This window comes from Castanea sativa, chromosome 8 (genome assembly GCF_040712315.1).
Source record: "Castanea sativa cultivar Marrone di Chiusa Pesio chromosome 8, ASM4071231v1".
Lineage (NCBI taxonomy): Eukaryota > Viridiplantae > Streptophyta > Magnoliopsida > Fagales > Fagaceae > Castanea > Castanea sativa.
The window spans coordinates 53,301,742-53,373,830 of record NC_134020.1 but is presented as its reverse complement, the minus strand read 5'-3'; the positions used below and the strand labels follow the sequence as shown (position 1 = coordinate 53,373,830).

General features: G+C 33.8%; 4 protein-coding genes across 4 annotated transcripts; 3 read left to right on the top strand and 1 right to left on the bottom strand.

Annotated features, from left to right (window-relative positions):
• Positions 1–2,104: 2,104 nt before the first annotated feature.
• LOC142607586 (lipid phosphate phosphatase 2-like) lies at positions 2,105–7,760 on the bottom strand. The gene is made up of 9 exons (XM_075779128.1): positions 7,582–7,760; positions 7,293–7,408; positions 6,047–6,277; positions 5,637–5,724; positions 5,410–5,519; positions 4,588–4,678; positions 4,052–4,240; positions 3,897–3,956; positions 2,105–2,417 (listed from the first exon to the last, which is right to left on the bottom strand). Exons 2-9 carry the CDS (start codon positions 7,350–7,352, stop codon positions 2,224–2,226), a joined length of 1,023 nt encoding a protein of 340 aa, XP_075635243.1. The 5' UTR covers positions 7,353–7,408; positions 7,582–7,760; the 3' UTR covers positions 2,105–2,223.
• A 15,211-nt stretch (positions 7,761–22,971) lies between these two features.
• On the top strand, positions 22,972–25,510 carry LOC142607238 (uncharacterized). The gene has a single exon (XM_075778658.1). The coding sequence runs from the start codon at positions 22,984–22,986 to the stop codon at positions 25,387–25,389; it is 2,406 nt and encodes an 801-aa protein (XP_075634773.1). The 5' UTR covers positions 22,972–22,983; the 3' UTR covers positions 25,390–25,510.
• Positions 25,511–25,722: 212 nt separating this feature from the next.
• On the top strand, positions 25,723–47,937 carry LOC142606547 (uncharacterized). The gene is made up of 10 exons (XM_075777871.1): positions 25,723–26,085; positions 43,288–43,720; positions 43,985–44,070; positions 45,021–45,027; positions 46,164–46,405; positions 46,507–46,728; positions 46,845–46,937; positions 47,029–47,136; positions 47,235–47,608; positions 47,747–47,937. Exons 1-9 carry the CDS (start codon positions 25,723–25,725, stop codon positions 47,595–47,597), a joined length of 1,917 nt encoding a protein of 638 aa, XP_075633986.1. The 3' UTR covers positions 47,598–47,608; positions 47,747–47,937.
• Positions 47,938–54,889: 6,952 nt separating this feature from the next.
• Positions 54,890–56,267, top strand: LOC142607947 (borneol dehydrogenase, mitochondrial-like). Its single transcript, XM_075779637.1, has 2 exons — positions 54,890–55,032; positions 55,252–56,267. The coding sequence occupies exons 1-2, from the start codon at positions 54,941–54,943 to the stop codon at positions 56,027–56,029; spliced, it is 870 nt and encodes a 289-aa protein (XP_075635752.1). The 5' UTR covers positions 54,890–54,940; the 3' UTR covers positions 56,030–56,267.
• Positions 56,268–72,089: the final 15,822 nt, after the last annotated feature.

The following is a 72,089-nucleotide window of genomic DNA, read 5'->3' as shown; positions in this document are numbered from 1 at the left end:
ATTTGCCTCCACACTATTGTTGCTAAATGATTATCGCAGATTTGTCCCCAGAATACAATCAAGATGTTGTGTTCTACAAATAGCAATTTTTAAGAATGACCACAAGGTTATATTTCATCAAAAGGCATGTATGAAAAATTAAAATGTTAAACCGTTAACAAAGCTTGAAATCTCTTCAATCTTTCTGAACAATCACCAGAAAATTTTGCAGAAAATCCTATTTCACGATTTTTGATAGGTGGAAAATTACTTTTGATTGATCGAGTGCTCTTTTCGATTGGTTGAATAGTGATCAAGACATTCATAAATTCTAGGATTATTTTCTTTCAATTTTCGATCGATCGAGCCAAACCTTCGACCAATCGAAAATACTGATTTTCAAAATTTTGAATTATCTTTATGAAACCATATTCTCCAAACTCAAATATCATTATTACAACCTATCCTTATACACACACACACACAACAGACGTTACATGATAATTGGACATTTGATGGGTCTTAAAAGAATAATAAAGCAAACAAAATGCTAGGATTGTCTCTTTGAGTTGTCTTTCATAGTTTCTTGTCTGCGTGTGTTTATTTGTTCAAAAGAACATATTCTGGAGGGTGTCTTTTCAACTGATCTGTTTGATAGCTAGCAAACTATTAATGAAAGATTGTCTGTTTCCCTATACGTTTTCCTGATGACTTTTACAAATTCGAAGACATAAATTAACATATAACAATAACTTACGCTTATCCTAAAACCTTGCCATTTGCAGACTGTAACACGATAATCTAATTATGTAAGTTTGGACTACCAATTACTTGGTCAATCAGTGATTGATGATAGAGATTGGATGAGGAAGTAATCAAAACAAATTAAAAACTAAAAGGTTTAACTAAGGAAGGCCACTTTGGCATGATAGCAAAGCTTTCCAAAATATAGTCATATTAATACACATTTCCATGTGGCTCAATAATCAATATAATTACACATTGTCCTATTGCTCCTAAGTTTTTGCCAATCTAAAAATATGCAATTTCCCAGAACATACAAAATTCAGCAACTAGGGAGGGTCAATTAATTAGTACGTATTCCCAGACGTGCTTCTTTCTCTTTTCAAATTTTTTTAATGAACATTTGGAGTGCCTAAGGGCACCTACCGCAACCAATTTTCCATAACTTCTTCAGTTTAAACTCTTATAGAGTGCCTAAGGGGCAAGGGCCCTGCATTTGTGTAGCAGCCTGACATTTTATACTATCCTCATAAATCAGGGGGCAATGCACAACCTTTTGAAATTAAGTGGCACAAAAACCATATGATATATCCAACTGAATTAATCAAGTCTGTACACAATTGTTTTAATGGTCAAACGAATTTTTGGTTTACCAAATACGGCTGCGTGTCTCTTCTCCCATGTCAACTTTGCAGTTTGCACGAGTTTGAAACTAGAGAAAAACACTGGAATTTTTGGTGCTTATACATATAGGGTTGATTAATAGTGTCTTTTATTTTGAGTAGTCATGCTGTCAACTATGTGTGAGTGTGACCAGGGGGGCGGCGGCTCCAAGAATTTGTCTGAAGGTGTTTTTTAAGAAACATAAATAACACAATCTAATAAAAAAAATTCATTTATTGACAACAACAACAATAAAAAAAACATACAAATATATAAAATTTACAATTGTCTTCTTACGAGTTTTCATATTTTGAAATCATTGTATGATAATCTCATTATCAATGCTACAAACTACATTTTTTTAAATGTACACAACCAAACAATCATTCATCCACTAAATGTAGAACAAATTATGGAACAAAATTTAATTATATTGGCATAAAAAATTATTGAGGGTGTTCTCAAATTATTTTTAAAATGTAAATAAATAAATAAAATTTAAATTATTATATAGAAAATTTGTTTTTCTAGGTCAGGGTGGTCCTGGGACCACCCTGGCCTGGCGCCGCCCATGACTAGGGGAGGTGAGAAGCATTTCAGCTCATCTACTATCACCTAACTCCTTTGTTTCTCTAGATTGCCGGCGCCGTCATTTTTTCTTTTATTTCAGGCTCTCCTTTTCTTTTTGTCTAGTCCCTAGACACTAATGCACTAATGATTCAATAAAGGCCACAATCAAACTGCATTCTATGTTGCTAGACCTAAAGTTCTGTTGATACAGAGAATTGTCATTTACACATACATACATTAAATCCAGAAGCATAAAGTACAAGATATTCACAATGACCTCCCTGATTCCAATGCATCCTGGGCAGAGCTTAGATTGCGTACTGCCCCACCATTTTGTCTTCCCGGTTGGTTCACAATCTGAATCCCTGGGGCCTGCACATCAGGTGCAGTCATATTATTGGACGTGTTTGTATTGCAACGTGCCTCCTCCATAGCTTTAAAATATGCATAAGGGCCCCATCCTGAAACCAGAAGATTAAATTAAAGGAAGCTCAAAGCAGTGAAAAAAGAAGATTCAATTAAAAAGGAAGATGATGCGCAGGAAAAGAAATTATCCATGCGAATCATTTCAGGTTACCACCAATAAACTGAGTGGCTAGAGTGACTTGATTTTCTCATTCCTACTTTTCTTTTCTAAGATCCCAACAACTTCTCATTGAAGCATTTGAAACACAAAAGAATTACTCTAAAAGAAAATTAAAGCTTATCATATTACAGTATTGGATTAATATAGCTGCTAGATTTCAAACTTTCATATCTTTTTGCAACTCCATGGCAATCAGTGGAGCATAGGCGTACCCAATTGCAGTTCTAACCTCTAAGATATAACATTTCTTATATCCAGGCTGCAATAGTTTCCAGATATTCATTCCTCAATAATTATCTCCACATAATATTTGCAAAAAATTTCCTTTACTCTGGGGTTCTCTACTTTTTTACATTTTTATCCACAATAATCTTGAATCCCATAGCCAACTCTAACTAATTTGTTGAGAGTCCATAGCAGACCCCAAATTTTTGGGACTAAGACTTTGTTGTTGTTGTTGTTACGCAATAATCTTGAATCCCAAGCAATTCAAGTTCAAATTAATCTATATTTAATCTTTGTCACAACAAACAATTCCAAAATTTCAACAAATGAAAGGGATAGATATTCACCCATTGACAGATACACTCCCACATGTGAACTAAACAAGGAAACAAAATATGATGAATAGGTAGCATTGTTAGATAGCTGTCTTCAATACAATAATCATTTTCCCCAAAGATAATTGAAGTAGAGAAGAAATGAATGAACAAATCAATTTTTTTTTAGCAGAATAAATGACAGTCTTCAAGGCCAGAGGGTAACACATTAAAACTTGAATGGGCCGTAACTAATAGCTTAACTGATTTCTTTTTTTCAATAAAAGAAAAAAAAAAACCTTCCACATTTGGAATTAACCAAAGCCTATTTGGAAAGGCAGACTTAAAACCATTAAGAATGAATATACTTATCACTAATTTTTGTGAAGTAATTCAGTATTCCTAAACCACATAAAGCATGAATGAGTCCATTTTATTTTGGACGGCACTTGAGGTGATTGCATCCTTTTTTGTAAACATTTATAAAAGAATCATGGGGTTTTACAACTCTTGGAATGTGCAAAAAGTTGGTTTTTTTTAGCTGAATAAGTCGATTCATATTGCGACAATATAGCAAAAGAGGGTCAAACTTGATTGCAACCAAAGTGCTGAAACCTTCATCATCATATATATATTATTCTTTTTTTTTTTTTGGGTTCAATTTAGCATGAAGCAGCAACATGTTTTAAAAGTGATTAAACACATATTTGATAATATGTATGTAATGTAATGTTACAATAAAATTTTTTCTAGTGTTTTGACACATATGCAACAATAGTACTTCTTGAAAGAACAACAGAAAAGAAAAGGAATACCATTGTCATCATAAGGGTTTGGGAAGAATTGTCGATAGCAAAATGCTGCCACAACTAGCCCTGCAGGAGATGAACCATGTAAAGCTGCTAAAGCCCTATACCAAAAATGCAATTCCAATTTCACTTTCCCCATTAGTTATCATAAAAAAGCATACCTAGCAAACCTCCAGCAAACACATCTTGCCAATGGTGCCAGTAGTCATTAACTCGTGAGACACCAATAAGGGATGCGACAAGTAGGGGAAGGAAAATTATACATAGTTTTGCCACATGCCCTCTGCGATCAAATGCTTGAATTTTTCCAGACAAGTATAATGACAAAAAACCTAAGCCTGCAAAGGCCGCTGCAGACCAAAATCATAAATTATATCAAATGTGAAGATTCATACACTGCTTTGGTAAACTGACATGATAGCATTCTTTATGATTAAGTCACATAAAATATTGTCTACTTGGTTCTGAATATAAATATGAAGCAATTAGAAGTAAATTTTACAAGCACGATACCATCAAAGGCCTGGTTTGGCAATCATTTTAGGATACTTCCATGTCTTCTTAAACCACCTTGCTTAAATTATTAATTTTTTTAGGTATAATAGTTAATAGATTATGGATTCTGTATGTTGTTGATGTGTAGCTTTATCCATATCAATTCACCAAAAATATTAAAATCTGTAGAAGTGTTGCTTACCTGAAGTGTGACCACTTGGGAAACTCTTGTGCCCTTCCCTTATATCACTAGCTTTACCATGGCAGATCACATTTCCCAATTGATCATAAAACTAACAAAAAAAGAATCCAAACATCAATAACTAAGTACTAGAGGAGATTGGCCTATTATAATAATGACAGATATTGGACATTCGGGCCAAAAAAAAAAAATTTCAAAATAAGTAAAGGTTTCCACCATTGAATTAAAATTAACAGGTAAAGAGTTTGGAAGCAACTCTATGTTGTTGAGGAAGACTAATGGAAAAACAGTTAAAATGACATATTCAAATATTTATGTAATGATTCTTAAGTCCCATAAAAACAATTGCACAATACTTAGTAGATTAACTATAAATACTCAAATTTGACAACCTTTGGAATTTTTTTCTTGTTTATTGGAACATGTAGGTACCTGGAGCTACACCTGATCCTCTCCACCAAATCTAACCAAGGACTGGGATGGGCAAGTTGTTAAACCTCTTAGTTTGACATCAATTGGAAAGCCATCTGATGATATTTAACCAACTCCACCTTAGGTGGTTTTCTTTTTCTTTTTCTCCCCTAGGAGAAAGAAAGAAAGAAAAAAAAAGGAAGGCGGGAGGGAGGATGACCTGAATCTAGTCCTAACAATTGGAGTCTGCTTTGTTCAATTCCTTAAAAAGGTTTTTCCAAACTTACTTTTGGGGCTGTGTGACATATGATACCAATGAAGGTACATAAGAGTTTGAATGATTTTGGGAAAACAATTGACATTTAATAACAACAAAAACACAAAAGAATTTGGAGATAAATGAGACTATACTTCCTTTCCATCAGGAAAGCAACGATAAAAGAAGTCTGGTCGAGGCCGGCCAACTGCATCTTTTATTGCATCCGTAATCACCGCAGTAGCCAGCACAGAAAATAAGAGACCTGCTCTTCAACAGAGATGTAAGTTATCATATAACACTTCACAATATATTCCTTTAGCTAAGATTAAGAATAAAATACACTAAAGAAATTGTTCTGGTTAAATAATGACTATCATACCAAGAGTGCTGTGGTGCAAATCATACACATCTCCCCTACGAATATAGACGAGAAGGAAGATGGCAATAGGCAACACAACTCCATAAACCTGATAATAAAAAAATGGAAAAGAACGTTAAAATTAATCATTTTCTTATCCATATCATCTTTAAGGCCAAAATTTCACTTTCTTTACAGTTCTATTGTCCTTTTCCAGATAGCACAGTTTCAAATAATTTATAGTCCTTGATTTAAGTCCCTACATATTATAAATATCAAATAAACTTAAATCACAAAGCTATTGAAAACAGAACACAATTGATAAAATGTTTTGCAGCAACAGATAAATTTCCTTGTAGAGTACAAACACTGTATTAGTTCCTTATAGTAAAATTTACATAACAACATTTGAGAAAATAAAAAATACTTACAGGAACAGACCATACAGGAACTGTGTTGTCTTTCATAGGATACTTAAGGTCTTCCATCATATCCTTTCCCACAAAGCGGCGAAATGGATGAATCATAAGTAGACTGACTTCTACCATTGCAAGAAACAGCAATATAAGCCAATCATGCTTGTGATTCATAGCAAGAGCAGCGCCATGAGATTTAATAGTGTGCGCCGGTGCCCCAAGCTCAACTTTTCTAATTCTGCTCAGCTGTAACATACACAAAATTTGCATTAATGCCCAGACCATTGAATCCATTTGTTGCTCTAAGATTTAAAGGGCAAGCACATATTTCATAAATCACCTCATTAAAGAATCTAATATATTCCACCGATGAATGGAAGCTAAATTTTTTTTTTCCACAAAATCAGTTTCTTAAATTTAATGCAAGAGAGGATGTACAAAATAATTTAATTTATTACACATTAAAACTAAGAAGCATGGACTCAGGTTATAACATCGAACATGAACAATTCTTGAAAAATTAGGACACAGGAATACGACAATTAATTAATTAATTAAACTAATTAATATATTATTACCTATATTTTATTCATTTTTAGGCATATTTTATGTTTATTTTGATTTTTCAAAATAAATAATAGCTATCAAAATCTTTAATATATTACTTAAATAAAGAAAATGATGTTTTTTCATCCCTACACAGTCCGGACACGCATGCAGAGTGTACTCAACATACTTGAGTTCGACAAAGTGTCTGACACGCCAATAGTTACTTCTTCAGCTTAAAGCTAAAACTTTTCTACTGTTTTGAGCAACTGTTTTCAGTATTTAAACAAAATTACACGTATTACCATACAATTTTTCACTTACATGTATTTCCAAAAAATACCGACAATATTACTTGAACAACGTTACCAAACATGCCCTATATTTTCTGTTTCACAGGAACACGAGTAATAACTGCCGAAAAGAAAAACTTTGCTCTAGTTGAAGAAGCAGATTACAACATTAGATATTGCAGTCTGATTAACAACACAAAATCCCCCCAACATCCCACCACAATTTCCAGACTGATAAAAAAATCATTGAATTCTAAGACATATATAAACGAAACTAAACCAATCAAAATTCATAATTCAACATTTAATAAAATAAATTTAAATTTCAGAATAGAAAATAATAATAATAACAATAATTTTGTAATTAGATGAGAATCAGAAGAGGATTAAATTAATTATTAAATTAAATACAGTAAACGAACCTGAAAGGTATTCCGAACACTCGAGAAGGTAAAGAGCGACCTAATATTTCCCCACGCCATGGACGAAAAATAAAAAGCGGAGAATTAACGCACAAAGTTGTAGTACTTTGGAAGCTCTAACAACAATTTGCAAGTGTAAAAACCAAAAAAAAAGATAATGAGAGTCTTATCTTATCATGTACAGCAAAAAGTAAGTGACTGCAGAGCAATGAGAGTTAGTGTGAGAGACAAGGAGAAAGTGACGACGCACTGAATTAACAGTGGAAAAGGAAAGTATAATTATTTTTACCTGTGGGAAAATGAAATTTGAATTCCCAGGGAAAATAATTGCACTTGAGAATTGGATGTGAAATGATAGGGATGGGCCCCAATTAGGCAATCACTCTCAAAAATGAAAACTCATTCTTCTCTCTAATTATTCAGTTTTTAGAGAGAGAGAGAGAGAGAGAATTGGGGAAGTTTTGAAATGAGAGGATTTGCCGCCGGGCGGTTACTATATCAGAACACCGTTTAGTTTTTAGTGTTAACGATCAAGTGTGAATTAAGTAACGAACTTTTTTTTTTTTTTTGTGTGGATAAAAAACTAAAAAGAAAAAGGATAAGGTTTTTATTATATTATTATTTTTGGTTGGTTGTAAAATTGAACAGTCAAGATTATGTCTGGATTTTGATGATCATTGACCACTACCGTCCAATATGTTGACTTAACTTTCACCGACAATGGTGGCATGTGTGGTCTACACAAAGGAAACCGCAATAAATGAGGCTGTACTGCTTTAAGCCCCATGGGTCGGGTTAAAGGTTAAAAGTCCTTAATCGAATGGTCCAAATCGGGTTAAAGGTTAAAATTTCAATTTTCAAACCGCCACCACCCACATCATTCTCTATAATCACTGGATTAATCGATAAATATAAGCTGTTTATACTTAGCGGGTTGACATGACAAGATATATTTGCTTGCATTGAACTTCTCTAATTAGGCCATAAGATAAAGATAGAACATTTTGTTTTTAGTAGTTTTTTTTTTTTAATTGGTCTTTTTTTTTTTCTTTTCCAAATATAGCCTTTTGTTTTCACTCAAAAAATAGATATATAATGACACTTGAATATTTTCAAATTTTCTTATTAATAAATAGAAATGGCCTCCGAAATAGAATTCAAAACCTTTTGTTAGAAATTGTTTCTTTTGCACTATGATGGTGCATGAAGTTAACTCTATTAGTCTATGTCAATTCTCTTAGATGTATTTAGATGGATTTGATTGTGGAGTGGAATTGAAGATTCAAAACAATGTAGAGGTAGAGCCCATTACTTTTTTTTTTTTGTCTAAATTTCTTCGAGTATCTGATTATTTCGTGAAACACGTGCAGCATCTCTATTCTACCAACACCAAATAATTGCAAGAAAGAATCTCTTCGTGATGGCCTCAAGATTAGGCGAGGGGTTAGACAGAGGACATTAGGTTGACTAGAATAGAATCTAGTCAATTTACTACTTACCACTGTGTGGTCATTGCCCATTGGTTAATAGAAGACGACAAGCATTAGTGCATTACAGGTCGCTCAACAATTTGGAACCACAAAAGCCCATTGGTTTCTCAAAAATAAAAAATAAAAAGCTCTCTACCAAAAATCAAAATCAGAGCTGATGGAAAGTGATAACATGATGGGACCTTCGGTTATGGAGTGGTATGTTGGGCCTTGAACTCAACACTTTCTTTTAGGATATAAAGACGAACTTGAATAGAGTGGGCCTTTTTTCTAATTAATGAGACGCTCGCAATTTTTCCACTTAGGCCAGGCCCATATATCTTTACGCCTATTCACTCCATCTTCTCTGCCTAGACAAGCTTAATAAACTACCTTTGTTACACTTATTTTTGTTTTATCAACTTGACATGTTGTGATTGCTACTAATAAAAGGACTTAATCTACGGTATACAATGTTTGTTTGTAGATACCATACTTACCTAATATTAAATATACATCTAGTAAAATCCTGAGTAATTTAAAGGTCTGAAATTTAACTATAAGGCATGTGATGTTTTTAATTTTTAATTTTTCCAACTTTTTCCTTAACCGTGAAAGGACCAACTATTGGGATCTCAATTCATTATGCAGCTTATGTCTTGAGCAGATGATGATAGAAAACTGTTTTTTACACTGCTCTTCTGTTAAATCACCCCAATACATTGGTAAAATGCATTTACAATCTTCCTCTACTTTGACCTTTTTTTTTTTTTTTTTTTTTTTTTTTCTGTTTGTAAAACAATAGTAAAGTAATAATACACTCTCTTTAAAAATTTTGATAAACTCATTTCACACAAAAGAGAAAAGCGAATATGACTTTCACTATCTTTCCTTTTGGTTTTATTTTAAAGAATAAGACGAGAAGTAAAAATTTTGAATAATCTCACACATGGAAAGAGATACCAGACAAGCCAAAGTGTCTTCTAGACACTCTTTTCTTTCCAACAGATTTTCCAAAAGCTATGAGCTTAGGAAAATTTGTGCAAAAGAGTTAGTCACAGATTGTAAATTTGTGCAAAGTGAAGAAATCTACTAAATGATCAAGTCCAATTCAGTATTGGAGCAAATGTTCAACCGTAGATTGGTATTTTGGAATAGTCTAGGGTAGTGGTAAGATTATTTATATTTATAACCACTTGTTCTTAATTAGTGAATTCTTGAAAGTGGTGATCTAAAATTCACCTGGTAGAAATTTTGCCTTGTGAGAGATTTTCCAAATTTGTCAAAAAATCACCATGTTATATATTTTCTGCTGCATGTTAATTTATTTGGTGATTTGTTAGTGCATTCACAATTTGCATGTAATTTAATCTAATTAATCAATTTAGATAATTATATTAATTAATCGTGGTCAATCTATTTTAACCTAACAAAGCCAATATGACTTTCAGTATCTTTCCTTTTAGTATTATTTTTAAAAAAACAAGACCAAAAGTAAAAAATTTGAATAATCTCATTCCATAGAAAGAGATGCCAGACAAGCCAAAGTGCCTTCCAGACACTCTTTTCTTTCCAACAAATTTCCCAAAGGCTACAAGCCTACAGGCTACGGCTACTTACCCAACTTCTTTTTTTCGTTTGTAAAACAATAATAAAGTCAAAATCTTGGTATACTCATTTCACAGGAAAGAGAATAGCCAATATGACTTTCAGTATCTTTCCTTTTGATTTTATTTTTAGAGAGTAAGTCCAGAAGTAGGGGCAGCTCCACTTGGAGCCTAGGGGGTTCAAATGAACCCCCTAAATTGAACCCAAAATTTTTTTTTTTATTATTATATTTTTCCTATTTTGATGCTTAAAATAAAAATTTGAACACCCTAACTTTAAGCCCAATTGAAATAAACTTGAATATAATCATCTTAACAATATGTTGACCTTTTTAAACCTAAAGAAAAATATCAATAACAAATCAATTTGATCTAAAATTTGGGAAAAAAAATTTTAGTTAGCCCAACAACAAAAGTAAAATTTGTTAATCCTAGTGTGCGTTTGGCATTGACTTAAAAAACCAATTTTTTTTTTTTTACTATTTAGCTTATTTTTGCTATTATTTATAGGTCTCATTACACTTTTTGGTACTATTATGAGTCTCACCGTATTATTTTAGTTACCTTTTAGCTTGATTTACAGTACTTTCACTAAAAAAATTTCAGTTTTAGCTAAATAAGTTGCTCCTAAATAGACACTTAAACCTTAGAAAAAACTCATTTAGATCTTAAGAAATATTAAATAAATCAATCAAATGAGAAATTAGTGGATGAATGATTGCTTGACTATGTACATTGAAACATATGTAGTTAGTAAGATTGATAATGAAAAATCATGCAATAATTTCAAAATACGATAAATCGTAGATAGCAATCGTAAAATTTTATGTATTAAAGATTTTTTTTTTTGTTGTGATGTTGATATATTTAATTAATCTTTTATTTAAAATTTTGTATAATTTATATTTGTTATTGAACCCCTAGAAAATAATCGTGGGGCCGCTACTGATTAGAAGTCAAAATTTTGAATAATCTCACTCCATGGAAAGATGCGAGACAAGCAAAAGTGCACTCTCTTTTCTTTCCAACAGATTTTCCAAAGGCTATGGCTACTTGCCCATTGACTAAGACTTTTGAGTACACCACCATAAGTGGTGCCGCATGTGAATTATGAAGCACGGGTGCGTTTCGGGATTTGGGTGTGAGTGCAAGACTCGACAATTTTTAAAAAAGTAGAATGCGGGTGCGGGTGCAGCGGGGTGTGGCGATTAAAAAATTATTAAAAATATTTTTATTTATATTTTTAATATATTTCTAAACATACTTTTTTCACATTATATAAACATATATCAAATTTAAGAGTAACAGTAAATAATAACTAGAATACAACTCCATTAAATAAAAAAATTAGCTCATCACAGATTCACAACACAATCACAAATCACAATGAGTAATAATAACGATTAACTAAATAAAAAATCATCTATTAACAATTAACTAAGAGTGTGAGTGTGAGAGCTATGATACCTGACAGTGAGGGGAGACGGAGAGCAAGGGAGATGAAGTGGAGCACTGAAAAATGAGACTAGCATAGCTGAAGAGTGAAGGCAGAGAATGGGAGAGAGCCTAGCTGAAGAGTGAAGGCAAAGAGTGGGAGAGAGGCGTAAGAAAAATGAAGATTGAAGAGGTAGAGGGCTGGGTCGGCTGAGAGCAGAAGCGGTCTAAGTGAAAAACTGAATTGAAGAGAAATGAAATGAGAGTGTTTTGGTTGAGAGCTATAGGGTTTTGGTTTTATTTCCAAACGATGCATTTGCACCATTTGTTTTTTCCAGCCAAGTTAAACGGTGCGTTTTGCACCTGTTGTTTGTTTTTTTTTTTTTTTTTTTGAATTTCGGTTGTAACGGCTGGTATTGGTGTTGCGCCCGATATGGACCGAATAGGCACGAATCGGCGCCGTATCGGCACAAATCGGCGTGTATCGGGCCGAAAAAATTATTTTTTTAATGTCCGACGCGGCACAGACGTGCAGGCAGCGGCGTCGCCTGCGCTTCCCCGCATCGGGCCAGGTCGGACGCAGGTGCGGCGGCCCAAACGCCGCACCCGTGCTTCCCAGCATGTGAACTTCACACAACCATACAACAAGGATCAAAGAAACACAACAATGACCAAACTCAGCCTGATACTATCATTTCTCATCTTTTTCACCCCTTCTCTTTGTTGTCCTGAAGATAAAAAACAAGCCCTTCTCCAGTTTAAATCTTCTCTCATTAAAACTACCAGTTCTTCATCAAAAAGCTTATTGTTTGAGTTAGAGTCGTGGAATTCAAGCTCAAATTGTTGCAACTGGGACAGAGTCAATTGTAGTACTGGCTTTCATTCCTGGGTTGTGAAATTTAATTTTTTGGAGGTAAACTTTTTCTTAAATTTATTTATACGAGCATTTGGTGGCAACTGATCAGAAGGCAGTGGTCATGAACATGCGTGCAATGAATGAAATTTCTCCTACTCTCAAGATGATTATCTTTTAATTTGATAATTTTTTTTGAGAAACTCTTTTAATTTGATAATGATAATCAAAGGTCATCATAAAATTAAAATATTATCTTTAAAAAAAATTAGAATGAAATCAAATCAGAAGATAGATTTTATAACAATCAATTGAAAGCTTAGATATTAGAAAGAATTGGAAATCCACCAAAAGAAAGAAGAATATCAAATAAAGAGCTAGTAATTACTCTTTTTTAGGGATAAAATATAGAATGATTGGGAGAGAAATTTTTCAGAATTAGTAATAGTAAATTAATGTAAAAATAAAAAAGATTAAATGGGAATAAGAATTGATGGGCTAAAAAAGAGTAAAATAAGGGAGATAAATGATTGGAGAAAGAATAACGGTAAGGTAGGATATAATGGGGAGAAGAAGAGTAAAAAAGGGGAGAGAAATGATTGGGGGAAGAGCATTGGTTAGGTGGGATGGGAGAGCTAAATATTTTTAAGTATTGGCTAATTACATGAATTTTTTTTTTGTTGCAATTTTTGGGTTTTTAAAAATTGTACTATGTGACCACCGCACACTTTTGGTGTGATGGTCACTCCACAGGTATAAGTGTTTGTGGAGTGTGGGGTGTAAGGGCCGGGGTTCAAGTCTCTAAGAGGGAGCTTCACACACATATACACTTAGATTAGGCTAGAGTAAAATTTTTATCTTGTATAAAAAAAAAATTGTACTATGTGTGCGTTTGGACATAGATTAAAATTATAAATTATTTCACTATTCAACATATTTTTGCTATTATTTATGGGCCTTACTGTATTTTTTGACACTATTCATGAGTCTACTGTATTATTTCAACTAACTTTTACCTTTATTTATAGTATTTTCAGCAATAAATTTTCAATTTTAGCAAAATAAGCAGTATCTAAACAGACCCTAAACCGTTTTTATTTAACGGGTTGACATGACAAGATATATTTGCTTGCATTGAACTTCTTTAATTAGGTCATAAGATAAAGACAGAACATTTTATTTTTAAGTAGTTTTTTTTTTTTAATTGGTATTTTTTTTTTTCAAATAGCCGTTTGTTTTCACTCAAAGAATAAATAAATAATGATACTTGAATATTTTCAAATTTTCTTATTAATAGATAGAAATAACCTCCGAAATAGAATTCAAAACCTTTTGTTAAAAAGATTTTTTCTTTTGCACTACGATGATGTGTGACGTTAGCTCTTTTAGTTTATTTCAGTTTTCTTGGATGGATTCGATTGAGGAGTGGAACTGAAGATTCGAAAATATGTAGAAGTTGAGTCCATTACCTTTTTCTTTTTGGTTGTTCAAACATCTTCAAGTATCTAAATATTCTTTTGAATACCTGCAGCTCTTTTGTTCCACACACACACAAAATAATTGCAAGAAAGAATCTCTTCGCGACAGAGGCCATTAGGTTGACTAGAAAAGAATCTAGTCAATTTACTACTTACCACTGTATGGTCATTGCCCATTGGTCAATAGAAGACGGCAAGCATTACAGGTTGCTTCACAATTTGGAACCACAAAAGCCCTCTTCCAAAAATCAAAATCAGAGCTGATGGAAAGTGATAACATGATGGGACCTTTGGTTATGGAGTGGTATGTTGGGCCTTTAGCTCAACACTATCTTTTAGGATATAAAGACGAACTTGAATAGAGCGGGCGGGCCTTTTTTGAATTAATGAGACGCTAGCAATTTTTCCACTTAGGTCAGGCCCATATATCTTTACGCCTATTCACTCCATCTCCTCTGCCTAGACAAGCTTAATAAACTACCTTTGTTACACTTATTTTTGTTTTATCAACTCGACATGTTGTGATTGGTACTAATAAAAGGACTTAATCTACGGTATACAATGTTTGTTTGTAGATACCATACTTACCTAATATTAACTATACATCTAGTAAAATCCTAAGTAATTTAAAGGTCTGAAATTTAGCTATAAGGCATGTGATGTTTTTAATTTTTAATTTTTCCAACTTTTTCCTTAACCGTGAAAGGACCAACTATTGGGATCTCAATTCATTATGCAGCTTATGTCTTGAACAGATTGATGATAGTAAACTGTTTTTATACTGCTCTTGAAAGGTTAGAACTTGAAATATATATATGGGTTGAGTTCAAGTTACACTTGGTCTAATTCTAAGCAATGTTACATCACCCAATAACTTGTTATATTGAATTAATATTTTGAAAATCCAAATGTTTAATTACATGTTCTATATGGCCTTAACATGCATGCCAATGTTTATATCAATCAGATGTTATTTACCACTTGATCTATAAACTCATATTTTATGCATTATTTTAAACTATAAAAACTTGAATTTTAACAATTGATTGATGACATGGCTATTAATCTTTGATTTCTTTGAAATTTTGCAAGCATGGAGAATATATGAAGATAATATAATCTAACGGTGGATTTGTCAATATTCGCATCCAATTAAAAAATATTGAGTGGTGTAATATTGTTTAGAGTTACACCAAGTGTAACTCCTTTGCACACCTCTCTGTCTCCCTGTCTCTTTCTCCTCCACTACCCTTCTAGCTCCACCGCCAGGTCACCAGCAGAAAAAAGAAGAAGAAGAAGAAGAAGCCTCTGGTTGCACAATTGGTTAGTCTCCCACTGTTTTTCCCTTGTAATAATTTCTTAGATAGAACTATTTTATTGTATTTAAGTATATTGTAAGATGTTGAAAATTTTGGTGGCTGTTGTGATTCTTTTTATATGCAATAGTAGTAGTTTAGTTCTTTTTATATGCAACTATATTTTCCAGAACAACTTGCTATTGATTAAATCTATTGGGTCTATTAGTTATTTTTATATGCAATAGTAAATTTAATGTATCAAAATAGTTGCTGCATGTGTAGATATAACCTCTATTTTTCTTTTGGGTCTATTAGTTGTTCCAAATTTTATTGTCTCATGTGTAGTTAAATTTTATTAGTTTTTCTATTGGGTCTATCAGATATAACCTCTGTTTTCCCTTGTTATAATTTCTTAGATAGAACATATGTTTTGCAGTTGAATGTTTACACACTGATGAGAGGGAACTTTGATATTATATTCGGTCTATTAGTTGTAGCTACAAGTTTTGGCTACTAAATCAAATAGTACTTGGCTCAAAGTGACTATTTTTTTAGATATGGAATTATTCAAATCTTTCATTTATGTAAATATATTGGTTGTTATATTTACATATTTTATATTTGTGTTCATTGTTTACATAGGTTGTTATAGTTACTGAATAGCAAATGGAGTGTGAAGAGTTATATGATGCCCCAAACAATCTAGAGTTATTAGAGCAAGAGTTACCACTTGAAGATTTTGGTGCTTGTGAGTTGAAATCCAAGCCATATGTTGGAATGCAATTTGACTCCCTCAATGGTGTTGAAACTTTTTAGAAAGAGTTTGCAAAAAAGACGGTTTTGGAATCCGTGTTTGTACCAATAAAAGACCATCTATTAGTGATAATATAACAAGTTGTATTTATGTATGTTGCAATGAAGGGCAACGCAAAAGAAAACATGACAGCGTTTGATGCCAATAATAATGATGACTTAGCATAAAGTGAGTTTTTTCATTTCATTTTTCTAGTCTTTTTTTTTTTTTTTTTTTTTTATAATTTTGATTGTAATAATATATATCTTTTGTTTCAAATTTACTTATACATTTTTTTTTTCTACTTTAGGTATATGTGGCTGAAGAGAATCACAAAATGAGCTTCCCTTGGTGGAATTGAGATATATAGAGTCCAAGTAGCTTAAAATATAAGTGTTTAAGGACCTATGTTGTTAATCATGACAAAACAATACATTTTGGTTTTTTTATTTTGTTTTTGTTTTGTTTTTTTAAGGACCTATATTGCAATACTATTTGGAATTTTCTGGCTAAGAACCTTAGCTATTAGTCTTTGATCCATGATAGCATATATATGGAGGGTAGTAGCAATGCAGCCATAGTTTTGGTTACAAACTACTCATTTACTTTAGCTTTAATTTAATACAATTAACGGTGTGTTTATGGCACATTTTTCAAATTTTTAAGCAATTCTATACTCTTTGTTTAGTCCTATATTCATTTTCATTGAGGAAATCTTTTTGTGATAAGCAATCTGTTAGAATAATGAAGACTTTTCGGAGGAAACCTATTAAAAATTTTCCCGAAATGTGTTACTGTCTCCAAGGATGGGTTTCAATTAATCATGGTCAACATGTTGTCCTATAATGCATTAGCAACCTGCTTGTTATCCTGATTCAGGACTCTTTCACTTATAGAAATTGATCAACAAAATCGTATTTTAATCTAAAGATAAAATACACATGTTAAAAAAAAAAAAAAATAGCAGCTTCATAGGCAGCAAACTTACAACATTTCTTAATCCAAACATCTCTGATTACAAAAATTGATATATGAAGAAGCCTCAATCAATTGGAGTAAGTGTACAACTAATATAAATACATTTAGCAGTAACATCTAACAACGGATACAATAACGTTTGTTGCTCCATAATCACTCTCAAGAGTTACACCTTCTTCTTCTTCTTCTTATTCTTCTTCTTCTTCTTCTTTTTTTTTTTTTTTTTTTTTTTTTTTTTTTTTTTTTTTTTTTTCATTTGTAAAACAATAGTAAAGTAATAATACACTCTCTTTAAACAAAAGGGAGGAAAAAGTCAAAATTTTGATAAACTCATTTCACACGAAAGAGAAAAGCGAATATTACTTTCAGTATCTTTCCTTTCGGTTTTATTTTTAAAGAATAAGACCAGAAGTAAATTTTTTGAATAATCTCACTCCATGGAAAGAGATACCAGACAAGCCAAAGTGCCTTCCAACACTCTTTTCTTTCCAACAGATTTTCCAAAAACTACGAGCCTAGGAAAATTTGTGCAAAAGAGTTAGTCACAGATTGTAAATTTGTACAAAATGAAGAAATCTACTAAACGATCAAGTCTAATTGGGTATTGGAGCAAATGTTCAACTATAGGTTGGTATTTTGGGATAGTCTAGGGTAGTGGTAAGATTATTTATATTTATAACCATTGTTCGTAATAAGTGCATTCTTAGGAGTGGTGATTTGAAATTCACCCGGTGGAGTTTTTGCCTTGCGAGAGATTTTTCCAATTCGTCAAAAAATTACCGTGTTATATGTTTTCTGCTGCATGTTAGTTTATTAGGTGATTTGTTAGTACCTTCACAATTTGCATGTAATTTGACCTAAGTAATCAATATGGGTAATTATATTAATTAATCGTGGTCAATCTATTTTAACCCAGTAAAACCAATATGACTTTCAGTATCTTTCCTTTTGGTTTTATTTTAAAGAATAAGACTAGAAGTAAAATTTTTGAATAATCTCACTCCATGGAAAGAGATATTGGACAAGCCAAAGTGCCTTCCAGACACTCTTTTCTTTCCAATAGATTTTCCAAAAGCTACGAGCCTAGGAAAATTTGTGCAAAAGAGTTAGTCACAGATTGAAATTTTGTGCAAAGTAAAAAAATCTACTATAGGATCAAGTCCAATTGGGTATTGGAGCAAATGTTCAACTGTAGGTAGGTATTTTGAGATAGTCTGGGGTAGTGGAAAGATTATTTATATTTATAACCGTTGTTCGTAATAAGTGGATTCTTGGGAGTGGTGATCTGAAATTCACCCGGTGGAGTTTTTGCCTTGCGAGAGATTTTTCCAATTCGTCAAAAAATTACCGTGTTATATATTTTCTGCTGCATGTTAGTTTATTAGGTGATTTGTTAGTGCCTTCACAATTTGCATGTAATTTGACCTAAGTAATCAATATGGGTAATTATATTAATTAATCGTGGTCAATCTATTTTAACCCAGTAAAACCAATATGACTTTCAGTATCTTTCCTTTTGGTTTTATTTTAAAGAATAAGACTAGAAGTAAAATTTTTGAATAATCTCACTCCATGGAAAGAGATACTAGACAAGCCAAAGTGCCTTCCAGACACTCTTTTCTTTCCAATAGATTTTCCAAAAGCTACGAGCCTAGGAAAATTTGTGCAAAAGAGTTAGTCACAGATTGAAATTTTGTGCAAAGTAAAAAAATCTATTACACGATCAAATCCAATTGGGTATTGGAGCAAAGGTTCAACTGTAGGTAGATATTTTGAGATAGTCTGGGGTAGTGGAAAGATTATTTATATTTATAACCGTTGTTCGTAATAAGTGAATTCTTGGGAGTGGTGATCTAAAATTCACCCGGTGGAGTTTTTGCCTTGCAAGAGATTTTTCCAATTCGTCAAAAAATTACCGTGTTATATATTTTCTGCTGCATGTTAGTTTATTAGGTGATTTGTTAGTGCCTTCGCAATTTGCATGTAATTTGACCTAAGTAATCAATATGGGTAATTATATTAATTAATCGTGGTCAATCTATTTTAACCCAGTAAAACCAATATGACTTTCAGTATCTTTCCTTTTGGTTTTATTTTAAAGAATAAGACTAGAAGTAAAATTTTTGAATAATCACACTTCATGGAAAGAGATACTAGACAAGCCAAAGTGCCTTCCAGACACTCTTTTCTTTCCAATAGATTTTCCAAAAGCTACGAGCCTAGGAAAATTTGTGCAAAAGAGTTAGTCACAGATTAAAATTTTGTGCAAAGTAAAAAAATCTACTACACAATCAAGTCCAATTGGGTATTGGAGCAAATGTTCAACTGTAGGTATGTATTTTGAGATAGTCTGGGGTAGTGGAAAGATTATTTATATTTATAACCATTGTTCGTAATAAGTGGATTCTTGGGAGTGGTGATCTGAAATTCACCCGGTGGAGTTTTTCCCTTGCGAGAGATTTTTCCAATTCGTCAAAAAATTACCGTGTTATATATTTTCTGCTGCATGTTAGTTTATTAGGTGATTTGTTAGTGCCTTCACAATTTGCATGTAATTTGACCTAAGTAATCAATATGGGTAATTATATTAATTAATCGTGGTCAATCTATTTTAACCCAGTAAAACCAATATGACTTTCAGTATCTTTCCTTTTGGTTTTATTTTAAAGAATAAGACTAGAAGTAAAATTTTTGAATAATCTCACTCCATGGAAAGAGATACTAGACAAGCCAAAGTGCCTTCCAGACACTCTTTTCTTTTCAATAGATTTTCCAAAAGCTACGAGCCTAGGAAAATTTGTGCAAAAGAGTTAGTCACAGATTGAAATTTTGTGCAAAGTAAAAAAATCTACTACACGATCAAGTCCAATTGGGTATTGGAGCAAATATTCAACTGTAGGTAGGTATTTTGAGATAGTTTGGGGTGTGGAAAGATTATTTATATTTATAACCGTTGTTCGTAATAAGTGAATTCTTGAGAGTGGTGATCTGAAATTCACCTGGTGGAGTTTTTGCCTTGCAAGAGATTTTTCCAATTCGTCAAAAAATTACCGTGTTATATATTTTCTGCTGCATGTTAGTTTATTAGGTGATTTGTTAGTGCCTTCACAATTTGCATGTAGTTTGACCTAATTAATCATGGTCAATCTATTTTAACCCAACAAAGCCAATATGACTTTTAGTGTCTTTCCTTTTAGTATTATTTTTAAAGAATAAGACCAATAGTAAATTTTTGAATAATCCCACTCCATGGAAAGAGATACCAGACAAGCCAAAGTGCCTTCCAGACACTCTTTTCTTTCCAACAGATTTTCCAAAAGCTACGAGCCTAGGGAAATTTGTGCAAAGGAGTTAGTCATAGATTGGAAATTTGCGCAATGTGAAGAAATCTACTACACGATCAAGTCCAATTGGATACTGGAGAAAAGGTTCAACAATAAGTTGGTATTTTGGGATAGTCTAGGATAGTGGTAAGATTATTTATATTTATAACCTCTTGTTCTTAATTAGTGGATTCTTGGGAGTGGTGACCTGAAATTCATCCGGGGGAGTTTTTACCTTGTGAGAGATTTTCCCAATTTGTCAACAAATCACCATTTTATTTATTTTTTGCTGCATGTTAGTTTATTTGGTGATTTATTAATGTCTTCACAATTTGCATGTAATTTAACCTAATTAATCAACTTGAGTAATTATATTAATTAATCGTGGCCAATCTAATTTAACCCAACAAAGCCAATATGACTTTTAGTATCTTTCCTTTTAGTATTATTTTTAAAAAACAAGACCAGAAGTAAAAATTTTGAATAATTTCACTCAATGGAAAGAGATACCAGACAAGCCAAAGTGCTTTCTAGACACTCTTTTCTTTCCAATAGATTTTCCAAAAGCTACGGGCCTAGGGAAATTTGTGCAAACTAGTCACAGATTGAAAATTTGTGCAAAGTGAAGAATCTACTACATGATCAACTCCAATTGGGTATTGGAGTAAAGGTTCAACTGTAAGTTGGTATTTTGAGATAGTCTAGGGTAGTGGTAAGATTATTTATATTTATAACTACTTGTTCTTAATTAGTGGATTTTTGGGAGTGGTGACCTAAAATTTACCCGGTGAAGTTTTTGCCTTACGAGAAGTTCTCCCAATTTGTCAATAAATCACTGTGTTTTTTATTTTCTGCTGCATGTTAGTTTATTTGGTGATTTGTTAGTGCTTCCACAATTTGCATGTAATTTAACCTAATTATCAATTTGGGAAATTATATTAATTAATCGTGGTCAATCTATTTTAACCCAACAAAGCTTTTATGACTTTCAATATCTTTCCTTTTAGTATTATATTTTAAAAACAAGACCAGAAGTAAATTTTTTGAATAATCTCATTCCATGGAAAGAGATACCAGACAAGCCAAAGTGCCTTTCAGACACTCTTTTCTTTCCAATAGATTTTCCAAAAGCGTCGGGCCTATGGCTACTTACCAAACTTTTTTTTTGTAAAACATTAGTAAAGTCAAAATTTTGGTAAACTCATTTCACAGGGGAAAAAGAAAAGCCAATATGACTTTTAGTAGGTTTCCTTTTGGTTTTATTTTTAAAGAATAAGACCAGAAGAGGGGTGGCTCCACTTGGAGCCCAGGGGTTCAACTGAACCCCTGAATTGAACCCAAAAACCAAAAAAAAAAAATATATATAAAATTTTATTTTTCTTGTTTGGATGCTTGAAATAAAAATTTGAACACCCTAATCTTAAATCCAACTGAAATAAACTTGAATATAATCATCTTAACAATATCTTGACTTTTTTAAATCCAAAGAAAAATCTCAATAATAAATCAATTTGATCTAAAATCTGGGAAAAAAATTTTAGTTAGCCCAACAACAAAAGTAAAATTTGTTAATCCTAGTGTGCATTTGGCATTGACTTAAAAAATTAGATTTTTTTTTTACTATTTAGCTTATTTTCGCCATTATTCATGGACTCTATTACGTTTTTTTGGTACTATTTATAGATCCTACTGTATTGTTTCAGCTACTTTTTAGTTTTATTTATAGTACTTTCAGCAAAATGTTTTCAGTTTTAGATAAATAAGCTGTTCCCAAACAAACACTTAAACCTTAGAAAAAGCTCATTTAGATCTTAGGAAATATTAAATAAATAAATCAAATGAGAAATTAGTTAATGAATGATTGCTTGACTATGTATATTGAAACATATGTAATTAGTAGGATTAATAATAAATATATCATACAATAATTTCGAAGTACAAAAAATCATAGAAAGCAATTATAAAACTTTATATATCAAAATATATCAATCGATATATTTATTTAATCTTTTGTTTAAAATATTGTATAATTTATATTTATTATTATACCCCTAAAAAATTATCCAAAAGTTAAAAATTTAGAATTGGAAAGAGATACCGAACAAGCCGAAGTGTCTTCTAGACTCCCTTTTCTTTCCAACAGATTTTCCAAAAGCTATGCTATTGACCCATTGACTAAGACTTTTGAGTACACCACGAAAAGTGGTGCCAAGCCTAAGTGTCTTCTAGACTCCCTTTTCTTTCCAACAGATTTTCCAAAAGCTATGCTATTGACCCATTGACTAAGACTTTTGAGTACACCACGAAAAGTGGTGCCAAGCCTATGGCTACTTGCCCATTAACTATGACTTTTGAGTACACCACGATAAGTGGTGCAGCATGTGAACCTCTTTTTATATATCACACTACTTCTCCACACTTCTCACAACCATCCCACAACGATCAAAGAAAAACAACAATGGCCAAACTCAGCCTGCTACTAGCATTTCTCATCTTTTTCACCCCTTCTCTTTGTTGTCCTGAAGATCAAAAACAAGCCCTTCTCCAGTTTAAATCTTCTCTCATTAAAACTACTAGTTCTTCTTCATTAGAAAGCTTATTGTTTGAGTTAGAGTCATGGAATTCCAGCTCAAATTGTTGCAACTGGGACAGAGTCATTTGCAGTACTGGCTTTCATTCTAGGGTTGTGATTGGTCTATATCTTGACTCCCTAGTCTTCATGCAATCTATGGAGCCCATTGTGGTGGCTTCCACCGTCTTGACTCCACTCTTTCGCATTAGAAGCTTGAAACTGCTTGACATGTCCTCAAATTACATACAAGGAGAATTGCCAGGCAACAGCTTTACCAATTTGAGCAAATTGGTTTATCTTGACTTGAAGAATAATCTCTTTGATGGTTCCATTCCCTCTCAAGTTTTTCACTTGAGGTACCTTCAATATCTTGATTTAAGTAGCAATTCATTCCACGGCAATCTTAGTGGGGAAGTGGGCTCTCTTCAAAACTTGAGGGTATTGAAGCTGGATGCAAATTTTCTTGGTGGAAATATCCCTAAGGAGATAGGGAACATGACAAAGTTGCAGCGATTGTATTTTCGCAGCAACAATTTTTTTGGTGAAATTCCGTCTTCAATTTTGGATTTGAAGAATTTGGAAGAATTGGACTTGAGGGACAATTTCTTGTCAATGGAGATTCCTTCTTTTATTGGCAATCTGTCCAACATAACTACTTTGGCTTTGAGCAACAACAAGTTGACAGGTAAAATTCCATCATCCATACAGAAATTGACGAAGTTAGAAACACTTCAGTTGGAAAATAACTTTCTCAGTGGAGAAATTCCATCTTGGTTGTTTAATATCAAGGGCATGAAGCGTCTTTTTCTTGGAGGGAATTATCTAACTTGGAATAGCAACGCAAAGATAGTGCCAAAGTGTATGCTATCTCAATTGTCTATGAAGTCTTGTGGTCTTTCAGGAGAAATCCCATATTGGATTTCCAAACAAAAGACTCTTGAATTTTTGGACTTGAGTAGGAACAAGCTAGAAGGTTTGTTCCCACAATGGCTTGTTGAAATGGAAGTTGGAAGTATAATTCTATCAGATAACAATTTTACAGGTTCTTTGCCACCTCCTCTCTTCAGATCTCGAAGTTTATCAGTTCTTTCCCTATCTCGGAACAACTTTTCTGGAGAACTGCCAAACAATATTGGTAATGCTTCTGCAATCATGATTCTCATGTTGGCTGGTAACCATTTTTCAGGGAAGGTACCTCAATCTATCTCCAATATTTATCGGCTCCTATTACTAGACTTGTCAAGCAATAGATTTTCTGGAAACTTACCAGATTTTAGCTCCAATGTATTACTTGGATTCATTGACTTTTCTTCCAATGAATTCTCTGGAGAAATTCCAACAAAATTTTCCCAAGAAACTAGAATTCTTGCATTAGGACAAAATAAGTTTACTGGAAGCTTCCCTAGAAACTTGACTAGTATGAGCCAGCTTGAACACCTAGATATCCATGATAATAAAATCCAAGGTGAATTCCCAGAGTTTATTAGCCAAATCTCAACCCTTCAAGTCCTAAATTTACGAAATACCACACTCCAAGGTTCTATTCCTGATGGTATTTCCAATCTTAGTAGTCTTAGGATTCTTGACCTCTCAAACAACCATCTTGTTGGCAATATACCTACAAAGTTTGGAAATCTTATTGGTATGATTGAAACACAAGAAAAATTTTCATCACTCCCTGATATTTTCTCATTCTCGATCGAGTTTAATGATCTGATAGTAAATTGGAAAAAGTCGAAGCAGGGTCTCTCGAGACACAACCTTGAGCTCTACACTTTCTTAGACTTGTCAATGAACCAACTTTCTGGTGAAATCCCAGCATCATTAGGCAGATTGAAGGGTCTAAAGATTCTCAACATCTCACATAACGTCTTCTTTGGTAAGGTACCAGTAACCCTTGGTGATTTAGAGAGTGTAGAGAGTCTAGACTTGTCACATAACAAACTATCAGGCATAATTCCCCAATCACTAGTAAAGTTGCAACAATTGTCTGTTTTGGATGTGAGTAATAATGAGTTCACAGGTAAGATTCCAAGTGGTGGCCAAATGGACACAATGAATGATCCAAACATTTTTGCCAACAATAGTGATTTGTGTGGAATGCAAATTCAGGTGCCATGTTCAAAAGAACTACCTCCGATGAAACCATCAAAGTATGAGAGTAAGAAGACATGGTTCTTATTGGAAGGACTGGGGTTTGGGTATTCAACTGGCTTCTTTGTAACTGTTGGAATCTTATATCTTACGGGGTATTTTGTTCCTGCACTAGCTCCAAATTGTCGAAGCCAATAAAAAAGGCAAAAAGTTTAAATTTTCAATCGCATACAAGTTATGCAGCCTATTGTCAAAGATCTAAATCCTGACATGTAATGGGTTTCAAAAAATCAATAAAAACAAGGCAAAAATGCAAAACTGACCATCTAACTTTCAACATTTTTCATTTCAGTCCTCTAACTTTCAATTTTTGTCAATCTAGGCTTCTATTAAAACTCAGTTAAGATAACCGTTAAACTCACTGAGAAATGACCATTTTACCCTTTTTTATTTTTTATTTTTTATTTTTTATAAATTTCAGAATTAAAAAAAAAGAAAAATCTGTAAAAAAAAAAAAAAAAAAAAACAGAAATGACTAGATCCTCAGCAGCCCCACCCGCCGATCAGCAGCACTCACTGTTCCAACCCAGTCCCCTCCGACCTCGTCTAACACACGATCTGGAGGCGGTCAGAGAAAGGAGGCTCCAGCAGATGAAGAAGATGGCCCAGAAGCGGAGCCGTTGGATCTCCCTCGGCCACGGCGACTACACCAACATCTTCTCCGAGGACTTCTTCTCCACCGTCAAGGCCAGTGATCGCGTCGTCAAGGACCCCTTAATACACGAACCAACTAACAAAAGAACGAAAATACACGAACCCACAGACATCGAAAGTGCCAATTTCGATGATGGTTTTGGGCTTCACTCTCTCGATGAGGTGTTCGAAGACAGTGCTGTTTGAGCCCCACCCGCTGATTCTCTAGGGACGAAGGAGGGAGCTGACATGGTCCGGCGGGAAGTCAACGAAAGGTGACTTGGCATTGTGGATGCGGTTGAGGATTGTTTGTCGAACGAGGTCGGAGGGGACTGGGTTGGAACAGTGAGTGCTGCTGATTGGCGGGTGGGGCTACTGAGGATCTAGTCATTTCTATTGTTGTTGTTGTTGTTGTTTTTTTTTTTTACAGATTTTTTTCTTTTAATTCCGAAATATAAATAAATAAAAAAGGCTAAAACAGTCATTTCTCAGCGAGTCTAACAGTAATCTTAACTAAGTTTTAACAAAATTCTAGATTGACAAAAATTGAAAATTAGAGGACTGAAATGACAAAACTTAAAGTTAGAGGACCGAAATGAAAAATGTTGAAAATTAAAGGGTTAGTTTTGCATTTTTACCTAAAAACAAATAGCCATTCTTAAGTATCAAAAAATATATTTTGAGGAATAAGTATCAATAAATAATTTGCCACTAGAATAAAGTGAGAGGGAAACTAAGAAGAAATATATAAGTTATTATAATAAAATATAAAATCCACCTAGATTGTTCTCACTAGTCATTTCAACAGATCATGTGGTTAATTTGTGCATATGTCTAAATTAAGGACAAATTTCATGAAGATTTTTTGAGTTGAGTTGTATAGTTCTAACTTGTGTTATAGTCGGTTATGTTTTTCTAATTTCTATCGTGTATAACTACAATTTTTCTAAGCTTCAAATTTAATTTTGTGGTGGTAATTTTTTTTTTCTTAAATTTTTTTATACGAGCATTTGGTGGCAACTGATCAGAAGGCAGTGGTCATGAACATGCGTGCAATGAATGAAATTTCTCCTACTCTCAAGATGATTATCTTTTAATTTGATAATTTTTTTTGAGAAACTCTATTAATTTGATAATGATTATCAAAGGTCATCATAAAATTAAAATATTATCTTTAAACAAATTTTAGAATGAAATCAAAATCAGAAGACAGATTTTATTACAATCAGTTGAAAGCTTAGCTATTAGAAAGAATCGGAAATCCTCCACAGAGATGCAAGTAAAAAAAAAAAAAAAATGCACCAAAAGAAAGAAGAAGATCAAATAAAGAGCTAGTAATTATTCTTTTTTAGGGATAAAATATGGAATGATTGGGAGAGAAAATTTTCAGAATTAGTAATAGTAAATTTATGTAAAAAACAATAACGATTAAATGGGAATAAGAATTGATGAGCAAAAAAAGAGGTAAATAAGGGAGATAAATGATTGGAGGAAGAATAATGTAAGGTGGGATATATATAATGGGGAGAAGAAGAGTAAAAAAGGGGAGAGAAATAGTTGGAGGAAGAGCATTGTTTAGGTGGGATGGGAGAGCCAAATATTTTTAAGCATTGGCTAATTACATGATTTTTTTTTTTGCAATTTTTGGGTTTTTTTTTTTTAAGAAAAAAAAAATTGTACTAAGTATTGTGGTAATGGGTTGAATGCTGAGCCTCAGTCTAGCGAGACCAAGGCTTGGTCATGTGGGATCAGACAAAAACTGTTGGTAGAGTCTCGTTAGACATTCGGTCAACCAAGATCCTATTTTGAAAATTCTAAGGTTTGCTTCTAGAGTAGTTTATGTAGGTGTTACAAGCCTAAACCCTACTTGTATAAAACTTTTATTTCAACCCTAATTTCGTGAAAAGGAAGACGGTCACTAAAACACCAAGAAAAACCTTGAAAAGCCAAATCCTTGTCTTCCGACCCTCTCCAATTGGATATCCTTGAGAGGTTAAGTGTTCCAAACACAAAAGTTCACCTTAATTGTGTTGGATGTGTTGTTGAAACCAAAAAGACTATATCAAATCTTTAAAAATCCTAGGAGTGACTAAGAGATTCATTTGTGGTTTGTGAATTGACTTGCAACAACGAGTAACTTTGAAGGCACATAGCAAGAGTCTACAGTTGCTACCAAGGATAGGGAACCGGAGTATTTAGTTTGACTAAGTTTCCAATAAGTTGCATGAGTAATGTATTTACTGTAACACCCATCGATAATGGTTTTTTGAGTTGGGCTTTATCCCAGAGTGTTTCTATTGTTTTGGGTTTTCACCATGTGAACAAATCACTGTCTCTATGTGGGTGTGTTAGTTATAAACTGTTTTGAATATGTTTATCCATGCAAACCTTGTCATTTGAATTCTAACCAGATAACTACCTAGATTATGTCTTGAATAATTCATTAAAATTGGTAGTTAGCTGTTGTAGGGGTTGTATCTTGTTTTAGTCCGACATGTACCTGACTTGACCTAAGCCCGATTGGTTTGAACCAAAATCCTTGACTCTGACCCGTTTACAAGGTATAAATTATACAAAGGCAAGGGAATTGTAAAAAAATGGCAGACCTATCTTAAAATTAAAAAAAAAAAAGAAAAAAAAAAAAAAGAGAGAGAAAGAGAGAGAGACATTCATTTCTTTTTTCCTAATGTCAAGTAATGGAGAGACATTCATTATAAAAAATTAGGTGGTTTTATTTTATTTTATTTTATTTTTTTTCGTCCCATTCTTTAGATAATATAGAACTATAAGTAAATTAAATGCACATTCAAATTCTCTGTACTATTTTTTGTGTACTACTCTATATTCCACCGATCAAACTTCAATTATTTTAGAAAGAAAATAAAATCAAAACATGACAAGTAGTGATTGGTAGAATATGGAGTGATACACAAAAAATGGTACAAAACATTTATATTAGTCCTGAAATCACATTTATTTATTTATTTTTTTTTTTGATAAGGAAATCACATTTAAATTGATAATGTCATTTTCATTAGTATTACCTCCCGAAAGAGGCAAGTATGGATATGCGGCCTGAATTTAGCTATACCCTTTGTTAGGCATTTAAATTTATTACATTATTATTATTATTATTATTATTATTATTATTATTATTATTATTATTATTATTATTATTATTATTATTATTTGCATAAACCATGAACGGATCAATTATTTGGATCTCAAAATCAAGCAGTATATATCTGGAACAGACTGATTATACTGATTGTAAATTCTTATCAACACTGCTCTTGGAACGTTAAAATCTATCTTCTTTTCAATAACCCCATTATTATTTTATTTTATTTTTTGAGATAAAAGATAGAAATTTTATTAAATAAAATATGACAAAATATTACATAAGAACCCTGTAACATCAATACAGGGGAAACCAGACCTATTGTGCAGAAAAACAACCAATTATAATAAAATAAAATAAAGAAGTTAAATTAATTTTGTAACTAGATGATAATCAGAACATGATTAAATTAATTACTATATTATTTATAATTTAGTTATTAAAAAAAAGTAGCAACAAACCTGAAAAATATTTCGAACATTCGAGAAGGAATAGGGCGATCTTATATTTCCCAACGCCATGGACGAAACTAAGGCTTAATTTGGGAGTTTATAAGAGAATGGAATAGAATGGAATGATTAAAAGGGAATGGAAAGAAATGGAATAGAGTGGATTTAAGTAAGGGAAAAGAATGGAATTAACTACACTTGATTGGATGTTTTAAAATAAAGGAATGGAAAAAATGAAAATGAATGGAATGTAAGTAATCTTGTTTGGGAGTAACATGGAGAGAATGAAATGGAATCATTTTATGAAAATATTATTATTAGACCCTATTTTAAAATAAAGAGTTGAATATATAGAGGTATTTTGGGAGTTTTAGTAAAAAATTCATTAAATCTAATTCCATTCCCTCCCATTCCTCCCAATTTCAGGGTGAATAAAAATTTGAGGTTTTAAGGGAATAGAGGGGAATAAGTGTTCATTCCTACCCATTCCATTCCCTCCCATTTAAACTCCCAAATAAGGGAATGGACTTTCCATTCTCTCCATTAAAACTCCCAAACAAGGGAAGGGAAGAATATTCTAAAATTATTCATTTCATTCATTTTCATTTCATTCCATTCCCTCCTCCCAAACGGGGCCTAAAGCGGAGAATTATGGCGCAAAGTTGTACCACATGGAAGTTCTAACCACAATTTGTAAATGTAAACAAACAAGATAAATGACAGGGAGAGAATCTTATCTTGTCCATAAAGATAAATTACAGTTGCCCCTTTTACCAATATTATTAATCTTTTTAAAGACCATAAAAAATTTATAGATCTAAAATTTAAAATTAAATTGACAAAACCACCCCCCCCCCCCCCCCCCCCCAAAAAAAACCAATATCAAAGTTAAAAAAAAAAAGTCCAATTAACCAATTTTACCCAAAACAAACAACCCAACCCTTCGAAAAAATTTAGGCAAAATAATTGGGCAAAACTACAATATTAATTCCTTAAGTTTACCTTCTGTGCACAATTGGTCTCTCAAGTTTGAAGCGAGCACAATTAAATTGAGTTGTATTAGTCCTTTTACTAATTGCCGTTAGCGGTATTACTTATTTGGCTAACGGAACAATGATTTGATATTTTTTTAATAATGTGGCATTTTTTTATTAAAATATTACAAAATAAATTTACACATAAGAAATTCACAAACCGGTACCAAATTAAAACTAGTATTTGCAACTGATTTACAAACCCACCGCTTCTCCAAAAAAAAAAAAAAAAAATCACAAACCCACCCATGAGAGAGTGAAGAAACTCAAGCACTAACCCGCCACTGATGGAGATCCAAACTTTAGTCATCGCCGATGACAGGCCAAGCCCTAGCCGCTGCCGGCGACAGCCCAAACCCTAGCCCCTCCCAACTCCTTATCTCTTCAAGTTTGATAGGCTTGGTGTTCTTGTACCAACAATTATGGTCTGTCCTTGAATCAAGAAAGGGATTGGTAAGCTCAAATTTTCATGCTTTGACCTTTGTTTACGTTGTCAGTCCAATTAAAGATTTTTTGTGTTGAACTATTGATGTTAGAAATGCTTTGAGATACATATGAAAGCTCGGATTTGTGTTAAAAACACAAGAGCTGTTTAGACCCCAAATTAAAAAAATTACAACTTGGTTGATTTTACTCTAACTTAAACTAAGTGTGGAATAGAGTAAATGCAAGTGAATAGACAATAAAGCTACTCTAAGCAATATTCATCAAATCACAACAGTAAAATGAAAGTTAAAATAGTAGGGAAGAGAAATACAAACACAAGATAATACGCCGATGTGTTATCGAAGAGGAAACCAAAGAACTTGGCGAAAAACCTTTCCGCTGTCCTTCAAGCGATAAATCGATACACTAGATAATAAGTTGGGATACATGAATAGTAAGAGACCCTCCAAGTCTAATCTACCCAGTGCACCTAAGCCCTCCAAGCTCCTCTTCCTCTAACAAGGCTTCTTGGAACTGTGTCTTGTCTAACTTTTTGGATCTCGCAATGCACTCGATTGCATCTGTTAAAACTTGACTTCTTCCAATGCTTCTTAACAGCACCAAAATCTCACTTGACACTCAGTATGGGTGTGGTAAGTGTTTGGGTTATCAACTTCTCAAGCATTTGGATATGGAGAGGTAGGAATTGAGGAAAACCATAATGGATGGTGTAGAGGATTGTGGGTATGACAATCTCTAACTCTCAAGGGTTTGTGACTAGGGTTTTCTCTCTGAAAGCACCAATTTCAATATGTGGGTAATGTGTGTATATATAGTGTATATGAGAATGTAGTGGAGCAGATATAACAAAATAACAAAACAGAATGTTTCGTGGGTATCTCGCGAAAAGGCCTTACCCGCATGACACTCGCGAAAATCAGTTGTCACGACTTTTCGTATTCCAGTCATGTGCTGAGCACATGCTTCACTTCGAGGGAAGGCTACTCGCGAGCTACCCACGAAAACTTCTTTAGTCTTCAATGTTGCCTTGAGTCTTCAGACACTCTCTCTCTCTCTCTCTCACACAACCCTTACAATTAAATCCCACATAAAATACAGGGTACAAAAAATTGAACAAAATTAAAATCAAATTTAGTACGGAATTAAAGCCAACACAAAATAGTTGTAAATCACAACTTTACAACATAGAATTTTGTTTGGTATTGAATTGCTTTTGAAATATATTATATTATAGAATGCTAACTTTTATGGTTGGTAAGGTTCGAATTCTATTTTGTTATTGCTGAGATTAAGTTGGATTAGGTGGTGTTTAATTTTCCAAATTATTTATAACAACCATGGCATTAGGTAGTAACCAAAGCACTATAACAACCAAATCATTAATAACCTCCCCTTTCTGGAGGTAATAAAGAATCAACTTCCAACTTGTAAAATAAATTTGACTTCAAACCCAAATAATGTGTATAGAAGACAAGCATTTGGAAAATTATGTCTCTTGAGTTGGGGGCATTTTTTTATTGGACCCCGCTTTTCTTTTTTGTTTCTTCTAAACCATTTAGAAAAAAACCCTTCAAATTATATTTTAAAAATCTTATAATTAGATTGTACATTTTTTATATTTTTAACATGCATGTTAAATTTCGGTCAAATCAGATATTATTTATTATTTGATATATAAATTTATTATTTATGTATAATTTAAGACTACAAAAATTTAAAATTTAAATATTTGATAAATGACATAGTTATTAATCTTAGATCTTCTTGAAATTTTGCAAACATGAAAGATATAGTAAAAAAATGTAATTTAATGGTGGATTTGTCAAAATTCATATTCGATAAAAAAAAAATATAAAAAAAGTTTGAAGGGAAACTTTGTCCCAAAAATATAATTTTTTAATATATAACCTTCACTCTTCACTCTTGGTCATAGTTTTGTGGTTCATGAAACAATGGTTAAGTAAATACACTCTCTCTTTCAATAAAAGGAGGGGAAAAAAGAGTCAAAATTTGAGTAAAATAATCTTCGGGAAAGAGACAAACCAATACGACTTCCAGCCTTTTTTCTCTGGTTTTATTCAAAGAATACAATAACAGAAGTTAGATTCTTTTGAGTAAACCTCACCCCTTGGAAAGAGACACTAGACAAGCCAAAGTGCCTTCTAGTCTCTCATTTTCTTTCCAGCCGATCTGCCAAAAGCATCTTCTACATACCCATTGACTTAGATTTTCAGTACACTATGATCAGTGGTACTGTAGCATGTAAACCTCAATTTATCACACCTCTCCAAACTTGTCATAACCATATGTAGACACTGTATTATATACTCTTTATGACTTAGACCTCTGTTTTTTAATGATGCTTAAACTATAGGGCCCAAGGTCAATTTTGAGCCCAATCAAATATTAAATTGACTTAAGAAGTGTTAACTGTTAAAATGGAAAATATAACATTTTAAATGAGGAAAAATCTATTTTTGGAAATAAAATGACCAAAGAGGCCCTTGGCCCATGTATGCGGGTGGTGGCTTGCGTATGTGGGCCAAAGCATGCATATGCAGGCACTCTCCTGTGTATGCAACTAAGGTTCCATAAATATAAGAAATGCAAGTTTTCTGCAATAATGATTGAGATTTTGGATGAGTCCCATATCGTTAGGGTGCCGTTCCAAACCCCATTTTTTTTCCCCACTATATAAAGCCTTACATGATACATTTTCAACACAGAAATTTCACTGAGAAAAAATTAAGATTTATTAGAAAATAGTGAATCAAAAGAGAGTTTTTTACAAAACACCCTTAAGTCAATTTTATCTGATTGAGACATTTTCTAGCTCCAATCCTTTTAGTTTAACGTTGCTAATCACTTGTTTAATGAAATGTAATAGATTTGACTAAGGGGGGTGGTCAAAATTAAAGTTTGGGGACTCCTTTTTGAGGTATCAAGCTTCAACCTTTCTCTTTTCATTTTAGTCTTTCTTTTATGTTTTAATCTCGTTTCTTTGCTTAGTTTATGTTTGCTTAGGTTAGTTTTATAGTTCTTTTATGTTCTGAGCATATTTGGCTGTTAGAATTAGGGTTTTCTTTTGTGCTCTGTTTTTCTATTTCGTTTTTCTAGGTTAGGGTTTGTGAACAAGTCCATGCATGCATGCCATGAGCATGCGTACGCAAGTTAAACCCTACGTACGCAAGCCTTTGGCTGCTTATGCCATGATGTTTACTATATGTAAAAAACAATTTAATCAAATATCATGTGAATAATTATATATAAAAATAGTTCTTTGATGGAACATTAAAAGCAGTAGGGCGAGCAAAATCTAAATATTGGCCGTAAAAATGAGTGTTTTTACTTTTTGCCAACGCATAATTTCACTATAATCAGGTGCTTTTGTTAATATTTATGTATAATTTAACTATTTTTTTAATTAATATATATATATATATATAATTTAATGGAATATTAGAAGTATTACGACGAGAGTGGAAAAACCTGAAAGTTGGCCATAAAATAGGGAAAAATACACTGTTTCGAATGCATGAATCATTTCACTCACATGAGAGTAGGCTCTATAAGTGTAGGATCTATCTTCATATAAACAGAAAGACTCATGTATCCGATATATGATACACCTCCTAAAACAGTGTTTCTTTCCCGCTACAATGGCGCGTGGCTTTTCCTTTCTCAGTTTTTTTCGATGGGTTCGCTTGTTGAGTGGAGCTGAAGATTCAAAGTTACGATGAGCCCATTCGGTTGACTAGAATAGAATCTACGACTTACTACTGTATGTGTATAGTCATTGTGCATTTGGGCCTATTTAGAAACAAAAATACTTGGGAGTCTTGGAGTCGCTCCACAATTTGGGCCCCAAAAACCTGTCAAAATCTGAGCCGATGGAAAATGACATTATGTTGGCTTGTAGCTCAAGACCATCTTTCGGATGTATGGAATAGAGTTGGGGGCTTTTTTTTTTTTTTACTGGACCTCCGGTTTTCTTTTTTGTTTCTTCTAGACCGAGACCCATTGGCCTTAGTCTCTTAGACCCAGTTTTTTGGAATTTAGGAAAAAACCCTTCAAATTATATTTTAAAAATCTTATAATTAGATTGTATATTTTTTATATTCTTAACATGCATGTTAAATTTCTATCAAATTAGATATTATTTATTATTTGATTTATAAATTTATTATTTATGTATAATTTAAGACTACAAAAATTTAAAATTTAAATATTTGATAAATGACATAGTTATTAATCTTAGACCTTCTTGAAATTTCGCAAATATGAAAGATATAGTAAGAAAATGTAATTTAATGGTAGATTTGTTAAAACACATTCGATAAAAAGATATAAAAAAAATTTGAAGAGAAACTTTGTCCCAAAAATATAAATTTTTAATATAAAGCCTCCACTCTTCACTCTTGGTTATAGTTTTGTGGTTTGTGAAACAAGGGCGTGACTTTTGTTTAGTGCCTCTAATGCACTAGATCTGTTGTGATTATGACACATGTCCAAAAATGGACAAGTGTCATGACCGCAGTGGGTTCAGTGTCACAGGACACGGGATAGAAGCTATACCCCTCAAACAATGGTTAAGTAAATACACTTTATATAAAAGGAGAAAAAAGAGTCAAAATTGAGTAAACTAATCTCACGGAAAGAGACAAACCAATAAGACTTCCAGCCTCTTTCCTCTGGTTTTATTCAAATTAAGAATACAAAAACAAAAGTCAGATTCTTTTGAGTAAACCTCACTTCATAGAAAAGAGACACCAAACAAGCCAAAGTGCCTTATAGTCTCTCATTTTCTTTCCAGTCGATCTTCCAAAAGCATCTGCTACATACCCATTGACTTAGACTTTCAGTACACTATGATCAGTGGTACTGTAGCATGTGAACCTCACTTTATCACACCTCTCCAAACTTGACATAACCATTCAACAAAGAAAAAAGAAACACAACAATGGCCAAACTCAGCCTGCTACTAGAACTTCTCATCCTCTTGTTCACCTCTTCTCTTTGTTGTCCTGAAGATAAAAAGCAAGCCCTTCTCCAGTTTAAATCTTCTCTCATTAAAACTACTAGTTCTTCTTCATTAGAAAGCTTATTGTTTGAGTAGTTAGAGTCATGGAATTCCAGCTTAGATTGTTGCAACTGGGAAAGAGTCCTTTGTAGTTCTGGTTTTCATTCCAGGACTGTGATTGGTCTATTTCTTGACTCCCTTGTCTTCATGCAATCTATGGAGTCCATTGTGGTGGCTTCCACCATCTTGAACCCCCCCCCCCTCCCCCACTATTTTTTATATTAAAATCTTGACATCATGAGTGACTTTTTGGTAATTCCCCATGTTGGGCTGTGTGGAGTTTAGTTGTATTTGATCTGGATTATGACCCGGCTTGCTATAAAAGTTCTACGGTTTTTAATGAGATTTTTTCTAAGATGTAGTCCATGGAGCGAAGGCTTGGACTGATAGGCCCAAGCTAGAGCTATGTGCAGGATAGTAAAACTATGGTTTCAAATTAGGGTTTGATGTGTGTTGTTTTGAGAGAGAAAATTGTATTGCCACATCTTGTATTTTTTCTTATGAATAGTGAAATCACTGCAACTCCGTAGATATAAGCAAATTGTCAAATCATGTAAATATTGTCTTGTGTGATTTTTTTCTTTGGCGCATTTTTTTTCTCTTTATTATGCATTTCATAAATTTGGAAATTTCGTATATATTCCCTATACCCCAGGTTCTATTTAATTTTTTTTTCTCTAAAAAAGAAGAAAACACTCATTTAAAGTAGAATAATGCTTCATACACAAAAAATTTGACCATTTTTTTGACACCTGTTGAGATGGCAAGTTTTCACTAGTTCTCATTTTATCTCATCATTGACATCATATTTTATCTACCCTCTTACAATCTACCAGATAACCAGGAGTCGAACTTTTTGTTTCTTTAAACTTTCTCTTTAAAGTAACATCTACTCTTTCCCCCTATATAACTCATTAATTCGAGACATTGTTTTTCTTTTCCAAAAAACAAACTCATTTTCATTTGCATTTGGAGACTTTAGGATATAGAAATACAAAGAGTTCCGTGTAATGAGAGAGGAAAATTGAGTTGATTTCTTTCAACAACTTTCCAATCTTGTATTACAAGGCTTTAGATTCGATTTAGGGATATGTCTTTCCGTTAAGGATCTTCCTGAGAATTGAAGGCGAAGCAGATATACACCTAATTTCACAGCTAAGCCAATTCTCGCTCCCTAATGAATTTTTTTCTCACTAGAGGAGAAAGTGATACGATTCTCTAGTTAAAATTTGGGTATAAAATTATTGTTATACTCTAATGTGTTAGTTTTACTTTATTTAACAAAAAATTTGATTTAAAAAATATTAACTGTGATTAAATAATTTAAAAGATAATTACACGACTTAATCAAAGAAAATAGTTGTCTTAAATTATACAAAACTACCTTAATAAAATTTTCTTATATATATGAGAAAATAACATATATAATGACTCATGTTAAAGACATATTATAAATATAAATTATTTATATACATGTATTTTGCGGATTTTAGCAAATATGTCTCTTTTCTTTCGTTTTTTTAGAGAATAAGAACAGAAATGATCAAAACTGTGAAGAAAATGAGCTAATGCAACTCATTCTCACTTAATTATGACTAGGCTTACACAGGCTCTGTTTTATGTTTATATATACACATAAAACAAGCAAAACTAATTAAACAAACTCTCTAACTCCCCTAAAGGCTCACATATCCAACAAATAACCCTGCTCGACTTACAGCATCTTGCAACAATTAAGTTACAGAACTAAACCACAGTAAGCAGTGAATGAAGCAGGAGATAAACGACAGGTCGTTTACTCAGAAGTGTTTAATCATTTGTTCAAAACATCAAAATCCTCATCACGTATTGCTCTCTTTATTCTTTAATTTCTGATAGAAGTCAAATTTTTTAGTAAACTCACTCCGTGAAAGAGACACCAGACTAGCCAAAATGCCTTCCACTTCCAGTCTCTCTTTTCTCTACCACCGAGTTTCAAAAAACTACTGCTACGTACTCTTTGGTTAGACTTTAAGCACACCGCGATTGCACCGTGATTTAGTGGTGCAGCTTGAGAACCTCTTTTTATCATACTCCTCCTAAGTCCTAACGTTTTATAATCATCCAACAATGAACAAAGAAGAAAGAAACACAACAATAATGGCCAGCGCCCTCAGCCTGCTACTAACACTTCTCATTTTTTCATCCCCTCTCTTTGTCGTCCTGAATATCAAAAACAAGTCCTTCTCCAGTTTAAATCCTCGCTAATCAAAACTACTAGTTCTCCTTCATTAGAAAGCCGACTGATTGACCTAGAGTCATGGAATTTCAGCTTAGATCAGGTATATGGCTTCTTCATAGTAGTGGAAATCCTATATCATATCAGGTATTTTGTTCTTGCACCAAGAGGTTCAAATTTCTAGTCCCGTACAAGTTATTTTGTTTGTTCCATAGATAAATATCAAAATCCTGACGTGCAAAAACTTTCAATTAAACATTCTAACAAATAGCCATTCATAAGTCCCAATAAAATATATATCTGTGACTAAAATGTAGAAGAAAGTGAGAGAGCAACTAAGAAGAAATGTATAAGATTATAAAAGCAAATATAAAATTCATGTTGTAGAGATTTAGACCCCTTAACATAGTATGATTAACCTAATATCATCTCAAGTTGATTAACAAGTTTGTTAATGAACACTAGGTTGAATTACAATATATAAAACAAATATAATGCAGAAATATACAGAACATAAAGATCTGATGATCCAGGAAAACCAAACTGGTAAAAAACCTGGAGAGAATTTAATTTAGCTATCTTCAAGGTAAAATAGATCAACTATGAAAGAATTGAAATTTGTACAATAAGACTTAGACCACTAACATCCTATTGCTAGCTCGAGTAGAAAACTTACTATCACGACCATGTGACAGCTCTGAGTCCACGGACTACTTTTTTCTTTGATCCACTGCAAACACAAGTTCTCCTACTTGTGAATCTTGATATTCTTAAATGTTCTTTATGCAGCAACTGAAACGATCACCAAGCTCTTGATATCAATTACAATCTTGATAACCCTAAGTGTATATGAAGGTAAACACCTCTAGATCTCACAAGAAATTCAAACACACAGCATATCAAAAGCCTATAAAACATAGCTAGGGTTTTTCTTTTTATAAGAGACATAAAACATAAAACCCTACATGTCAAACGGGCTTGGGCTGAATTGAAAATTATGCAGAAAATGCAAATTGCACGAATCTCAATCGATCGAATCTAATTTTCGATCGATCGAGTCTTGCAGAATGTGACCAATAATTTCTGCAATCACTTGATTTCAACTTTACAACAAAACATACTTTGAGCAAGCCTAAATCTAGACTCTATGTTTTGATCATGGTTTGCCAACACAAAACACATTGAAATTATAATACATTAGTCCCTAAGGTCTTAAAACCTAACACACGTAAATTGTTCTCTCTCGTCATACCATTTCCTTGTGGTTTTTTTTTTCTCTTTCTTTTTTTATTTTTATTTTTTTGGCTAGAAGAAATATATAAAAAGCTCAATCATTGTGCCAATGTGTAGATTGTAATTATTGTCTTCATCATAACTTGTAAAAATGAATGAGTAACTAGTTCCAGTAAGCTTTGTTTGTTTGTTTGTTTGTTTTTTTTTTTGATACACCAGTAAGCTTTGTTGTAGGGCTAACACACTGCCATTTCATCTTTGGGAGAATGGGCTTTATGTTGAAATATCAAATAGCCGGAGTCTCTAGACTGCGCTATAATATTCCACCATAGTTGTATTAAATAATGAGATTGTTGTCAAGTTGGCAGTCATCATAAGGCTTTTGATATCAGACCTAAGGACCTCAAGCAGCCCATTAGGGAAGGAATTTGAGAAGATCCTTTGAAACGATTGGGATTTTAAAGTCCACTAGGGACGTTCATGTGCAAATTGTAGACTACAGACTCATTTATCGAAAGAATAATGTTAAAGACACAAATTATTTTACAAACTGTTTATGTGGCGAGTAATTAGTGGTAAATGAAAAAAATGACATTAATAGTGAGTTTAGATGAAAACTAGTAAGATGTTAACCATATCAACATTTTGTAAAAATGTTGTAAAATAGTTTGTAACTGTAGCATTACTCTTATCGAAATAGATAGAATTTTAAATGTACTTTCCGGTCTCACATTATCAATTATTTACCTTATCTTTTTAATAGATTCGATAGAATTTTAATTTATTCGGTTCGTTCACTTATGAATGTCCTCTACCATTTATCCCGCAGCCCACTCTTCGCAACTTAATTTTTATATTAAAGTTTTTTTTTCCTTTAAGTTATTCAAGTTATGGTTAATTTCATTTTAACCTTTTATGTTTTAAAATTTTCATTTCATACTTAAATGTTTGATTCTGTTTTCATATTGATCTTGTCGTCTATGTAGGACACTTAGGGTTCGTTTGGTTTAGAGGTGTTTTGAGTGATATGATCAAAAACTCATAACTGAATTATCAGAACACATGAGACCATGGTTGTCAAAATCGCGATCTGGATCGTAAGATCGCACGATTTTACGATCCCACCTCACCAAAATGTTTAAGATTGCACTAGAATTGTAAAAATGCTAGGATTGTATGTAGGATCGTAGGATCCGATCCTACCGATCCTACCAAAAACATGAATTTTTGGTTTTTTTTTTTTTATCTAATTTTTTTTTATTAAGTTTGCTTGATCATTTTATAGCTACTGATTAGTAATAAAATATTTAGACTTCTATAATAATGAGTCTTTATATATGTTCTTTGGAAAGTTCCATACTTTTTAGAAATAGCGAGCAACAATTTTGAGTTTAATCTTTCAAGCAATTTCTCCAACGGTTGCAAACTCTAACATGAATATATGTGGCTCCCCTTCTGCAACCAAACACTAGAGTTTTATAGAAGACCCTGCGAGGTGTGAACTATTATCCTAAATCATCAAAAGCAATAATGTTCATGGCATGAGAGTTGGGTTTTAGATATATTTACTAGGAAACTGATTCTACATTTGTTATTCATCTCCTAATATTACTAATATATATATATATATATATATATATATATATATATATATATAAAATTTATTAGCTATGCTTGTATTTGTATATTGATTGATTGATTTTTTTGAGTATGCTCTTTAATTATTACTGATTGGTATAACTTGAATAGTTGAGTATAACATTGTATTTTGATGTCTTTTGTAGTTCTAGTATACAAATATATAATGTCTACATAGATGATAAAATGGATGATGATGATTAGGAATTTAGGACGGTGGTTATAAGAACCTTGGAATGAGAATAATTAAATGTTCACTTCACCTTAATATTCATTTTACTTTTGGATTTCATATTGTAGTTAGCTAGTTTCCATTTGCTAACTTATTTTGGATTTCAAACTTGGAACTTAGAACTTGGAAAATATTTTCCATATGTTTTGATAAATATTTTGGTATTTGGTTGCTAATTAAACATTTATTGAACTTTTTAAATACATTGGATCAAAACTTAAATATATTTATTTCGTTAGTATAGACTTAGCGATGTATGACATACAAATTACATCATATGATGCAAATCTTAGTTTTTTTGTGGATGAATTTATAATTTACGTGATTATTCAACATATAAAGTCATTATCCATGTGTTTTTTGCTTTAAATCTAAAAATATGTAGGACCTTACGATTCACGATCCGATCTTATGATTCACGATTCCACCTACCTTTAATGATCCCACGTAGGATCTTGATTTTGACAACCTTGCATAAGACCCACACAAATTTTTTTTGTTTAGCTTGGTTTTTACCCATTGTTTCCATCACTCAATTCTCTGATTTTTGAGTGATGATTTATGGAAACTAAAAACACATTTTAGGTGTTTTCAGTTTCCAAAACTCAATTTTCAATGGCATTTTCGTAATTAAACCCACATACCAGCTGCAATGTTTGACAAATAGATTTTTTTTTTTTGTGAAACCCAGCCGCACCTTTTGAAGTTGAAAACTAGGTCTGAGTTAAGGTGCCAAACAGGGGGTTTGGAAAATTGAGGTATTTTGAGTGATGAGTGATGAAAATTGAGTGATGATAAATTTTAAACCAAACGGGCCTTTAATGGTCAGATTACTAATATAAATAGCGGACATAGTCAAATGAAAACATAATCGAACATGAAGGGTCAAATGAAAATTTTGAAACGTAAAAATAAAAAATAAAAACAACTTCAAACTTTAAGGGCCAAAAATGTACTATAGTCTAATTTTTATAACCATCCAACAAAGAACAAAGAAACACAACAATGGAAAAATTCAAACCCACTCCTCCCAACTTAAAATGGATGAAATTGAAACGATGAGAAATATGTAAGGAATGACCAAAATTATAGTATGGTCATATAAATACTAAGTAGAATAAGTCTAGTGACACAACTTCTTTTACAACTTGTTGAATAGATAGGTTGTGAGTCGTGGAAGATAAAAGTGGTGTTTATGATGGGCAAGAGCTATCCAACACATAGGCCACCTAGGCCTAAGCCTAAGTCCCCCACTACAAAGGGAAAGATTTTGTTGCATAATGGGTTATGTTGGTAGCATAAAGAAAGTGACAAGTGTTTAAGGGTCCACCTAATCATGTGCATTGTACATGACCCTTGGACACATGTTGCTTTTTTTTTTTGTCACATAACCCATTATGTAGCAATTGCTGCATACTTTCCCCACTACAAAATCCCTCACTCCCTTTATAAAAAAGGTTCCACCCCATTATTAAAAGGCCCAAATTTAATGATAATACACTACAACAAAATGTATTTTTAGTGACGAAAATTAGTGAGGAAATATTTTTCGTCACTAAAAATATAGTTTTAGTGACGAAATATTCATTTCGTCACTAATGGTGAAAAAAATTATAACATTTAGTGACGAAAAATAAATTTCGTCACTATTGTGATCTGAAAAATAGGCGCCAAGAGAGGGAAACTTTAGCGCGAATTTAATTAATCTATAGTGACGAAATATTTCGTCACTAAAAGTTGAAATTTTTAGTGACGAAACATTTCGTCACTATAGGTTTTGCACTTACATATTTTTAGTGACGAAATCATAATTCGTCACTAAAACTATGCTTTAGTGACGAAATATGAATTTCGTCACTAAAAACCTTAACAAAGCCTCCCAAAAGTCTCTCACACAAACCTGGACAAATTTACTAAAGAATACACAAACCTTTTCTCTCTTTTGTTTCAGCTCCCAAAAGTCTCCCACACAAACCTTCAGACCAAATACACAAACCTTCATATCCCACACAATCAGCAACGCTTCTATCGGCGACGGCAACGCTTCCATTTGTCGACGGCGACGCTTCCAACCGCGACGATCTCCGGCGACGATTCTGGTACCAACCGCGACGATCTCCGCGACGATTCCGGTACCAACCGCGACGATCTCCGCGACGATTCCGGTACCAACCGCGACGATTCCGGTACCCATCGCGACGATCTCCGCGACGATTCCGGTACCCATCGCGACGATCTCCGCGACGATTCCGGTACCAACCGCGACGATCTTCGCGACGATTCCGGTACCCATCGCGACGATCTCCACGACGATTCCGGTACCCATCGCGACAATCTCCGCGACGATTCCGGTACCCATCGCGACGATCTCCGCGACGATTCCGGTACCAATCGCGACGATCTCCTTGACGCTTCTCTCGATCGCGACGATCTCCGGCGACGCTTCTTCCCAACCTCGACGATTCTCCGGTGACGCTTCCTCCCAATCGCGACTCTTCAGCTCGCCTCCGCTTCTCTCTTCAACCTCCGCCATTTCACTACTGATTCCGGTACTAGACCTTTCACTCTAGCCTCTCTCATTTTTTTTGTACCTTAGTCTGTGTGTGATTGATTTGGTTCTGTTTTTCTTCTTTCTGTTTTTTGTGCAGCCGATGGTGTGGTAAAGAAGAGAGTTGAAGATGTAATGCCCATTGCCACTGGACACGAGCGTGAGGAGCTTGAAGCCGAGCTTCAGGTCTTTTCTCTGATTCCATCTCATTGCTTAACCGTTTCTTTATCTAACGTCCTGTTTGCTTGCTGTGAAAAAATAAAATAATATTAGCATATGATTAAGACCTAAATGAATACTTTTTTGAAATTTTGGTTTAAATTCGATTCTGGACCGAGTGAGAGTGGAATTGATTGGTTTTGGTTTTGTGTAGGGAAAGAAAATTATTGATATTAATTTTCCAGTCGGTCCTTTCGGCACTAAGGTTAGTACTTAATGCATTGCTTAACTTGTGAAAATGATGTTTCTGCGTGTGTTGATTGGTAACATTCATTGCTTGTGGCTCAATGATACCACTCAAACAATGTTCTTTATAAAAAGAATAACTAAGGCTTTTACATTCTCCAAGTACACTGATTCCTCGCCCTTGATAATGTCTGCAATAGGCATAACAGGACTAAGTTCCAAGCACAGATGAATACTTCCCAAAACATAGCTAAACGACACTTGTGGACGTACCCATTGAACCCCAAATGCACAGATGATAACAGACGATTGATAAATTAAAATTCATGGATTCAAACTAGTGTTTTAAGGCATAGATTTTAAGGAATCTGTTATGAATCAGAAATGCTTTTGTCTAACTTTTGGTTTATATTTTCTCTCTCTCTATCTCTTCTTACCTCATTTCTGTTGTATGCTTATCATCTGATACTCCTTTATTGTTTATCCAATGCATGTAACATTGCTTAGTTATCCTAGTGTTAAAGTTGAAATTGTATATATTATAATATTACTAGCAAAGATGACTTTATAAAATTAAAAGCAAAGGAAGTATACAAGAACTCATAGGGAGTAACCTTAGTATACAGGCTGCATAATAAAGGATTTCTCCCAAAGTTTAAATTGTAAATATATATATCACTACATCTTATTTCTTTTCATTGTTTTGACAAAGAAGATCCTTTGCCATCTAGGCTTCAGGTGGGTTTGTCTAAGTTTAAACTAGTGATTGATCACTCCTAGCCTAGTGCCTATGCTTCTTTTTATTATGAGGATCATTTTCAAGATTGAAGTATTTATTAATTTAATTTTTCTTTTGCAGGTTAAATACACATTGTTTGCAATAACTTTGGATTTTTTCTGAAAGTTGTAAGCTTAGCTTGAGCAAAGTAAGTAAATTTTAGTAGAAAACCTTATAAAACTCTATACGTGTGATGTTGGAAATTGGATTTGTGGTGGTATGTTGTGTTGGAGCAAGCGGGTGGCTTGCATGATGTTATAAGGTGGGTTAAACTAATATTGGGAGTGTTTTTCATTTCTTGCAAATGTTAATGAGTATTGTTGATTAGATGTGATGAATAGTATTTTATTTGATTTAAATACTTGTAAAACTCTATACTTGTGATATTTGTGATTGGTTTTGTGGTGGTATGTTGTGTTGGAGCAAGCGGGTGGCTTGCATGATGTTATAAGGTGGGTTAAACTAATATTGGGAGTGTTTTTCATTTCTTGCAAATGTTAATGAGTATTGTTGATTAGATGTGATGAATAGTATTTTATTTGATTTAAATACTTGTAAAACTCTATACTTGTGATATTTGTGATTGGTTTTGTGGTGGTATGTTGTGTTGGAGCAAGCGGGTGGCTTGCATGATGTTATAAGGTGGGTTAAACTAATATTGGGAGTGTTTTTCATTTCTTGCAAATGTTAATGAGTATTGTTGATTAGATGTGATGAATAGTATTTTATTTGATTTAAATACTTAAAAAATTCTATACTTGTGATATTTGTGATTGGTTTTGTGGTGGTATGTTGTGTTGGAGCAAGCGGGTGGCTTGCATGATGTTATAAGGTGGGTTAAACTAATAGTGGGAGTGTTTTTCATTTCTTGCATGATTTTATTTGATTTCAAAACTTGTGCATTCATGAATGAGATAGAAATTTATCTAAGTAGCTTATAGACTTAGATGTTAGAATATATTATGCATGAGTTATTCTTATTTTACTAAAGTAGCATTTACCTTATTGTAGTCAAACATGGATAAAAGTTGGATGCCAATGGCTAAGACACCTGATGGTAGATTAAGTCGTCCATATATTGATAATGTTTAAATAGGATCTGCTAGCAGAAATACCCGTGGAACAACACGTGGTATAGCAGTACGGGCACTTGTTGAAAAAAATGGTAAGTTACCAGTACGTATAGCTGCAGAATATGATGCTCCTGTTGGGAAGAATGCATGCAAGCTTGTCAATCAAATTGGCTTACAAGTGCGAAGTAATTTGTCTAGTTACAATGTGAAAAATTGGAAAAATGTTGATGCTGCTACTAGAGATGTGGTGCTTCAAAATATCGCGGTAAATTTACATTGATAACGTCTAACTTGTCTTTGTTGTCACTAAGCATATTAAATTCATATAATAGTATTTTAATAATATATATAAACTTCATTTTACAGGATCAGTTTGAGCTACAAGGAGATTCCAACTTGGTAACGAAAACATTAAATACAAAATGTGGAAGATTATTGAGTTCTAGCTCCTACAAGTTGCATCAAGCTTATAAAAAGCTCGTACAATCTCATGGTGCTGACTATGCAAGAAGCCACCCGCCAAAGAATGCCAAACTTGAGCTGTGGACTGAACTTATTGATGAGAGATGGACCAATAAGGATTGGCTGGTAAATTATTTATGCATATATTATTATTATCCAATGTTTACTATATTATGTTGTAAACTAATTAGATTAATACTTAGATTCATGATCTAATAGATATCTTGAATGTTTTTTATTAGGAAAAATCAATAAAGAACTCTGAAAATAGGAAGAAAACTTCAGGCAAACATAGATGCAGGACGAAGGCACTTGCTGTTAGGGTTGATGAGGAGGTGCTATTTTTTCATTTTTCTTAAACTTTAGTATATTACATGTTGTGATTAATAAGTATAACTATCTAACACTTGAATGTTAATTAATCAGACAAATAGTAATGACGGTCAAGTTCCTGAATTGGCAAAAATCTTCAAAGATGTTCATTTCAATCCAAATACAAATATGTGGATACACCATGAGGATGAAGCTACATATGTATGTATATCATTCCATCTCTATCATGTTTGTAAAGCTATAACATATGTATTATTAATGTTGTGATTGTTTGTTTCTTTCTCCTTTTCAAATGATAGGAAAATATTCTCAAAGTGCAAGAGGATCATTGTCAAGATCCTAATGCAATTCCCCTTACACAAGAGGAGATCTCAAACTTGGTTTTTAAGAAGAAGTCCGGTGTTGTAAAAGGACTTGGCATGAGACCTTCTTCTTCTCTAGTAACCACCGCCTCATCTAATTCCTCAGTAGAGTATATTCAACGGTTAGAAAATGAGATCATTGAGCTCAAAGAGGCAAGAGCTAAGGACCAAGAGGAGCGAGCTAGGGACCAAGAGGCACGAGCTAAGCAAGAAGAGGTCCAAAAGAATATTCTTAATTTTTTAAGGAGAAATGGTTATGATGACGCTCTTACCTATGGGGGTGGTTCAACTTCAAGTTAAAACATGTTTTGGTTAGTACTTTCTTTTAGCAATTGACCCATATTACATGGTATGACTACTCTTAATGTATTGTTAGAAATGTTTCTTCTAATATAATTAATGTTTTTACTTTATGATTTTAATGTAGTATTGGTTTTATATTTGTGCAGATTTCTTATTGGTGGTTTTAAGAAGATTTACTTTTGGCATTACTTGAAGACATATGAGGACATCTTCCGTTAGTTCTAATTATATTATGCTACACTTTTTGTATTGTTATAACACATCTTGAGTTATTGTAGACGTTGAAAACAATTATTGTATGGAAGGAGTTTGAATTAGATACTTGTTTTATTTTTTACTTGTGGAATGTATGGATCTTTTTTTATAAATGCGTTGTTGAAATAAATGTATTATTCAAATGTGAGGTTTTAGTAATGTAAAAACAGGTTACAGGTTAATATCAAAACCATGAAAAAAATAAAAACAGAAAATAAGTTTTAGTGACGAAATATTTTGTCACTAAATGTAACAAAATTTGTAAGAAATGGTTTCAGTGACGAAAATTTTCATCACTATATGTGCATGGATTTTCTTAAAAATAGTTTTAGTGACGAACTTTTTCGTCACTATATGTACCCGATAAATAGTTTTAGTGACGACATTATTCGTCACTAAATATGATTTAATAAACTAAATTGTTTTTAGTGACGAAATATTTTCTTCACTGAATGGTGTTTTTAGTGAGGAAAACATTTAGTGACGAAACGTTTTCGTCTCTAAAAGTTAAAAAAAAAAAAAAATCAAATCGGACTTTTAGTGACGAAATTTTTCGTCACCAGGACTTTTAGTGACGGGGTTTCAGCGACGAAATGAATTTCGTCACTAAAAGTCCAATTTCGTCACTAAATGTGTTTAGTGACGAAATATTGGAATTTTAGTGACGAATTTTTTCGTCACTGAAAATACATTTTGTTGTAGTGATAATTGTCTTTTTTAAATTTTTTTAAAAATGATATGCTATTTTCCCACCTCTAACAAGGCCTCCAACGTATTAGACCAATAAAAACCTAAACCAATTGAAGCCCTAAATTATTATTTTTTATATGTAGTAAATGTGTCAAATCATTAATGATCATTAATCTTTTCTAAAAATTTGAGAATTGTCCTTAATTTCTTACATAGCAGATTGTCAACATTCAATGGCAAAGAGGGGAGGGCCCTTCTTTGCTATTTTATTGTTGAAATCTTGAGTGACTTTTTGGTAATGCCCCCTCTGGATGCCCCAAAAAAGAGAGCGCTAAAAAAGCTTGTTGAAGGCTTTTCTTTTTTGGTTTATCGCACATTGTCTCTTTAGCGACGTGACTCTTTGTGTGCATGTGTAGGGTGAGAGGTGTGTGTGTGTGTGTGTGTGTGTGTGTGTGTGTGTGTGTGTGTGTCCCTTTTTCTTATTTTTATTTTAAGAGTCGTCACCAATCATTGGTTTTGTACGAGGTGTGATCAGTCACCTATTCGTCTAATTTTTTTTTAGAGAAATGATATGTCCACAACATTTTTACAACATTTTTACAACAAATCCTAAGTGGCAGGATGTTACTGGTTGTTATTGTTGGGGCAAAAAAGTAATCTTAGTATTAGGTTCAAATTTGAACCAATAACAACTAACCACCTATGATTTGTTGTAAAAATGTTGTAAAAATGTTGTGGACGTAGCACCTCTTTTTTTTAAAAAAAGTTTCCTAATTAACTAAACCAATTTTAATGGTTTATTAATTAAGGTAAACTAAAAGTCTCAAACCAAAGACCTTGGACTCAGAAATTCGATTACATGTGGAGAAGGTGTTAGGCACCCCACAGGCCCGCACCACCTATCCAAAGGATAGTCCCCATTTTAATTTAATTCTAACATTATCTTTTTAGTGAAGAAATTAAATGCTTGGCATTTTGGTTTTTCGAAAAAGGTTTTGTAAAAAAAAAAAAATATTAACGCAGCATGTGAATATTTATTTCAAAGAATTATTTACATACAAAGCATGTGAATACAAAGCATGTGAGAAGCATTTTACCACGTTGCAAGAAATAATATATACAATAGCATGTGAATATTTATATACTATATATTTAGCATGTGAATATTTACAACATAAAAGAAAAAGATGGAAAGCAAAAAGATAGCACCTTGTTGTCGTCCACCATTTTTTTCTCATTTTTCATGCAACAACAAAATAGGATAAAACATTAGTGCCAAAAAGGGGGGAATCATGTTAGCTTGATTGGTGCCTATTGGTTCAATGAAATTGAACTGTAGGCACAAATCTCTAAAAGATGCAATTCTAAAAAAGGATTTAAAACAACAATGCTTGAATGTGTAAAGACGAAAAGTTTAAAAACTTACCTAAAAGGAAATGCACAATTTATTTTGAAAAACATATTGTTTGAAAAAAAGAGTTTATTTGAAGAAAAACAAGTTTGCCCTTTTTTTTTAGTAAAAGACTTAAAAGTTTTTTTTTCATATATAAAAGGATTTTTCTTGATAAAAAAATGGAAGAAGAACGTTGGTTTTAAAGAAAAGAGGCTAGAAAAGCATTTTTTGGTGAGAAAAAGGTTTCACTTATTTTCAAGAAAATGGATTCCAATGTTTGTTGAGAACCAAGGTTTTTCTTCATTTTTTTTTTTTGATAGATAGGAAAAATACTGTTTTATTTTGAGAAAACGGTTTTCATAGTTTAATTTGAAACCATGGTTTTTATCCAATTTAAAAAAAAAAAAAAAAAAAAATAGAGTTTCAACTTAAATTTTTGTATAAAAGATGACAAAAGGTTTTCTTTTGAATAAACAAAGTTTAGATTTTGAAATCCTTTTGCGAAAACAACAATTTTGAAAAGGTTTTGCACAACACCCACATGGTGTAAACTAATAATTGCCTAACAGGTGCTGTAAGTTCTAGATACCTAAATTCATTGAACACGTTTAAGAGAAAAAGAAGAGTAGTAGTAGTAGATACCTAAATTCATTGAACACGTTTAAGAGAAAAAGAATTGTAGTAGTAGTAGTAATTATACATGCAAGCCCACTATTTTTTATGATTTTATTTAGTAGTAGTAGTAATTATACACGCAAGCCCACTGTTTTTTATGTTTTTTTTTTCGTAAAATGAAATAAGTAAATAAATAATTTTTTTTTTGAGAGAGAGTTTCAAACCTGATAATAGCTCTTTATTATCAGATGAAGACACCAATCAGTTTTTGGTGTAAACGGAGATTGAATCCCAGATCTCTTATACAACTAACTGGAACCCACGATAAAAGTTAGTAGGTAAACATGGGCGTTAACCAGCTATGGTAATTGAAATATACTAATTGAGAGGTATTGCCGTATTTAACACAATCTTTTCGTGCGCCCCTGTATAAGTGCAAAAAAAAAAAAAAAAAAAAATCTCCAGTAAAAGGAAAAAGAAATGGAGTATGAGACAAACAATGCATTTTTATCATGCTGGAATGGTTATATTAAAATAATATCCTAGTGAATTTAATTGAGTCATGATGGATTGATTGTAACTATATTATAAACTTTACCATTTTATAAGGTTAATGAAAAGAAAGTTTTATTAAAATAATATGATAGTGGAGGTTCCTATCACAAAAAATAGAAAAAAAAAAAAAAAAAAAGTTTGACAGTGGAGGAACCACCAAAATATGCATGCTATTATTTAGGGTCAGGGAAAGAGAAAAAGCCTAAGGAAATTGTTACACTCTAATTCTACATGTATTAGACCAATGGCGTATCTAAGGAGGTTATTGATATTTGATACACTCTAATTTTTCATGTATTAAACTTGTGGCAGTCTGGCAGATCCAGAGAGGGGCTAGGGGACCATGGATCTCTCCCTTCTAAGATGGTAAAATCGGACACGACCAGTAAATCTTCTTTGGACCCCACCCTTTTAAAATTTTTGATAGGGGTCAAAATTTCAACATTGAATATATATATGTATGTTATATTTTGATTTTACTTTTGTTTTTAATGCATGTTTCCTCTTAGGGTTTTATTTATTTATTTATTATTTTAAAATAAGGAATAGCATTTTTTTTTTCAAAAATTATTTTTATAGTTTTTTTTTTCATGTGATAAATTTTATTTTATTTTATTTTTTAAATTATTTTCAAAATTAATAGCCTACTTAATTGAAATTTTTAATGGAATTGAGCGAAAGACCTAAATTGAATAAATTTGAAACTTAGAGGACAAAATTGAATAAAAATAAAGTTAGAAAACTAAAATGAATTTTAGTTAAACTTAAGTGCAAATGTCAACTTATTCACATGTGGTTTGACTTAAATTTAAGTTGTATACTTGTGGTTTAAAAGTTGGCACTTTACCTATCTGAGGTTCACTCCATTAGGCATTCGTAACTGTAAGGGCAAGTTTTGTGTCCTAAGCCCAAGAAGTAACTAGATTAAGGTCCAAAGAGCCCAACATAATAAATTTGTAGGGAGTGTGCTTAAAAACTAGGTTTCAATGGATTAAGCAATGCGCACAGTGGATTAAAGGTAGTAAGAAAGCAAAGAAACACAAGCTTTATGCGTAGAAATCCTTCCTCAGCAAAGTCTGAGGAGAGTGGTTCTTGAATATATTACCCTAAAACTTGATTACAATTTCAATTCTTAGTGCTACAGTATTTTTCTTTACAAATTCTCAGGTCCTCCTCTGTTCCTGGAGTATCTCTTCCATTATATAACCTCTTTCCTTTCATCTTGGCCATCAATTTGTTGATTATGTAGGCCACTACTCGAGTGTTTGTCCCATCAGATGCTCTCCCAAATCTTTTGTGAATTACGGCAATCAAGCCAGCACTATTCAGGGGTCTTTTCCACATAAATATGGCCAAGGGGTTTGGTGGGGTGCATTAAATGTGGTGGCAGCTACCGTCCCTCCAATCACATCAAGGCTAACCCCCTCTTTGAAGTTCTTTCTTTATAGTGTGGCCTCCTCCTCTAATGTGCTATTGAAGTATCCATGACTCCCCTCTCTGACCTCACTGTTCGAGGGTATGATCTTCTCGGAACTGCACTGGACTCCTCGGCTTCGATTAGGAACGACACGTGGCATTGCTATCTTATTAAATTGTTGTGTCCCACAGTAACTTACCTATGTACTTTCACAGTTAAAAACACAACAAAAACATAAAAACCAAGATCTAAGAACATATTTCTTAATATGGTGAAATTTTGGCTTAAGAACATTCTTCCTCCTCATAAGAACATTCTCAAGCCTATCAATCCAAACAAAATTGTCAAGGGGATAAAAAAAGTTGAGAAAGAAATTTATGGTGTGTTTGATTTGATTTTAATTTTTGGTTGCAGTGACTCTGGGTTTATGTTCAAAATTTATGGCCGGTTGAGTGCCTCTTGGAATAATTTGTCAATTCTTTCACAAATGTGAAAAGCCATGTGGGGAACGTGGGGTGGCTATTAAACAAAACTTTAGGAAATGTCTTTGTCAAAATGGACGACGAGGCTGTTCTCCACGTTTCTCCCATTTTGTTTTTTTATATAGGACCTGGGATTTGTTTGTTCTTTCAGATTGATATTATCATATTCAGCAAAAAAAAGAAAGAAAAAAAACAAAAGATCGATATTATCATATTGTACTTTGTCATTGGAATTTGTTCCTAAGCTTTTGAATTTTTTCTTACCACTATGCCTCTATAACATATAGTATTATTTAAAAACACAAAGGAAAAATGCCCCTTATTGTATCAAACGGTCGTATGTCCCCAAACCGGTTACTTCTTCTGTAATTCGTATCCAAAAGTCTTCCATTTTTGGACCTTGAAATAGTTGGGACTTTTATTTGGGCAGTATTGCTGCTATTGCATAAGTCTTAAGATTGTATTTATGTTTCTAGAATTTTTGAACATAAACTTAAACCAAGAACTAAATCCAGAAATCTACCCACAGCCACTGCAACCAAATATTAAAACCAAATCAAACACACCACAATTTTTTTTTTCTCAATCTTTTCCATCCCCTTGACAGTTTTGTTTGAATTGATAGGCTTGAGAATGTTCTTATAAAGAGGAAGAATGTTCTTAAGCCAAAACGGTGAAATTACATATGTGGGTTATGGAAGCTTAAAGGAGTGAATATCAGGTGGGCAAAATGCCAACTTCTATACTACAAGTAGACAATTAAAATTTCAGCCAAACTATAGATAGGTAAATTGAAATTAGACTTAAACTTAAAAAGTGCAATTTGCATTTTAGCCAAAAATCAATTGAAACAAAGAACCAAGTAAAATACCATTTGGCCCATCCATTCCCTTGGGTCCATAATCTTCCAAATCCTAACATCAAACATCTATAACAAATAACCAGACCTAACTCTATTGAAAAATTCATAAAAAGTAAAAATAATTCCAACTCAGCAATACAAGGGGAAAAAAAAATCCTTTCTATATATCTCTAAGATATAAAAGGATTCCTCTTCCACGTGAATCAGTCTCTACTAGTCAATACAAAAAAGAAATATATCTCATATATATAGTCCAGCATCTTTTTATGATCTATATTATCTTATTTTATTTTTAAAATTGATAATTGTTACTAGTTATTGTTTCTTTCATTTTTTTTGAAGTATTGTTTATTTGATGTTTACATTTGAGTAATTATATATATATATTATCTTATTATATGCTTTTTTAAAATATTATATTATATAATTACATTAGATCAAGTTGCATGTAATATTAAATCTTGGTCCCCACTCCCCTATGTTAGTCTAAGTCTTTCTCAAAAAAAAAAAAAGACCAAGTAGCATGGAATATCATTCAATTTAATGAGACATGGTTTTGTTTAACTGCACACCAATAGAAAGCTATAAAAAAAATAAAAAATTTAGAAGCATCTGTCGACCAGGGGGATTTAAGCAACCAGATCCACCATGGGGATTTTAACAACTATCTGACAGTCCACTATAACTTCACGTGTTTTTTGATCCAAGCCCGAATAAATTTAGTCAGTGTCATAACAATTTTCACTATTTTAGTTACAATTTGTCTACGTAGTAAGTTGAAAGTGGTGAAAATAAAATAATGGGTACACTTGAGTCTATGATTAATCCCATTATTCACGGATCGTCATGTGGCAAAATTGTGATAGAGTTGTAGTATTAGTTATGATACTGACTTATCAGATAAATTTAATAGGTAGCACTTAGTACAGCATGTGGCCCAGTTTAACTGTTCTACCTAACTTGCTGTCGGTCCAGGGTAAATACTAAATTGTGCTTGATTATGACATACTTGGAATACTGGGTTTGACATCTCAGCTATATTACAAGAGAGATAACAGAGCAAAGTGGTGGATGGTGTTTGGGTTTCATTTTCATTTTCCAACACATATTCTAACTTCTTCGACCATGGGAAGTTTCTCATTACTCTCGGCTGCAGCAAGAAGGTATGAAATTTTTTTTAGCTATCATGCCTCAATATGTTTAATTTGTAAAAGAACAATATTCTATGAAAAAAAATCCTCTCTGCCGGTAAATACTTTTTCTATTTTTTTTAAAGGACACTGCATCCATTAACCATGGACTAACAAATATTTTGTGCAATTATGCCATCTAAAGTATGCTGAATAATAAAAGTGAGATAATATCTTGTAAAAATGTGACAGGCTTGAAGGAAAAGTGGCACTAATCACTGGTGGGTCTAGCGGCATTGGTGAGTCCACTGCAAGACTCTTCTCTAAACATGGAGCCAAAGTTGTAATCGCTGACATCCAGGATGAGTTGGGTCACTCTGTATGCGAAGAACTAAATCCTAAATCTACATCATTTGTCCATTGTGATGTTACTAAGGAAATAGATGTAGAAAATGCAGTTAACCATGCTGTTTCCAAGTATGGTAAGTTAGACATTATGTACAACAATGCTGGCATAGTTGGGGTAGCCAAACCCAACATCCTTGACAACACCAAGGCTGAATTTGAGCAAGTGGTTAGTGTCAACCTTGTAGGTGCTTTCCTTGGAACCAAACATGCAGCCCGTGTGATGATTCCAGCTAAAAAAGGTAGTATAATCAATACCGCTAGTGTATGTTCAACCATAGGAGGAGTTGCATCTCATGGCTACACAAGCTCAAAACATGGTGTGGTTGGATTAATGAGAAATACAGCAGTGGAGCTCGGACAGTTTGGAATTCGTGTGAATTGTGTGTCACCTTATTTGATTGCTACACCTCTGGCAAAGGATTTCTTTAAGCTGGATGATGATGGCGTTTATCGTGTTTATTCCAACCTCAAGGGTGAAGTTCTCAAGCCAGAGGATATAGCTGAGGCTGCTCTCTATCTCGGAAGTGATGAGTCAAAATATGTGAGTGGACATAATATTGTCATAGATGGAGGCTTCACCATTGTAAATCCAGGCTTTTGTATGTTTACACAGTCTCAATAAATAAAAGGAAAATTATTAGTTTACTTTGAGCTATCAATGTAAGGTTTACATTGTACACCATCTCAATGCAAAAAGTGTACAATGTTGTACACTTTTGTTTAGTGTACAATGTAAATCTTAAATGTAAACCAATAATTGTCCTAAATAAAATGGAGAGTCTAAATAATTTTACTGGCTCTTTTCTTTTTGTATTGCAAAGGGGTCCAAGTGGAATTAATATCTGTCGGACTTTGTAAAATTTTTGTTGTATTGTTGGTGTGTGTAGCATGATTCTAAATAAATTATAAAAATGGACAAATTTTATCAAGGGACTGTTAAAACAACTAGTAGCCATTAAGAATGGCGTCGATGCATTTTTTTTGCTTTGGGAGGAGCTTGTGTCCAATGGCATTGACCACTAGACACAAGCCAAACCCTTTTGCTTTTAGGTCAAGGTTTCTATAGATAGGGGTGGAGAGTTGGGCCTAGTTCTCTTCTTGCACTATCTCATTTTCTCTTCAAATTGCCTCATATGTTTTCCTTGGTTTATGTGTTACTTGCCTTGTCCATTCATGGGTAGAGTTCCATCTTTTTATACCTAAACTTTGATCCTTATTTTTACCATTTAGCCCTCATCCTTATCCATTCTTTTTTCTACTGCATGCATTCTTCCATTCAACACATTGTCCACTACCCTAACCATGTCCAATTGGGTGTTGCCCCACTACCTACTACCTAAATTCAGCCTTATGTACTCCCGTTAAGGAGCCTTTAGCCTATCCCTTATGACAAATAACCTCCCCATTTTGGGTAAAGGTCAGTCTACCATGTAGCCACCTCACATCTCTTTCCTTAAAATGGTAAAAGCCTCCATTAATTCTCTTTGTTTCCACCCTCTAGCATGCATTAGATGGTTCTCACCTATTCTTTTCCCAATTTGGTAAAGATGCTTTCTCAGTAAATATATGCCCAAAAGTGGTCTCAGCGAGATGCCAAATCTAGGTCCTTTCCCCCTCTATCAAACCATACCCTTTGCATTTCGTCGGCCATGGGCCCTACTCCCTTTGCTTGGCAAGGATGCAGAAGGGCAAAGCCTAAACCTTACCTTACCTACCTTGCCACTCTTGTATTTTCTCTAATTTTAATTCTCCTTCATGCATTATTTGCCACTGCCACTTTTATTTTCTTTCATCATGTCTCTAACTAGAGGTGATAGTAGGTTATTCTCATCCTTTTATTCAAAAGAATTAGGCCTTTATGGGCCAAATACTCTTTATTGGGGCAAAAAGGCCTTGGTCCCTATTCACCCTAATTTGCCAAAGTCATTTTGCAGTATATATGCATTGAACTTTTCATCTCTATCTCTTTTTTCTATCTGTAGAAGTGCCCAAGAAAGTATGGGCTTCTCTCCATTTTTCTATTCATTTTATTCAAAAGGCTTGGAACTAGTGGAATTGGCAGGTGTGACACTTGGCCCATATGTGTCCATGTGTCTTGATTTAATTGCCCATGAGGTGTGAGTGCAATTACCAAATTTGCCTTCCCTTAATACACATTTACTAAAATGTCATTATGTACATTGGGCTTAAATCCTCTACCCCTTAAGCCCCAATTCATTGGGTCTTGGGCTTTACTTCTTGACCCAAAATGTATGAAATTTTAGGTATCAACATTAGCCCTTTGAACATGTGGGTTGTTTTACAACCACACATGCAAATATTTTCTTCTCTCTTTGGTGGGGGATTTTGAATAGTGCTTCCCATATTTTCTCTTCCTTCCTTTCTTTTCTCTTCTTTTTTTCATTATTACTCCTTGCCAAACCCACATGATGAAGCAGAACATTACCATCGTCATTACACGCGGATCGTCATTCACTCAGAGAAGATGTTACACATTTATTACGAACATTGATGACAAAGTGTAACGGACAGAGCAACGGTCACAGAATGAGTTGTGATCTCCAGACAAAGATTCTGTACATCATTGCCCATTAAAGAGGTACACAACTATGAAAGAGAAGACAACAGAAGCTAAAGGTATACATAAATACTCTACGAAATCACTCTCAACTGGTTTTCTCTCTAGAATCTTTCTCCCTTACTGACTTAAGCATTGGAGGCGGTTTGGCTGACGCCACACCGGCATGTTACTCTTCCCCTCAATTCATTTTGTAGGATTCTTACCTACAGAGACGACCCCGTTCATAGCATCATCCATTTGCTACGACGAGGAGCTCAACTGTTGATTTTTTGCATCATCAATTTGGCACCGTCTGTGGGAAACGCTAATCATTCAAGTCATCTTTCCCAATGGCAAAAGAGTTCCTCAAAGTACGAGATGGAAGCAAGAACTAGACCTCAACTAGATGCTGAGCAACAACAACAAATCCAAGCCCTCTTGGCTAATGTGGAAGAGCTAACTCGCTAGAATGAAGAGCTACGAAAGATGATGGAGTCTCGAAATGCAAAACGTTGGTGAACAGGTGAAAACCAAATGAAGAAGAATCAAATTCTCAAGCCAATAGGCAAGACAGAACTTCAAGAGAAGATTCCACTAGAATGGAGAATGAGCACCGCAGCATGAGGAAGGAGGTGGATGAACTAAAAAGTTCTATGAAGGACAAAGGCGGAGAGAATCTAGATGGGATGATTCTAAGGACAGACTCACCCTTCACCACTGAAGTTTTGAACCGTCCCCTCCCACCAAAATTCCGTCTACCACAGTTGGAGTCATATGACGGTTCCAAAGATCCCTTGGATCACATTGAATCATTCAAGATGCTGATGCTATTGTAGATGACCCCAGATGAAGTGATGTGTAGGGCATTCCTAACAACACTGAAGGGAGCAGCCAGAGTATGGTTCAGCAAGATACCCCAAGGAACCATTGTAGACTTTGAACAACTCAGGAAGAGTTTTGTTCGTCATTTCATTGGGGGGCAAAGGCACGAAAAGTTAGTTGGCCATCTTCTCAACATTCAGCAAGCCGAAGGAGAATCACTAAGGCAATACATCACTCGGTTCAATAAGGAGCTACTGTAGGTAGATGAAGCTGAAGATCAAGTCATCCTAACAACCTTCTAAGCAGGATTGTTACCAGGAGATTTCTTCTTCTCAATCACTAAAAGTTCACCAAAAACAGTAGCGAAGTTACTCCGTAAAGCCCAGAAGTACATGAATGTAGAGGATGCGGTGCTCGCAAAGGAGATGAAAGGGAAAAGGAAGAGAAACGAAGGAAAAAACAACAAGGAAAAAGAAGGAGCTTCCAGATAGGAAACCCAAGTTCTCCAACTTCACTCCTCTAATAATGCCAATTGTGCAAGTCCTTATGTAGATAAAAGACGATCCTTCCCTGCAATGGCCAAAGCCAATTAGCACTCCAGTAGAAAAAAGGGACAAGAGCAAGTATTGTAGATTCCACCAGGACCTCGGGCATCGTACTAATGAGTGTAGGCACTTGAAAGACCAGATGAAAACTTTAATCCGACATGGAAAGTTGCAGAAATACGTCAGAAAGACGAAGCCATACAGATACCAATGGAAGGACAACCAGGATAGAACTCCAGAGGTAAGGGATAGCAAACCTCTTTCAGGAGAAATAAAGACGATTTAGGGAGAATTGAAAGTAGGCGGAACGCTGAAGTCCCTTAAAAAAGCACAGGGGAGAGAAATAAATAGCATCCATTCGTGGGTCCCTCCAATGAAGATGCCAAAGAATGATGAGCCTGATATTGTCTTCTTTGAGAGAGACAGTCACAGCATCAGGCAACCCTATGACGATCCGCTGGTAATCATGCTCAGAGTAGAAGAATTCAACATTCACCAAGTGCTCATTGATAATGGAAGCCCAGCAGATATTGTCTACTTGATTGCGTTTCAGCAGATGAAGTTGAATAAGAAAAGGATCAGGTCTTTCACCTCACCTTTGGTAAGCTTCACAGGGGATAGAATCGTCCCTAGAGGCATTGTTACTCTAACTGTGATCGTAGGAACTTACCCAGCACAAGTCACCAAGGAAATTGATTTCCTCATAGTTGATTGCCCTTAACATACAACATCATCTTGGGAAGACCTGCATTCAATAGACTAAAAGTAGTGACGTCAACATATCACTTGAAGGTGAAGTTTCCAACAGCCCATGAAGTAGGAGAAATCAGAGGAGACCAAAATTTGGCAAGAGAGTGCTATCAAGCTACCCTAACATCGGGAGAGAACTACACATGGGTGATCAATGAACCAGAACCCATTTCTGAACTGTTAGAAACACCACAAGAAGTTGAGACCGTCCCAAGAGATTTGATGAAGGTATTGAAGATTAGAACAGCACTCCCAGCTTTAGAGAAAGAGAAAATGATCTCCTTCTTTAGGGCAAACTAAGATGTCTTTGCTTGGAAACATGAGGATATGCTCGGGATTAATAGGAAGATCATACAACATCGTCTCAACGTTAACCTAGAATGCAAACCTGTACAGCAAAAACAGAGAATATTTGCACTAGAACGAAACAAAGCTGTAACTGAAGAAGTAGAGAAGTTACTAGAAGCTAATTTCATTAGGGAAGACTTCTACCTAGATTGGCTAGCAAACGTGGTCATGGTAAAAAAGAGCAACGTTAAGGGGAGAATGTGTGTTGACTTCACAGACCTGAATAAGGCCTGCCTAAAAGACAGCTTCCCCTTGCCAAGAATTGACCAGCTGGTAGACTCAACTACTGGACACAAGCTATTGAGTTTCATGGATGCATGCTCTGGTTACAACTAGATTCTTATGGATGAAGACAATCAAGAGAATACCTCGTTCGTCACTAGCCAAGGGTTATACTGCTACAAGGTTATGCCCTTTGGACTGAAGAACGCAGGAGCCACCTACCAAAGATTGGTGAACCGTATGTTCTCTCACCAGATTGGAAGGAAGGTAGAGGTATACGTGGATGATATGCTGGTGAAAAGTAAGAAAAAAGCCAACCACTTGGATAATCTCAAAGAAACCTTCAACACACTACGTAAGTACAATATGAAATTCAACCCTGCAAAATGTGTTTTTGCTGTTACTTCAGGAAAATTCTTGGGATTCATGGTGTCCCAACGAGAAATAGAGGCAAATTCAGACAAAGTAAAAGCAATAATCGAGGTCAAATCATGAAAAACAGTGAAGGAGGTATAAAACTTGACAGGGAAAGTTGAAGCCCTAAATAGATTCGTCTCTAGGGCAATAGGCAAGTGCATGCCATTCTTCAAGGTATTGAAAAAAGCCTTTCAATGGAATGACGAATGCGAGGAAGCTCTTGCCAAGTTAAAGGAGTACTTGACGAAACTACCTCTATTAAGCCACTTAGTGATGGGAGAGAATTTGTTCCTCTACTTAGCAATATCCAATACTGCAGTAAGTTCAGCATTGATCAGAGAAGAAGGGAACGTTCAGAAGCTAGTTTATTGTACCAGTCAAGCATTCCAAGGAGTAGAAGCAAGTTACCTAAGGATGGAGAAGATAGCTTTCGCATTATTGGTCACCTTCAGAAAGCACCGTCCTTATTTCCAAGTACACCCCGTTGTCATCATGACAAACCAGCCCATAAGAAAGACGATGAACAAGATAGATGCAGCAGGATGACTCATTCAATGGGCAATTGAATTAGGCCAATTTGACATTGAATATCGGCCTCGAGTAGCAATCAAAGCCTAAGTACTGGTAGACTTCATTGTAGAATTCACTTACCCCTGCAAGGAAGAAGACCCCCCCATGGAAATATGGATGGTCCAAATAGATGGTTCAGCCACGAAGAAAGTGAGAGGAGCATGAGTAGTTCTTATACCTCCAGAAGGAGAAACACTGAAGTATCCAGTTAGGTTGCAGTTCATAGCAACAAATAAAGAGGCGGAGTATGAAGAGTTGCTAACAGGGCCGAGTCTAGCAAATGCTCTAGGAGCAAGGAACCTTATCCTCTAAGCTGATTCTCAGCTAATAATTGGACAAGTGAAGGGAGATTATGAAGCCAGAGAAGAAAGGATGCAGAAGTACTTAAAGATCGTCCAACAACTCTCACAACACTTTGATAGTCTAGACTTTGTGCAAATCCCTCGAGCTAAAAATTCAGAAGCTGACTTTCTAGCAAGATTAGTCTCGTCGGACGATTACAATGCGACCTCCAAAATATGTGTAGAAATAAGGGGGCAGTCAAGCACAGAAGGTGAGCAAGTTATGAAGATAAAAGAGCAAGACGAGTGGATGATTCCCATCGTTCGTTACTTGAAAGAAGGATGGCTCCCCAAAGATAAGATGGAGGCAAGGAAGATACATATCAGGGTAGCTTGCTTCGTCATTATTGACGACGTGCTGTATAGATGAGGGTATTCACTCCCATATCTAAGATGCGCCAGTTTAGAAGAAGTAGATTATGTGCTCCGTGAGACACATGAGGGAACCTATGGAATCCACGCTGGGGAAATATCCTTAGTAGGAAAGGCGCTCAGAGAAGGATATTACTGGCCAACCCTACAGAAAGACGCATACAACATCGTCAGAACATGCGATAAGTGTCAACGCTTCGCGAATGTCTAGACAAGGCTAGGAGAGACAATGACACCCATCTCCTCGCCATGGCCCTTTGCCCCATGGGGAATTGATATTATAGGTTCATTCCCTTAGATTTTTAATAGTCGCAATTGATTACTTCACAAAATGGGTGGAAGCAAAGCTAGTGATGACAATAACAGAGGCTAAAGTCACAAACTTTGTGTGGAAAAACATCATTTGCAGGTTTGGAGTCCCACATGTCATAATATCAGACAATGGAAAGCAATTTGACAACCTCAAGTTTCAAAAAATTTGCCAAGACTTAAGAGTCAAGAATCACTATTCTTCTCCAAGACACCCTCAAGCCAACGGCCAGATAGAAGTGATGAATAGAAGCTTGCTCAAAATTATTAAAACAAGGCTTGAGGGGGCAAAGGGGGCATGGCCTGAAGAAGTACAAAATGTCCTTTGAGCATATAGGACAACCACAAGAGTTCCAAAAGAAGAAACACCATTCAGACTGACATTTGGCAATGAGGTCGTCATACTGGTGGAAGTAGGACTGATGAGCTACCGAGTCAAAACATATGAAGACCAGAAAAATTAGCAAGAGCTTAACAGTAATTTGGACCTAATTGACGAAGTCAGAGAAGAAGCTATGAAGCGAATGGCCAAACACAAGGAAGCAATGGCTAGATACTATAACAGAAAGGTTAAGGTGAGAAGGTTCAGCACAAGAGACCTCGTACTTAAGAAGGTATCACAGGAAACAAAGGACCTATCCCAAGGAAAACTTAGACCAGCCTAGGAAGGCCCCCACGAGGCAATCCGTCATTCTAGAGAAGGCTCCTACTACCTGAAGTCTTTAGACGACCAGGAGCTGCCTCGACAATGGACCATAGAATACTACCAGTAAAGAATGCTCTACATTTCAAGTTGCCTAATCTGCACATCAGTAAGTATGACAAACATTACTTTCATCATTTATAAGATCAATTATACATGAAAGCATTATCCATGCGTATTTATCAATGATTATCCATGATTTGCCATGTACAATACGTATTTGTCAATGATTACCCATGATCTATCACTATCCAAATATGTGCAACACTTAGGAGTCGTCCTTGGGAGATGTCTTAAGGATCTCTGTCATTGAAATTTCAAATCAAAAGCTATTCACGCACAGTCAACGGCATCATAGCCATTGAAGATTTTGATACGCAACCAATATAATTGTCATTCAAGACAAAACAAAAAAAAAATGGTTAACCTAGAAGACACTCCAATACCATGACTCTAAGTCATGAGTAAAGTACAAGATCGTCATTCAAACATGACTCAATAAAAAGCTGTTCAAATATTGCTAAAAAATACTAAGTTGTTCAAAAACAACTAAGATCGTCATTCAAACATGACTCAATAAAAAGCTGTTCAAACACAACTAAAAAAAATACTAAGTTGTTCAAATACGACTAAGGTCGCCATTCAAACATGACTCAACAAAAAGATACTCAAACACTGCTAAAAAATACTAAGTTGTTCAAACACAACTAAGATCGTCATTCAAATATGACTCAATAAAATGCTGTTCAAACACAGCTAAAAAAATACAAAGAATGGCTCAATAAAACGCTGTTCAAACACAATTAAAAAAATACAAAGTTGTTCAAACATAACTAAGACCGTCATTCAAACATGACTCAATAAAACACTGTTCAAACACAGCTAAAAAATACAAATTTGTTCAAACACAACTAATATCATCATTCAAACATGACTCAACAAAATGCTGTTCAAACACAGCTAAAGAAATACGAAGTTGTTCAAACACAACTGACATTATCATTCAAACATGACTCAATAAAACGTTGTTTAAACATAGCTAAAAAATACTAAGTTGTTCAAACACAACTACCATTGTCATTCAAACATGACTCAATAAAACGTTGTTCAAACACAGCTGAAAAGCACTAAGTTGTTCAAACATAACTACTATTGTCATTCAAACATGACTCAATAAAAAGCTGTTTAAACACAGCTAAAAAAATACTAAGTTGTTCAAATACAACTAACATCGTCATTCAAACATGGTTAAACAAAAAGCTGTTCAAACACAGCTAAAAAATGTTAAGTTGTTCGAACACAACTAACATCGTCATTCAAGCCTAACTCAACAAAAAACTGTTCAAATGCAGGTTAAGTACGAAAAAGCTGTTCAAATACGAGCTAAAAATAAAAGTTGTCCCAGCACAACTAACATCGTCACACAAGGTTGTCAAAGTATACAAGATTTAGTTACTACAACTAAAAGCAGGAAATCCATAACCTTGTCCATCATCGTTGAAGGAATTGTTTAATTGCCCAAAAACAACGGGCCCAAAAGAATTTTTTAGTTGCCCAAAACAACCGGCCCAAAGAAAAATATTGTTCTTGCCTTGCAAGGAAATAAAGAGAAAAAGAAAAAAAAAAGTAAAGTTACTGGTCATCGGGGACAGGGTCAGCAAGGGTCGTAATTGTGGCCTCCTCCATCACTTCGGCAGCGTCTGTGGCTTCCTCCATCACATTCTTCGCTGTAACCTCAAAAGGACGATCAGTCATGAGCTCCTTCTCAACATCGCCAACAACTAAGTAGAAAGGTCTAAGTCAGGACGATGCTTGGCCATCCATTTTACAAGGAGATTGAAGCCCTCCATGTAGTACTTGCACAAGTCATCAAAATGCTCATCAAAGTCTTTGAAGTCTTGTACGGCCGCGGCTCCAACATTCTGTAGTTTCAGCTCAAGGTCACTAATCTGCTTGTCCTTCAGCTTGCAAAAGTCCTTCTCCACTTGCAGGCTTTTCTCCAAGGTCACCACACTCTCCTTGTCGTTTTTAGCTTTGGCAATAAGAATAACCTTTTTTTTCAACATCTCATTCTTAGCAGATAAGGACTTGACCAAGGGCTTAGATGTGGCCACCTTCCTCTCTATGTCCAGGAGCTTCCCAGAGACGAACAGAGATTCCCCCAAAGCCTACAAGAAAATTTTCCTTTAGTAGAAGTAAAACCCCTTACTGACTTAAGCATCGAAGGCGGTTTGGCTGACGCCACACCCGACGTGTTACTCTTCCTCTCAGTTCATTTTGCAAGATTCTCACCTACAAAGACGACCCCATTTCTCTCTCATCATACCATTTCTTTGTGGTTTTCATTCCTTCCTTTTTTCTTTTTCTTTTTTTTTCTTTTTTTTGAAATATATAAAAAGCTCAAACATTGTGCATATGTGTAAGATTGTAATTATTGTCTTCATCACAACTTGTTTGAAAGAATGAGTAACTAGTTCCAGTAAGCTTTGCAATAGGACTAACACACTACCATTTCATCTTCTGGAGAATGGGCTTTAAGCTGAAATATCAAATAGCTAGAGTCTTAAGACTGTGCTATAATATTCCACTATTATTGTATTAAATAATGAGATTGTTGTCAAGTTTGTAGTCATCATAAGGCTTTTGATATCAGACCTAAGGACCTCAAGCAACCCATTAGGGAAGGAATCTAAGAAGATCCATCAAAACGACTGGGATTTTGAAGTCCATTAGCTAAAACCATAAATACACCGCACCTTATTTTTGCGGTCACATGTACGGTGCGGTGCGGTTTAAAGTTTAGTCAAAACCATAACCGCACCGCATCTCATTTTTGCAGTCACATATGCGGTGCGGTGTATACGATGCAGTTTGAATGATTTGAAGTCTGTATATTTTTCAAATTTTGGGCTTTTTCTACCCAGCCCAAAACTAATTTTTTTCTCTTTGTTTTGGTCCAAGTTTTAAACTATTGAGCTAGTTTTTCTTTATTTTGGGCTGGCTTTCCTAATTAACACTTGCTAGGGTTATCAAACTTTTTGTTGTTGTTGAAAACTATGGTTATTAAACTATTAATAATATATTTAATATTAAAAATAATTAAATATATTAATATATAGAGAGGGTGCGGCGCGGTGCGGTTTGTGCGGTTTTCTTATTGTAAAACCGCAAACCTCATTGCACCATGCGGTGCGGTGTGGTGTGGTGCGGTGCGGTGCACTATTACTTGCGGTGCGGTTATGTCATTTTGCGTGCGATTTTGGTACGATTTTGCTGTTTATGCAGTTTATGCGGTTTGGTGAACACCCTTATGCAGACCCATTCATTGAAATAGATGGAATTTTTTTTGGGAGAAGAAAATAGATGTAATTTTAAATGTGCTTTGCAGTCTCACATTATCAATTATTTACCTTTTTTTAATAGATTCAATAGAATTTTATTTTTCGCCCGTTCACTTATGAATGTCCTCTACCATTTATCCCATAGCCCACTCCTCCCAACTCAATTTTCATATTAAAGTTTTCTTTTTTCTTTAGTTATTAAAGTTTGGGTTATTTTCATTTTAGCCTCTTATGTTTTAAAATTTTCATTTTGGCCTTACATGTTTGATTCTATTTTCATATTGATCTTGTCATCCATGTAGGACACTGGTCAGACTTCTAATAGAAATAGTTGATAGAGTCAAATGAAAACATAATCAAACATGAAGGGGTCAAATGAAAATTTTGATGTAAAAATAAAAAATGAAATTGTTGTATATATTGGTATATACAATGATAGATTGTAATAATGATATTTGAGTTTAGAGAATATTGTTTCATAAAATGAAAATTCAAGTTCTAGAATTTTCTAAATGAAAATTCGAAATACAGCATTTTCGATCGGTCAAAGCTTGGGCTCGAACGATCGAAAATGGTAAGAAAATAATCCTAGAGTCTCTAGATGTCTTGATCGATGTTTGATTCCTGTTCTACTGAATGAAAAGAGCACTCAATCGATCGAAAGTAATTTTCAACTGATCGAAAATCGTGAAACGAGATTTTCTGTAGAATTTTTTAGTAACTGTTCAGAAAGGTTGAAGAGGTTTCAAGCCTTATTAACGGTTTTATGAAACGTTTTAACTCTCCATATGTGCCTTTTGATGAAATTTAACCGTATGGGTATAAAGAGAGGCTTATGTTCCAAAATTGCTATCTATAGAACCTAACATCTTTGTTGTATCTTATGGACAAATTTGCGATAATCCTTTAGCAACAATAGTGTGGGGGGCAAATATTGTCTAAGGAAAATAATATTGTGCCTCCAAGTTCTCTATTTTCTATTTATCTTTTGTCTTAACTTTGTTCCTCCATTATTACTTTGTGTAATATTTCCAACAAAAACAACTCCAAACTTTAAGGGCGAAAAATGTACTTTAGTCTAATTTTTATAACCATCCAACAGAGAACAAAGAAACACAACAATGGAAAAACTCAAACCCACTCCTCCTAACTTAAAGTGGATGAAATTGAAACAATGAGAAATATTTAAGGAATGACCAAAATTATAGTATGGTCATATAAATAATAAGTAGAATAAGTCTAGTGACACAACTTCTTTTAAAACTTGTTGAATTGATAGGTTGTGAGTCGTGGAAGATAAAAGTGGTGTTTGTGATGGGCAAGAGCTATCCAACATGTAGGCCACCTAGGCCTAAGCCTAAGTCCCCCGTTACAAAGGGAAATGTTTTGCTACATAATGGGTTATGTGGCCGTAAAAGGAAAGTGACAAGTGTCTAATCATGTACATTGCACATGACCCTTGGACACATATTACTTTCTTTTTGCTGCCACTTAACTCATTATGTAGTAATTGTTGCATACAAGTATACAACAAAACCTTTTACCACTACTAAATCCCTCACTCCCTTTATAAAAAAGGTCCCACCCCAATATTAAAAGGCCAAAATTTAATGATAATAATTTTCTTTTTTAAATAAAAAAAATGATACACTATTTTCCCACCTCTAACAAAGTCTTCAACGTATTAGACCAATAAAAACCTAAACCAATTGAAACCCTAAATTGTTGTTTTTTTTTTACTATGTAGTAAATTTGTCAAATCATTAATGATCATTAATCTTTTCTAAAAATTTGAGAATTTAATTTAGGTTAACCAACCATTTTTTCTTTCTTACATAGCAGATTGTCAACATTCAATGGGAGGGAGGGAGGGAGGGAGGGGGGGGGGGGGGCATGGACCCCCTTCTCCACTATTTTATTATTGAAATCTTGAGTGATTTTTTGGTAATGCCCCCTGCGGATGCCCCAAAAGAGAGAGAGAGAGAGAGAGAGAGAGAGAGAGAGCTATAAAAGCTTATTGAAGGCTTTTCTTTTTTGATTTATCGCACATTAGGTCCTTGCTAACATGACTCTTTATGTGCATGTGTTTCTAGGGTGAAGTGTCCGTGTGTCTGTGAGTCCCATTTTCTTATTTTTATTTTAGGAGTCGTCACCAACCATTGGTTTTGTATGAAGTGTGATTAGTCACCTATTTGTCTAATTTTTTTTTAAGTTACCTAATTAACTAAATCAATTTTAATGGTTTATTGATTAAGGTAAACTAAAAGTCTCAAGCCAAAGACCTTGGACTCAGAAGTTCAGGTTACATGTGGGGAAGGTGTTAGGCACCCCAGACCACCTATCCAAAGGATAGTACCCCATTTTAATTTAATTCTAACATTATCTTTTTAGTGAAGAAATTAGATACTTGGCATTTTGGTTTTTTGAAAAAGGTTTTGTAAAAACAATATATATGTATATATATGTGTGTGTGTGTGTGTTGTGAAATTTTTTAAAGTACTCGCAAGTATATGAACCGTACCGAAGTATAGTTTGATAAGAACGAGGTTGTACCCACAAGGACTTAAATGAACGTAGGAAAATTAATTAAACCTTTAACCAAATTAATCCTAATCTAGTTTAATGAAAAAGGTTGTTTGAAATTAAATATACTAAGCAAACAATTAAACTAAGCAAATATATGATATAAAGTAGTAAAGAAATGTAAACAATATAGAGAAAGAAATTAAGGTTTTGGAATCCACCTTGTAAGTCATATTAGTATATATTTATGATCATAAACTTTTCCCAACTACTACATGATAATCTAGAAATCAATCTTGCTATCACAGAAAATATTCTCGTTAAAGTCCTTGTTTTAAAAATCAAAAGCATGTTCTTCTTCGCTTCTTAAGTATAAAATCAAATAATCAATTGTATTCGTAACCAATCAAGTCACAAGAGATATCCAATGTTAAAATCAAGAAATAATAAACTAAGCATTCAATTAATTAAGACAAATCCTAAATCATGAGAAAAACACGATTGAACTCATATCTAGAATCCCATCTTAGTCAATTGATATAAAGCAAGAACAATTTAAATCATTAAAGAACAAATATTGTGAGAAAAATAAAATCACATAAATAATACTAATAATCCTTAACAAGGTTTCATCCTCGACCTCAATTATAAATTTAGCTACTCATAGTAATTGAAATAAAACATAAAAATAAAATACTAAACATTAAACTAAACAAATAAAATAAAACTAACTATCATAGAAGAAAACCAAAGAAGCAGTCATGCTTTCTATGTTCAGCCCCAGTCCTCGCACGAGCCTCACTTTTCTATATGCTTATATTTATATCAGTGTGGCCGATACCGTACCGGTACCGGCTGTACCGGCCGGTACATACCGTACCGGCCAGTGCACCGGTACCGGTACACTTTTATATTGTACCAGAAAAAATACCGGCCGCGTACCGACCATACCGGCTAATTTCGGGCAATACCGGCCGGTACAAAAAAAAAGCTTTTTTTTTTTTTTTTTTTAGTTTTGTAATTTTTGAATTTTTGTAAAGGTATAATGGTAACTTATTTACATTAACTTCTTAGTATTATTTATTTTCTTAGTATGCAATGAACAACTAAGCTTTCTATTTTTTATATTGTGTTTTTTTTTTCTTTTATTTGATACTAAAGTCTAAAATTATGAATAATTTGTTCTGAATTGAGGTAATGTTTTATAATAAACTTTTATATTTACTATAATATAAGTAAAATATTATATGTTTATAAACATGGTTCTAGATATTTTGGTGTGTGTGTGTATATATATATAAAATAGCGGTAAACCCGAAACGGTACACCGGTATTGACCGGTATCTGAAATATATCGTACCGGTGACCAAACTGGTACAGCCTCCGGTACGGTATTAATTTTCATGATTTATATAACACAAAGACACACGTGGACCTAAAGCTTGTAAGTTTAAAACCGTGGCCCAATTGTCCTATAACAATTGGTAAATGGATTTCCGTGAAACACTAGAGAACCCGCGTAGACAAGTAAGCAATTAAGACTCAAGCCCATATGCAAATCTTTATCTCCACGTCAGATTGGCTCTTAGCTCTTACTCCTCTCCAATTTAATTTTTCTATTTTCCTTTCTTTGCACTTCACGTGTCTCCAGATCCTTCTTTTCACGTTGGTTTTTAAATCAATAGGCCTGGACCTCTTTTCTTCATTTTATTCTTCCACCACTTCTCATTAGCATGCAAATCATTTATTATCAATAAAATAAAGACAACTTATAATTAGTCCCAAAATAGCATAAAAATAAGGCTAAAAATGCAAATATGAGAGTACTTTATTATATATATTTCATGCATAACAATATATATATATAACGTAGCAGGTGAATATTTATTTCAAAGAATTATTTAGAAACATAGCATGTGAAATATATATACAATAGCATGTGAATATTTACAACATAAAAGAAAAAATGAGAAGTCAAAAGATAGCACCCTGTTGTCATCCACTATATTTTTCACATTTTTTCATTCAACAACAAAATAGGATAAAACATTAGTGCCAAAAAGGGGGGAATCATGTTATTTTGATTGGTCCTATTGGTTCAATGAAATTGAACTGTAGGCACAAATGTCTAAAAGATGCAATTCAAAGAAAAAGATTTAAAACAACAATGCTTGAAACTTACCTAAAAGGAAATGCACAAATTATTTTGAGAAAAAGATTGTTTGAAAAAAGAGTTTATTTGAAGAAAAACAAATCTGCCCTTTTTTTTTAGTAAAAGACTTAAAGTTTTTTTTTTTTCATAAAAAGGAATTTTCTTGATAAAAAAAAGGGAAGAAGAACGTTGGTTTTAAAGAAAAGTGGTTAGAAAAGCATTTTTTGGTGAGAGATTTTTTTTTTTTTTTTTGGATAGATGGGATAGAAAAGCATTTTTGGTGAGAAAAATTTCATTTATTTTCAAGAAAATGGATTCCAAGGTTTGTTGAGAACCAAAGTTTTTCTTCATTTTTTTTTTAAAGATAGATAGGATAAAATACTGTTTTATCTTGAGAAAAGGGTTTTCATAGTTTAATTGAACTAATAATTACCTAACAATGCCTAAATTCATTGAACTCATTTAAGTAACTTTAAAAGGAAAAAAAGAAAAAAAGAAAAAGAAAAAGAAAGAAAGTCAAGTCTAAGGGCCCCCGGCCCCTCAAAGAAAGTGTGGGTAGAGATAATGTTTATGTTATTTTAGTGGTATAGTTCAAAGGGATTAATTATCAGCCCAAATCATGATGCAGTCAAGCGCTGTAAGAGCACTGGAGCGCAAGGCTTTGTCTTCTATAAGGGTTATGAGCAAGCCCACTGTTTTTTAGGATT

Excerpts from the sequence above, each read along its gene's own strand:
- LOC142607238 (XM_075778658.1), top strand. The coding sequence starts at position 22,984 with ATGGCCAAACTCAGCCTGCTACTAGCATTTCTCATCTTTTTCACCCCT.
- LOC142606547 (XM_075777871.1), top strand. The coding sequence starts at position 25,723 with ATGACTAGATCCTCAGCAGCCCCACCCGCCGATCAGCAGCACTCACTG. Across the intron at positions 26,086-43,287 it reads AGGTGTTCGAAGACAGTGCT|CTCCCAAAAGTCTCCCACAC; the intron begins GTTTGAGCCCCA and ends CTTTTGTTTCAG. Across the intron at positions 46,406-46,506 it reads TGGTGCTTCAAAATATCGCG|GATCAGTTTGAGCTACAAGG; the intron begins GTAAATTTACAT and ends TTCATTTTACAG.
- LOC142607586 (XM_075779128.1), bottom strand. The coding sequence starts at position 7,352 with ATGGCGTGGGGAAATATTAGGTCGCTCTTTACCTTCTCGAGTGTTCGG. Across the intron at positions 4,679-5,409 it reads GCTTTCCTGATGGAAAGGAA|TTTTATGATCAATTGGGAAA; the intron begins GTATAGTCTCAT and ends TTTTTTTGTTAG. Across the intron at positions 3,957-4,051 it reads GTTTGCTGGAGGTTTGCTAG|GGCTAGTTGTGGCAGCATTT; the intron begins GTATGCTTTTTT and ends CATCTCCTGCAG.
- LOC142607947 (XM_075779637.1), top strand. The coding sequence starts at position 54,941 with ATGGTGTTTGGGTTTCATTTTCATTTTCCAACACATATTCTAACTTCT. Across the intron at positions 55,033-55,251 it reads CTCTCGGCTGCAGCAAGAAG|GCTTGAAGGAAAAGTGGCAC; the intron begins GTATGAAATTTT and ends AAAATGTGACAG.